General features: G+C 47.1%; 2 protein-coding genes across 3 annotated transcripts; one reads left to right on the top strand and one right to left on the bottom strand.

The window, feature by feature from the left end:
- Window positions 1-39,854: 39,854 nt before the first annotated feature.
- On the bottom strand, window positions 39,855-56,550 carry QDPR (quinoid dihydropteridine reductase). 2 transcript variants are annotated; one of them, XM_054729961.1, is made up of 7 exons: window positions 56,397-56,549; window positions 53,331-53,423; window positions 49,646-49,742; window positions 47,000-47,140; window positions 42,816-42,924; window positions 41,711-41,794; window positions 39,855-40,416 (listed from the first exon to the last, which is right to left on the bottom strand). In XM_054729961.1, the coding sequence occupies exons 1-7, from the start codon at window positions 56,493-56,495 to the stop codon at window positions 40,311-40,313; spliced, it is 729 nt and encodes a 242-aa protein (XP_054585936.1). In that variant the 5' UTR covers window positions 56,496-56,549; the 3' UTR covers window positions 39,855-40,310. The 2 variants fall into 2 exon arrangements, with proteins under 2 accessions (XP_054585936.1, XP_054563969.1); XM_054707994.1 differs by lacking the exon at window positions 47,000-47,140 and having other exon boundaries at window positions 56,397-56,550.
- A 4,250-nt stretch (window positions 56,551-60,800) lies between these two features.
- On the top strand, window positions 60,801-69,147 carry CLRN2 (clarin 2). Its single transcript, XM_008150861.3, has 3 exons — window positions 60,801-61,256; window positions 66,254-66,433; window positions 67,420-69,147. Exons 1-3 carry the CDS (start codon window positions 61,004-61,006, stop codon window positions 67,683-67,685), a joined length of 699 nt encoding a protein of 232 aa, XP_008149083.1. The 5' UTR covers window positions 60,801-61,003; the 3' UTR covers window positions 67,686-69,147.
- Window positions 69,148-71,586: the final 2,439 nt, after the last annotated feature.

The following is a 71,586-nucleotide window of genomic DNA, read 5'->3' as shown; positions in this document are numbered from 1 at the left end:
AAATGGTTCATTCAGTCCCCCAAACATTAACCACTAACATTGTGTCGGGCTAAGAAGGACATTATTATTCACACTGTTACTTTATTTGCCTTTTGGCTAAGAATAAACCCAATTGTACAATATTTATTGTAAAAATACATTCTGCATTTTCAAATTAAAATCAACACTGGTGTGCTGATAAAGGTTTACCAGCTGTCCCTGTAGGAGTGGGTGTTAGGAAGCCTGATTGTTAAGATTCGCCCATTCCCCTGGTGTAAATATTTCCACCAAGGCCAGTTTTAAGCTATCACTGGGAAACCACTGAAATGAGAAGTTGGAGAGAGATGCCAGAGCCAGTGTGAGCCAGTGCCAGCACACCAGGGGCTAAGAGACATTCAATAGAATGGGATTGAGGCAGCCAAACTCCCTTTACTAGTAGCAGCAAAGACACGCAGACAGTGAAATAGCTCCCAAGCCTCAGAAGGAAGTTGGTGAGATTATGTGGCTTCTGTGTTGCTTTTCTTTACCCCTGAGTTTGATGCCAGCCACCAGGAGTTCAGGAACCCAGTCTAAAGCCCAATCAGCAACCTTGTTTTAAAAATACTTTGGAAAAAAATGTAAATTAGAATTTATTCCCAAAGGAAAAGATTATCACTTTTAAAGCGACTGCATATTTAGCCAATTCTTTCTAAGGAAACTGCATCCTGACTCTTAGGAGTGAGATGTAGTCAGAGGACAAAGACACAGCTCGAATACTTTGTGCTAACTGTTGGCTCGGCCTCAGAGAAAGAGAAGCTTCCAGCAAAGTAAATGAAGGTGAAGACATGTGCGAAATAAAATTAGCAAGGGGAGATGAAAACAAATTAGGGAAGTGAGTTTAGAGTTTGTTTGTTTTATTTACATACCACACTTATGTTTAATCATTTTAATCATTAATTAATCATTACTAATGGTTTCCACCTCCCATGGTCCTAGACAAGATCCAGGTGCCTTCCCTTGTCTTGCCATAATATTTAGCGATAGGGAAAGGAAAGCCATTCCTCACAGAGGTAAAACTAGGAATTTACCTAGTTCTTTCTAATATTTATTCCCACTTAATAAGAATCGAGAGGTATTTGCATGAGTATCTCAGCTAACCTACAATAGGTTGGCATTCTTCCAAATGTATGCTTTCTTATAAAACATCTAAAAAAACAGCAATGAAGGAAAAAGAGTACTGACGGTCCCATCCCTCAGGAAAAAAAAAATAAAAGATTAAATAACACATCATGGAGAAACATGTCACCAAGGAAAACCATGTGCCTTTGTTTCTACATTAAGCACAAGATCCGTACGTGAGTCCATTTCCTGCTCGGACCTACTGAAGCACGCTGTCTTGGATGGAAGTTCTTTCTATTGAAATCAAGATCAAGAAACAAATGGCTCTGAGATATGTACAGTATAAAACTTACAGGTCCTTCCGCCACAAAGGCCAATGTTGGGGGCAGGTCCTGGGCTGGCGGTCCCTTCCTGTGGGGGTATCTCCACGTTGTTCTTGGACGAAGGCTGCTTTCTTTACTACTTCCATTTGAAGCAGCGTCCTATTAGCGTCCGCCATGGTCAGAAGAGAGCATTCTGGCCCTCCCATTCATCACACCGACAAGCCACAAGGGGCACAGATCATTAAAGGAATTACAGAGTGGTGCTAAGTGAGCTGATTATGGAGGCAAACTGTGTGGGTTTGAATCCTATTAGCAGCTGTGGGATTTCAGGAAACTAACTTAACCACTCTGGTCCTCAGTTTTCCTATGTAAAAGTTTGCAGGACAGTAATACTCATCTTAATATTCATCTTATGGTTATTAAGTGGCTCAGTTTATTCAAAACACTTGGACCAGTGTCGGCACTATGTAATCATTTCTGATCACAATTCTTTCTTTTTTTATTTTTTTTAAAGTTCTTTATTGATTAAGGTATCACATATTTGTCCTCATCCCCCCATTCCCATCTCACACCCCTCCCCATGCATGCCCCCACCCCCCTGTTGTCCTTAACCACTGGTTAGGCTCATATGCATGCACACAAGTCCTTTGGTTGATCTCTCCCCTATATCCCCACCCTCCCCTAAATTCTTCCTTTTTCTACTGCAGGAAAGAGACTAAATGCTTGTTGATCGGCCCATTGACACGATAGGGGACACAGTAAATTATTAAAGAACTAAGGTTCCCATGATCTTACGTACATGCCCAGTCTCACGTCTGTGCTCCACCCTAGCTGAGCCTCCTTCAGTTTCTTAAACTCTCCATGTTCTCCTTACATTTGACCTTGCACCTGATGTGCTTCTGCTTGGAAGGCTGACACCCACCTCCCCCAACATGGATCACCTCACTGCCTCCAAGAAGCCTGCCTGGACCCCTGCATTAGTTCCATTAAGGATGCCTCCTTATGAAATGGGAGTGTTCCTTAAAGTGACCTGGTTCCAGCTAGAATCACACTTTCTGTCTGACTGACACGGAGTTGAGGATTTGTAACACTCATCAGTATACTACAATGTCCCACTTGGCTACTATAATGTTCAATTTATTTGATTTCTTAACTGATTTCACACTTACTAGAAATTTCACATTATGGTCACACTGTTTCTATTAATAATCTCCCTATAATACCAGGATAGATAGGGGGAAATAGATTTTTGCCAGAGACTTTTTTTTTATTGCAAAATACAGATTTTTATGGTATCTTATCACATCTCTTTCTCTCTCTCTCTCTCTCTCTCTCTCTGTCTCTCTCTCTGTGTGTGTGTGTGTGTGTGTCTCTCTCACACACACACACATGCTCTCCTGTAAAACTAAAGCCATCTTATTTTGATATATAAATATATCACATAATTTGTATCTTTAATCAACACATTTAATTTGGCTAATGCACAGGGTGACTGGGTGTCTCTGTGCTAATACCAGTGTCTGAGTGCTAAAGGCTGGGAAAGGCTAAACCCCCTGAGAACAGACTTGGATTAACTATGAGCACTTGCCTCTTAGCTTTCCTAGAACTGTTAGGTTTCACCTCCATATAACCTTGACGTTTATAAACCAAACCTAAAGACTTGACAAATAGGGACCTGACTTAAACACAAAGCAGAATGCCAAAAATCCCACATATATTCCCCCAAGAGCATAAAAGGCAAACCTGAATGAAACCATCTTCATTTAATATCTTGTACTTTGTCCTCATCAAGTAAAGATGATTCAAGAATCAAATAGTTCACTATTAAAAGGAGTTCTTGGTGGGTAAAAAAATTAGGAGTACTTGATTACCCATAAAACTATTCAAGGACTTCTGTCCTTGAAGAAATGATAAACGTCACATTTACCAAGTATTCTAAGGAACATCATCCAGCACAATTCTGGATGAATGTAGAATTCTATTTTCTAATAAGTTGAGAATAAATAAATTATTGAATATAATATAGCCCCACCCACCTCTGAGTTTCATATTATGGATCTCTATCTTAAAGGCTCAAAAAACTCGCACAGCAGAGAAACCTAGTGATATTTGGTTCATCTATTGTTGTCTACATTGATTTGATCACAGTATCATTTTTTTAGCAACAAAATTTTGGGGTGTTAGTTAAATGAAAAATAACGGGTTGGGGGGCGGGGTTGAGGGGATCAGGACACTTAAAAGCTAGGGGTAGCTCTCCTTTAGTTAACTATACAACCTGGAACAAGTCATTTCCGTTTAGTTCATGCTTTGAGAAAATGTAAGGGTTGGGCTGGGTGAGCTCTGAGGTCTCCTCCAGCTCATAAATTAAATGATCCAGAGACAGTCTAATGAAAATGAAGTTCAGAGGCTGAAAAAATATTAGACATCACTTCAAGGACTGGGAAAAAGGAGGTGAGAAGAATGACCAGGTGGGTCAAAAGTATGAACTTGGGCAAAGTCATTCCCAAAGACTTCAGCAAGCAACTTGGGGGAAGGTCCAGATCCTCGTCAAAACACATCCAAGTCAGACACAGGAAGATAAGACCTTGCAACAGCCAGTAAGTGAGAAAAAGATAGAAGGCAAAACTCAGCCAGAAGCATGGATGGGGTGTCCATTGTATATGGGATGAAAGGAGGTTCATGGACTAGTTCAAGGTGAGGGGTTCAAAAGTGAGACCAAGAGCAGAGACTTGGCAAGATGCCACCTTTTTTATAGATGCACAATATTCTGGGACTAACCTGGACAAAAGCAGCCACAATAGACTGGACAAAAATTCAAATATAGGTCACCTTTTCTGCAACAGTAAGTTGGTTCTTTAGAGCTTTTGATCCATTTTGAATGAAACTTACAATTTAGTAAACAAACAAACAAAAATACTGTGGTTAAATAAGACCAAAGTTTTCCAACCTGGAGTCCCTCGGTTGTTACAGTTTGCAAGGGTCATAAAGGGGGTCCAAGTCACCCCTTTGTAAAGAGAAGTGGGATGAACCCTAGCCGGTTTGGCTTAGTGGATAGAGCATTGACCTACAGACGGAAGGGCCCCGGGTTTGATTCCCTGTCAGGACACATGCCCAGTTGCAGGCTGGATCCCCAGTAAGGGGTGTGCAGGCGGCAGCTGGTCAATGATTCTCTCTCATCAGTGATGTTTCTCTCTCTCACACCCTCACCATTCCTCTCTGAAGTCAATAAAAACATATTTTTAAAGCTGCTTTCTCAGGATGCTGGTCCAGAGGCCATTGCCTGGGGTTAGAGTCCAAGGGGATGCAGGTAAGGCAAGAGGTTAACACTGGTTAGGGAAACGCAAAAATACAAATGCTAAGACCAGAAGAACAAGGCAGAACAGAAGCTCGGATTGCATGGCCAAGACAAAGCAACAAGCAGCATGCCTCTACTTCACATTCCATAATTTTTTAAAATTGAATATAACAGATTTGTTTGCAAATTTTATATGTATAAAGCTGTACTGTCATATGCATTACAAAGTTTAACCAATGAGAGAACAATAAAGCTCTAACACTACATAATTCCTGGAGTGAAAGCCGCCACTTTGGAGAGTCTGATAGGCAGATGAGAACAAGAGGAGAGAGATGCAGTGAGAAGGGGACCTGCCAAGGTGATGGCTGCAGACAACAGTGGGGGGCTCACTCTGGGGGAGTCTTCAGGCTGGTTTAAAGAACTAGAAGAAGGAATGGCAATCGGACCTGAAAGTCCTGCTCAGAAATTGAAGACTTAGAATGTAAAATATACCCTTACCTGTGATAAGGTTACCAAAACTAAAAATAAATCATAATAATTTTTTTCTTTTAATCAGCTTTATCAAGCTAAATTACATTTTAAAAATTAGCAATTTTATGGTATACATTTCCCTGAGTTTGACAAATGTATATGCTACAGCACATTTCCACTGCCCCTAAAAGCGTCCTTGTTCCCTGGGTGGTCATTGCAGACCCCAGACCCTGGCCCCCCGCGACCACTGAACTTTCTATGGCTACACATTTGCCTTTTCTAGCTTTCATATAAAAATTAAGAATAATTTTTTAAATTTTGTCTAGGATTGTATCAACTCAATGCAGTCCTATTTTACCTCCTAACAGGTGGCATCCCATTTGTTTATGCCTTAAATTAGCAAGTGAGGGGAGATAGTGTCTATTATTTAATAAAAACCCTGTAAAACAGAACTTTTTCAAATCAGAAAATATACATAGGTTCTTAGAAGTAAAATTGTTGGGATTACTGGGCTAGAGTGTCTCTGATTCTATGAGTTGAGGTCACCAATGTGGCCACTTTCCTTTACCAAAACTACGCTTCAAACTGGAGAACCATCTAGATCAGCGCTGTCCCGCAGAACTGCCTACAGTGATGGGAATGCGGCAGCCCCTAGCCACCTGTGACCACTGAGCACTTGAGGTGTGGCTAGTGGGACAGACAAACCGAATTTTTCATTTTATTTCATCTTAATTTAATTTAAATAGTTACATGTGGCTAGTAGCTACTGTATCCGATGGTACAGTTCCAAAATAAAGTACCAAACAAATACATAACAATCAGTTACCAATCGCAACCAACATCGTTCATGAAGATTTGGGCAGACTTGCTAAAAGTCCACTATATAGCCCTAGCTGGTTTGGCTCAGTGGCTAGAGCATTGGCCTGCGGACTGAAGGGTCCTAGGATAGATTCTGGATCAAGGGCACATAGCAGGTTGCAGGCCCGATGCCTAGTAGGGGGCATGCAGGAGGCAGCAGATCAGTGATTCTCTCTCGTCATTGGTGTTTCTATCTCTCCCTCTCCCTTCCTCTCTGAAAGCAATAAAAATATTTTTTTAAAAAGATCAAAAAGAAAAGGGGAAGTTCAATAACTCTAAATCCATTTTTTAAATCCACTATATAATTTGTCAAGTTGACTCAAACCACAAAATCAAGGATGCATGTGTAATAGGAATTAAATATAAGATATTAGACTGTAAACCAAAACAAAGAAAACCTACAGGTACAAGAAGGTCGAGGACCTACATAGACACAGAAAGAGAATAAAGCCCACAGAACCACAATGGACACAAATGGAATGAGTCAGAAGTGTGTCTGTGCAGATCAGAGGGGCCGAGCTGAGCGATAGGGCTATGACAGGGCCGGTGAGGAGTCCTTCCTTGGAACCTGGCTCACAGTTTTTGGCCTCCTGCAGGTATAGAAGGATGAGGGGGGGAAAGTGGAAAAGATCCAAGGAAGAACAAAATGATTCAATTGTTGGATCACAGAAGCACAATGGGGCAATATTGGATGTACTGTGGCTTTTTAATCCAGAGAAATCGAATTTCAGGGTAACGATATCTGCCTTCAGGTACCAGAAGAGACACAATAAGTGGCATTTGCCAGATGGTCCCACGCACACGGAGAGGAAAATGACACTTAATACACATCAGGAAGATATTTCATTTAGCCAGAAGTGGGACGTCTATTGAGAGGTAATGGTTTAACAAGAAAGCAGTTTCACTTGATCAGGGATATGGAGCAGTGGGGTCTGCTGGCACAGAGCCTACAATAGAAACAAGACATGCGCCCAGAGCGCCAGGAGCTCCATCTGGGAAGGTGGGGAAAGGATCCGCTGCCTTACGCAACCACCAAACACTGGGATGTGCTCCTTAGGAAGTGGGCTGTTGAATCTACACTCGTGCCTCCCTCCCCTCTCCACAGAGGGAGCTGTACACTCAAGCCACCAGGAGAAAACAAAGCACGCCATTGTTAATAGAAGGGAAAGCAGCTGGAATCACCTAACACCTCACGCTCAGGTAAATGCTGCACTGGAAAAGTTGATTCCTTGCCCTGAATCTTGGATGGCAGGGTCTGTGGGACAGAGCATCCCCAGCTCATCCTCTCAGGTGCCGGGGCCCAGGCAGGACCAAAAGATGTGGCAAGCCCCGTGCAGGTAAGTTTGCCACCTAGAAAAGAATGCACAAAGAGTGTGGTACCCTCAAGGGGTCTTGCTGCTAGTGAGTCCTGATGGGGGTGACCACCTGGTGGCTAAGGGGGTGGCCATGTGGTAATTAATCAGGGCTGTCCCGGGAAAACTGGACATAGGGTCACCCTCCCCTTAAGGCACTGTACTCTCACTTTGCCCAGTCAAGGCTGAAACTCGACCCAATCAGAACAGCATCTCTCTTGGGGAGAATGAGTGAAGGCTTCTGCTAACCTATTGCAATTATATCACAGATACAATCAAGCACTAATAAGAAATCAGAAAAGGGAATAACATAAAAAGCAATTGCATATTATGCAACATTAAATTAATTTGGAAGTCTGTGATATTAATAAAGTCCCAACTTATACACAAAATTTGAAATTATGCAATTTTCAAACTGTTGTTTAATTCATCAAGAATTGTTTATTTTCAATGCTATTATGCCAATGAATTGTAGGCAGTGTTTACACCATTACTACCTGAGCTGGTAAACAGAAATACCTGCCATCAGAAATAGTTTTGTCAGATTTGTGAGAAAATGAATCTTTAATTATGTTTGTTTTGAATTATGTAAATTCTCTTTAAAAAATCTATCCCTCATAAAAAATGTCACCTCTGTGTATGAGAGCAGCGGGAAGACAATTCAGGAAGAGATAAAAATGATTTGCAAATACACAGAGGCAAGAAAGAATTAAAGGAAGGGAGGGAGAAAGGGAAAGAAAGCAGCAAGCAAGGAAGAGGGCTTGGAATATTCCAGAAACAAAACCGTAAGAAGTGGGGGTGGGAAAAATGACCCTAGAAAAGATTAGTTGTGAGCCTATGATTCCCAAAAGCCAGTCTTCATTCCAGTATCAGTCCATGATGGAGTTTTCATAGACCCACAGTGAAATGAAGAAAACATGGACTTTTCTATAAAGCTAAATACATAAAGTATTTATCCAACTTTTCAAATTATACTTTATTATGTCCTCTTAATTTGTTGGCATTAAAGTACCCTATCTGTTATGAATGATGGCAATGGAAAGTAACAGATAACAAGTAGGGTTGTTGTTTTTTAATGTCCTTATTTAAAAAATAAAATTTGACAAGCCTGTATAGACCCACAGTTTATTTTTCAGAAATATTACTGTTTCATAAAATGCAAGAGACCAGGAACCACAGCCCCATGGTAACAAGTTTAGGTAATTTAACACAGTAGCAGATTAAGCACATTGAAAATAATTCTAGATGTTGATTTTTATATATTTTAAATGTACTAGTATATCAATAATTTTTAAAACCTACTAGAAGAATAAAAATTGTATGCTTGTATTCCAAGGAACTAGAGAAAAAAAAGTGTAACAAAAACATTATAAATTCAACAAAGGGAAGAAAGAAAAAATAAACTAAGAGAGTATAAAATAAGATAGCAAGAATAAGCCCAAATATATCATAAATCACAACAAATAAACTTGGGTTATAGTCATCACACAGAAACTCCCAGATTGGTCATGAAAACAAAATCAAACTGAACAATGAAACCTATCTGTATGCTTTTTATAAGAATCACATTAAAATAAGACCTTGGAAGTTTAAGAATAAGGTGTTGGAAAAAGATAAATCAGGCAAATGCTTGGTACTATTCCCCAATCTGTCCTCCTCAAAAGAAAACAGCATCACAATGTTAATTTCAGGTATAATAAAATTCAATGGGGTGGAACATTAAGGGAGACACAAAATGTTTTATGTTGATAAAAATTAAAATCCACCAAATATCTAACAACATAATTATGTACTTAACAACATAATTTCAAAATATATAAAGTAAAGTTGTTAGAAAAACAAGCAGAAAAACTGACTAATCCATAGAAGCACTAGGATGGATTAATAGATAATCTCTTTAAAATTATTGTATTTCTATATGGAAGTGGAGAACTGAATTTCACAATTGATGGGTTTAATCAAATCACAACAGATAATATACATTTTTAAACACTTATGAAACATTTAAATATAAAAGTGACACTCAAAATCTCAGTAAGTTTTAAAACAATTCAATGGCAATATATATATTTACATCAAAAGATAACCAGCAGCATCCAACCGCAAAATAACTATTTGGAAATTTTAAAGAGCTCTTTTCAATAACTTCTGAGTAAAGGTAGATATCAATATCAAAATTATAGATAATTTCAAAATTAACACCAATGACAACACTATACAAGTGTCCCAGTTTCCTTGTCTGTAAAATAGAGAAACCAAAACCTACTCTCAAGTGACATAATCAACAGGAAAAGATGTGGTTGGCTCTTACACACACACACACACACACACACACACACACCAGGGTTGAAGAAGCCCTCAATGCTTTCGTAAGAGAATTCAGCCTCATGTTGAGAAAGTCTTTCAATATCCTTTCTGTCCTTTGTTAGCATTTGGTCTTCTTGGAGGAAAGACAGCAGTTCGAGCACAATCATGAGAAATCCAGATGATTCAAGCTTTTAATAAAAGCGATATTTTCATAGCTTTTTTAAAAATTGGCCTAGATTGTCTTTCTGAAATCAATATGCTGCATTCACAGAGACACTTTAGGAAAAGAGAAGTGGCTTTTCTAGGATCGATAGTAAGTGACTTGATTCTTACCCAGGCAATGAGCTCACCAGGTGATCTCCTGGGAGCTGGGAGAAGTCATCCTAAAACCCACGCTTGCCCGGTCTTGCTCATCCCTGGAGGCCCAGCTTCTTTGCCACTTTTAATGGCATCAGGTGGAAACGTTTCCAGCACTTTTTAACTCTGTGCTCTGGAGCAAGTTGCTCAACCTCTTTAAGCCTACACTTCCTAATTTGTAAAATGGATATAGTAAAATATCAGAAAACACAGGTTGTGGTTTGGATTTATTTTCATGTGTCTTAGGTGAGGTTTCCCATCTGAGTCTCTTAAGACAAAGACTGTGGGCAGGAAGTTTTTAGAGAGTGCTACCCAAAGCAATCCCTGTGGAGTAGTGAGGGATGCAGGATTGATTGACAGGGGGGAAGAATGAAGTCACAACAGAGCCCTCAGCTGATCCCTCAGGGAGCTCTGGAGCTGGGGTAGCCCCTCCCAGTTGTCTGGAATTGAGACAAAGGATTGGTCCTTTGTACCCTTCATCTACTAATCACTGGAAGCAGGCTGCCCCCAGGAGGGAGAATAACACTACATAAAGTGGGTTCTTTAGCCAAGGACCATTCCTGTGGGCCAGCAGCTGTCAACCCCTGAATGCCCATTCTCGCAGGGATTCTGAGTGGCACAAGGCAACACCCACTACCACATATGAAAGAAGTTAGCCCACCAGATTGCAAACACCACAAAAGTAACCACCTTCTCTGCAATTTGCTGCCTCTTCCTAATGTCTAGAATAGTTCCCATCATATAGTTTGTGCTCAATAAATGTTGGTTGAGTGCAGAGGATGATGAGTGTTAGCTAAATTATGATAAATAAGCCTTCCCTGATTCTTCTTAATAGAAGGTCTCCTGTACCCTCATCACCTTAGTCCTGTTGTGCCCATTCCCTTGTTTTATCCTACCTTGCTACCCCACCTAATTTTTTTTATTTAATCATTAGTATCCCACACCATTCTGCAAAAGATCAGCCCTTAATTTTATCATCTCAGGTATTATCTGTCACTCTTCAGCTGAAAGAGAGAAGGCGTAAGACTCTTAAGTGAACTATGGGTGGGAAGAAACCAGATTTCTAACCCATCTCTTCAGGGAGCGGGGGAGATAACACCTGTGTCTGTGTAAGAGGCCTTGGGGATGAAAACTTTGGCCAAGAGAGGAAACATTTTTCGGGGAATGGATCCCTTCCTTTGCCCCTCACGAACTCCTAAGAGGTGAAGTCCCCGTTGTACCTCCACGGCACCTGAAACAATCCTCCCAACACTCAGCACTCTTGGAGGTGCCCCTCTGTTGTGAGGTCTCCCACTAGACTACAAGTGAGTGGGACCTGGGACCATCCGATGCCGCATCTGGGGCCCAGACCAAGCCAATGCGCACACATATGTGCACACGAACTACATACAACAGGCATCCTTTCTGCTTGGCCTGGTCAGTTCTGAATGCTCAGTATCCATTCCATAGCAGTTGTCAAGAATTTGAAAATCGCCCTTTCTTTTACTTGCAGGACTTAGCACGAATCCTGACACACAGTGGGTGCTTGTTATACACTGAATTGTGTGTCCCCCCTAAAATCCGTATGTGGAAGTCCTAACTCGCAGGACCTCAGAATGTGACTGTGTTTTGAGATAGGGCCTTTACAGAGTTGATTAAGTTAAAACTAGGTCGCTGGGACTCAGAGCGAGAGGGAGATGCCAGGCAAGGGCAGGATGGTCATGTAAAGAATCCCATGTTTCGGGGCTGCCCCACTGGGTGTAATGCTTGATACAGATGGCCCATTATCCCTAAGGCCAGGTGCATGGGCCCCAGACCATAAGGGACAAATAGAACTTGGCCTTGCCCAGATCTGTCTTTTCCGACCCCTCTGTCCCTAGGCTCCCATTATCTGGGGACAATGAGAAGATTTGTAGTGCTCTTGGTCATTTAAAGCTTTAAAAAGGTCATGCAGCACAGGAACAGCGCTCCGCAAATGATCAAGCAAATTGAACAGAGCGTCCAGTTGACACTGAAAAAGCACAGGCAACAAATCCGGTTGCCTTGGTAACAAGGCCAATGAAGGAAACGGGACATAAAGGCAGCATTTGGCAATTAGCTTAGGAAAGGGGCTTGGAAGAAGTCTGGGAGTGGGTGTGCAGGGGCAAAGCATGGGGTGAGGAGCAAACACACTTGCTTGTCAGTATCAGCACTGTATCTAGGTCCATGAGTTTGAGAACTTCTTAGGTTCCACAATGCCTCTTCCCGTTGACAAGGTTGCAGTGAGTGTAAGTAACTTAAATACCTGTGAGCCCAGAGCTCCTCAGGGCTTTCCCACCACCACCACAGCAAGCAAGAAAACTCTGCAGCCTGAGCCAGAGAATCCCTGCCCCCAGGGCGTGTTTGCAGATAGGCTTGAGTTACTCGCTTGCTGCATTGATTAAACTCCCATCCCTGCACCCATTCCAGAATGCTGAACCCACCGAAGGAATTTAGGGTGCATATAAGGAGAACCTAAAAGTTCTCTCAGCTTAGAAAACACATTCCCCAGGTTCCCCTAAAACCAAGAGACCCTCGCCAGCTAATGTTTCCGTTTCAATTTTAAATAATTCTCTCTTTTCTTATAAAATGATTCTTATATTTAAGACTCAACCCCTGAAATCTTTTAAAGATAAAAGCTAAAGCTAGAGCAAATGACAGTTTATACGCTTCACCTAAACATTTTTCTGATCCAAGCTTCCCTTCTCTTTCTGGCCTATCCCCAGAATGACTTTTCCTTATACCTTAATTCAATGCTTCTGTTATAAAGTAAATAAGTGGACACAGGCCAAGCTCCTGAGCATGTCAAGAACCAATGATAGAGTTCAGCAGAAAATAGCTCATAGGTAAAATATATGAGCCACACATGTTAGGAAGGACTTTGAGCTAAAAATCTGCCCAACCCCTTCCTTCCCTGAAGTCAAGAAAATTAATAAAACAGCCATGCATGAGAATGCTCCATTAGGAAGAAGGGAAACTTAGTGCAAACATATAATCTGAAGGTTTGCAAAGAGTCAAAGCAACACAAAACCAAACAGTAATGTCAAGTTCTAAGACATTTGTATTCCACTGGCTGCAGTGAAGCGAGTGCACCCCAGTTAATTAAGTCACTAAAGTGCATGGTTCCCTCTCAGCATGCAACCTTAAGAAAGTTTTCTGTTTAATCTGGCTTTCCCAATCTCACTGATTGGGGTCATGACAAAACCAATAGAGGTTGAGGAAACTGGTTAGCTAGATCTCTAATAGAGGCAACGTGGTATGATTTTGAGGATGTATGCTTTGAAGTCAAACAGATCAATGTTCAAGTCTCCTGGCATGTCACTCACTTTGTGACTTAGTATAAGATGCTTAACCACTCTGAGATGCAGGTGCCTCGCTGCTGAGTGGAAATAAGAATGTCTTGGTTTGCAGTGTTGTTGTAAGAGTTAAATAAGATTATACTTCTAAAGTAACTGACATAGCATTGGACAGAGATGACTCCTGGAGAGTGTTAGGAAGGATGATCCTAACAATGGCAATAACGACCACCGTGATGGTGATGGTGATGGTGAGGATGAGGATGGTGATGCTGAGAGAAGTTCATCTGCACACTCCCACTGATGAACTGGCTCCTCAACTCATAGAGTTAAAAAAAAAAAAAAAAGAGTAAGCATGTGCCAAACAGTCACCGATTCCGAGCCAGAGTCAGGACAGGAGGGAGATCAGAGAGGGACACATCATGCACATACATGGCAATGAGAACTTCACCTCCAGTAAGTCCATCTTCTCGGGCAATGCCCCCAGCACGATGCATTCATGGGTCAGAGCTTCTAACCATGGGCTCACTCCATGGACCTGTCCACACCACAAGGCAGGCATCATGTGCCTGGACTCCCATCTCGTTTCAGCCCAGATTGGAAACTGTCGGTGATTTCCCAGCCGCCTGAGCCATGGAAATCTACCTCAATAATTGTAAAAATGAATCTTTGTCACCTGATGCTTACTTTTTAGTGTTAACAAATGAAAACAGGACTGGGGCTCTTATTAAATACAAGACTCCATGGAGGATGAGGGGTGGAAGATGAAGGGTGAGCTTCGCTATGAGGGGGTGGGGGTAAGTAAACATCACCAAGTGGGAAATATTCTAGCTCTATTCCCAGAAACAGGAGGCAGTAACTCAAGGCAGAAAAAATGACAGTAACGCCTTCACTCAGAACTGTCAGCATGCATACATTGGAGCATTGAGCCCTGCCTGTAGACCCGCTTTCAGATCTCATTTCAGCAGCCTCCTTCTGGGAGCTGGGATCCCCTCCTTATGCCCAGAGGCTAGAGGTAAATTCTGCCTCTGCAAAAGGTAATTCTTTTCAGACTTTCCCTCGAGTTGCCTGTTTTTTGTTTGGGCAACAAATTCCCACAAGCTTTTCAAGTCGACCTGGTGAGTTACCAGCCACAGGGAGGACTGAAGGGCAGACAGTGTCTGGCTCAGGGCCTCTCTGCTTCCAGTGGTTATTGTGTGTGTGATGTCTCCCCACTCCCCACCCCCAGACCCGGCACATGCCAACCTGGGCTTAAATCATAAACCTGTGCAAACCACTGCTCAAGCTATTCCAAGTCACTAAGCTGGCCTCCTCCGTCACGCTGGCTTTAGGACTTCATTGGCAGAGCGTGCTGGTGTATGTGCGTATCTAGGAAAATGCATTCCAACTTTGTCGTACTGAAGGAGGGGACTGGGCTGTGTCCAGGAAAGCTCAGTCTCATAGTGCAAATGCTAAAGAGACAGAAAGGCATTTTAAAAAGTGTCATACTTTTGAAAGACAAACTATAAACAGTCTTTTACACTGTGGAGTGAATTTAAAACTTTTGGATTTGGTAACAATCAAAACATTAGAAGGATCTAATGTTTGAAGGATCTTAGTATTCCCAAGTTTTAAGTCATAGCAATAGAAGAAAAAAACTATTCAGGGAGACCTTCGCTGCTCAGAGGACACTCTGAACATTGTCATCCTCTGAACTTGCATGTGGAGACTCAGTGACCAGGCAGTGGCTGGTGATGGGGAAGGCTGGGGGAGAGGGGGTGCAACAGAGAAGAAGCATGAGCAACAGGCCCATCCCTCCCTTATGATGGCCCCTCTCAAAGTCCCAGCACAACTCCCAACATCCTGCAAGAGTATGACAACACTCAGAAACTTGGATGAAGATGAAATAGAGTAAAGGAATCAAGAAGAGTAAGTTAGCCCTGACTGGTTTGGCTCAGTGGCTAGAGCGTCGGCCTGTGGACTGAAAGGTCCCAGGTTCGATTCCGGTTAAGGGCATGTACCTTGGTTGCGGGCACATCCCCAGTAAGGGGGTGTGCAGGAGGCAGCTGATAGATGTTTCTCTCTCATTGATGTTTCTAACTCTATCCCTCTCCCTTCCTCTCTGTAAAAAAATCAATAAAATATATTTTTTTTAAAAAGAAGAGTAAGTTGTGGAATATGTCACAATTCCATTCATCCCGACATAGTGTCAATATCATGATTTGTTCAAGATTAAGACCAAAAATAAACATAAACCAAGTGCACCATCTCATAGAGAGATAGGCCTTCATCAGACTGGCTCCTAACCCAGCTGTCAAGAGGCCATTTTCTCAAGGACACCTTTGCCCAGCGCGATCTCACAGCTTAAGGGACATGTGAGGAACACACATTCATTCTCCACTCCTTAAGCCCCCACACAGGGGAGAGATGCCCAACGTCCCCTCAGGGTTCTCCGGAGAAATAGAACCAATGGCATAAACATAGACATGCAGGAAGAGGTTCATCTCAAACCTGCCTTCTGCAAGGTGGAGACCCAGGAAGGCCAGGGGGCAGTTCAAAGGCCTGAAACCCAAAGAACCAATGGTGTAAATCCCATTCTGAGTCTGAAGGCCAAGGACCAGGAGTGCCAAGGACAAGAGATCAGTCTTGTAGAACGGTGCCCTTAACCCTTGGGTTCTGGCACTATCACCAGGTAGGCAGTTGAGTTGTAAGACACCCAGTCAGAGAATTGATTGCTGGCATGGGAAGGACAGGGCGGGAATCCCCACACTGGAATTGCTATCTGAATCCTATTCCCAAAGGTACCCTGGCTGCCTCTCTGCCGGAAGGACTCATGTCCTTCCATGTTTCCAATGCACATCTGAATTCTGGCCCTGTCTGCTCCCAAAGGCCCTTGTCCTTGCTCCAGGGTCTCTTTGATGAAGGGTGAGCTTCACTAGGAGGGGGTGGGGGTAAATAACCATCACCAAGTGGGAAATAGGAAGACTTTGGGAGACTTCCTGCCTCTTTCAGTCCCAGTTCCTTCCAAGGGTCTTCGTGGTCATTTATGCAGAGACCAAGGAAACCACACCTTCGCACACAAGGTCTTTCCCTCCTGGCTGAAACTGTGCAGCCAGCCAGACAATCTGTCTTTGAGAAAAAAATGCTGAACTCCTCCAAACCACATGAAATCTAGGGCTAAAATCCCAACAGTAGGGAACACAACATTCCACAGTAATTATTATCACTCAGTGCTTTTTTGAACATCGAAAGTGCCATAAGTGCCGTTCTCTGGTGAAGCTGGAAGTCCTTTACTGACGCCACCACACATGCCTGACATCAAAGGCCGCAAACATTCTTCCTGATCAACATTTTCCAGCAGGGACGCCAGGAGCTTCTGCGGCTGTTTGGTGAGTGACTTTGCCAGGATTGGGAAACACCTCAAAAGAATTACACACAAAACATGAAGATTAAGAGCAGGCAAAATAGTTTTATCCTGCAGGGACAGTGTACCACACATTTAATGGCTTAAACAACACAATGTATTATCTTACTGTTCTGGAGGTCATAAGTCCAACACAGCCTCCCTGGGCTGAGGTCAAGGTGTTGGCAGAGCTGTGTCCCCCTCCAGAAGGTCCAGGGGAGGATATGTTTCCTTGCCTTTTCCAGCTTCTAGAGGCTGCCTGCATGACTTGGCTCATGGCCCCCTCCTCCATCTCTGAAACCAGCAATGTTGCGTTTCTCCAACCGTTCTTCCATGACCACGCTGCCCTCTCTCTTTTCTCTCCCACTTATAGGACCCTTGTGCTGACATTGGCCCACCCAGACCATCAAGGATGGCCTCCCCATTTTAAGGTCAGATACATAGTAACCTTTTCCCTTTGCCAGGTAATCTAACGTATACGCAGATTCCAAGAGTTAGCACATGGACATGATTCTGCCTTCCACAGGAAGATAACATATAGGAGTAAAACAGGCCAGACATGAGCTGAAAAGGGGATGCTAATTTTTATGTGAAATATTTTGCTTCTTGAGCTTTAGCTGCGAAGTCAAGCTTAACCCCAAACAAACTCTGTCCACATCAAAGTCGTCTATAGGCCACGTTCGCCTGTGGTCTGTAGTATACAACTTCTGCCTTATATTATGGAGCAGTGACCACTTACCTCTTTTTTTTTTTACCACCAAAAGCCCCATTTTGATTTCTCCTACTTAGATCCCAGGTTTTGATAGATTCAAACTAGTAAATGAATTCTGTTTGTGAAGTAATGGCTCATTTTCCAAAGTTTTAGACAAAGACAGAGATAACTATTGATCCTCTGTAAGAAGAGCATAAGGTAAGGCTGATAAATAATGAGACCAGTGTGAAATGAGCACCCATTAACCGCCTTGTGCTATGCTAAGTGACTTCTATGCATTGATTCCCTGAGTCCTCACAACAATTCTATAAGATCAGGACTATTATTTCTCCCATTTTATCAATGAGAAAAATCAAAGCTCAAAAAGCTATGCCCCCAAAGTCACACAGACAATGAGTGGCCAAGTCATTCAAACCTAAATCTGATTTCAGGAGCCATATTTTTTTAAACATGTTTTTATTTATTTCAGAGAGAAGAAGGGAGAGGGAGAGATAGAAACATCAATGATGAGAGAGGATCATTGATCAGGTGCCTCCTGCCCGCCCCCTACTGGGGATCAAGCCTGCAGCTCAGTCATGTGCCCTGACTGGGAATCAAGCCGTGACCTCCTGATTCATGGATCAATGCTCAAACACTGAGCCACACCGGCCAGGGCAGGAGCCATATTTTTTATCATTATGTTATTCTGCTGATACATTTCTAACAAGAGAAAGTAAATTTTATGGTCTTGTGTGTCTGCACCACCTAAGGGTAGACTATGGACATGAGTTTCTTTGAGGTGTTGAGAATAATATGGTTTTGTGCCTCTATTGCTTCCTTTGGTGACTCCTGAGGACCACCCAGCAGTGGGGTTTGAAATAATTCAAGCAATAGAGTGGTGACACACAGATCCCCTTCTATCAGATGAAGCAGTCACCAAGATAATCTGAAAATTATCACTTCAAAGCAACAAGAATGCATAATAGATTGGGCATCACACACAGGAGACTCCAGCCATGCAAACAAAAAATCTTGAAAAGAAATCTGATTTCCTGAGAGACTTTCCACACAGTTTGAATTTCCTTTTGAACAACTGACTTCCTGGCAGCTCAGCTGCCCCTCCCCAGCCTGGAGCAGTCCTGGAGACCACTGCACCTGGAGCAGGTGCACCTCATCAATCTTAGAGTTACACGATGCACAGCATGATTGAAAATGTGGTACAACACTGTATGGTCAAGCACAAGCACAGTCATTAATCACCCTCAGCCTCCCTGGACAAATGCAGCCCGGTCCAGATGTTACACTTTCTGAATTTAGAGTGTGGAACCAAAACAAAGTCCAGTTCCCCAGTTGTCTCTGGGACTCTTGGTCAAGGCTTAGACCTACTCTGGCCTCTAACACCAATCCTGAAGACAAATGGGAGGGAGGGAGGGAGAGAAAGAAAGGAAGGAGGGTGAGAAGAAAGGAAGGAAGGAAGGAAGGAAGGAAGGAAGGAAGGAAGGAAGGAAGGAAGGGAAAGGGAGAGAGAGAGGAGGGGAAGGGAGGGGAGGGGAGGAAAGGGGTAAGGAGGGGAGGGGGAGGGAGGGGAGGAGAGGAGAGGAAGAGAGTGAGAAAGGATCTTACTCCAGAAATACAATGTGTGTCTCATATCCAGGGTTCTTCTAATTATAGAAGGATCACATTTTCTTACTGTCTTTGTAGGTAGGTGGGATCATGTGACAAGTCTGCTTTGAAGCATAAGTGTTTGATGGCTGGTGCATTTCCTCTTTGTTCTCTTCCCCTCCTGGGGTGATCATACGGAAATCGAAGGTCATGTGATGCGATAGAAGTGACACAACACTGACAACTTTGTCTTGGAGAATTGTCCACATGCTCAGTGGACTTGAGTGAACAAGAAATAAACTTTGGCTTCTTAAGCCAGAGAGGTTGGGGTATTTTAGTTACACACTGGCTAGGACTTAATCGGGGCTCAATAAATACTTGTTGATATTATATGAAGGGTTTCCTCAACCACTAATTAGTGATGCCTTATCTCGTATGCATAATATTCTTCCTGCTACTCTCCACCCCTCACCTTCCATCTTCCTGTGCTTTAATGACTGTCTCAGAGGGTTGTGAAGATTCTGTGAGATGATCCATCTAAAGAGCTTTCAACAGTATTAGCACATAGTGAGTACTTAACCAATGTTAGCTACTGGTGTTGTTAGTGTCTTGTGACTCCTCCCAAACTTCATCCTCACTTACACTTTTCATTTGATCCTTTTCTCTTCCCTCCCCCAAATCCCTGTGCTCATGGACAGTTGGCCACCTAAGCAAAGCTGTCCACCCTGTGCACTGGGCCCCAGGACCTTCATCTCTTCCTCTTGGCCCCAATGCACATGAAGACTTGGTGTTATAGGCCCAGGCTAAGCATGTTATCTATTTTAGCCAGTTTTCGCAGTTCTAGGAAGTAGATGTTGTTACGCCCATTTTATAGAAAAGGAAACTAAGACCCAGAGATGTGAAGTCACTCAGAGAAGTCACATAGCCCCAGAGTGTCAAAGTCAGGACTCCACTCCAGGCCAATGCCGCTGAGTCCACCGTTCTCTTCGTGCACATGGTTTTCCTTTGGAACACGAGCCAGGCACATCTCCCCCTCTAGAAATCAGGGAATGCGTCTCTAGCTCTCTTTTAAGATGCTCTGCTGAACCCTTCAGGAATTAACATCTCAAGTGTCTGAGTAACCGCCACTGGGGATATGCAATCTTTATTAAATTAGCAAAGGGCCAACCCAATAAAAGCTCGATCAAAGTGGTTCATAATGGGCCTTCTGTTTTCCATAATGACATTTCATGTGTCCCTTCCTGGAGAAAGCTTGTGTCCGGGTAAGAGGTGGCCAGACTCACTCGCGTTTTTCCCCCAGGAAGACCCACTTAATACAATAAAATCTCAGACCTGTCAGAGTCTGAGTCCTGCTTCCTGGAAGGATTTTTTTTTTAAGTTCTATTTACATTAAAATAACCTCCACCCCAACTCTCAAGGTTACTTCTTACTGCAGTTGATCAGGGGGCTGGAGATACACCCCAACAAAAAGAAATCAGAATGCATCTGGCTGATGTTAATCTCCCACCTGTATACTTTCCCTCAGGGGAGAAAAAGATAAAGCTGCTTTTTATATTCCACTATTGTCAAGTTTGAATACGTGCACAGTCGTCTTGGCTTCATACATATTAACAAAACATCCTGGAAGGAACATTTCAGACACTCTATCCCCCTCACTTTCCTGGAATTCAGCTAAACCCCTTATATTGAGTATTCATGATTGGAGGCTAGAACCATCTCACACATTAAGTAAATGAAATCCCCATAATCATAAACACTTTTCACTCCTCCTCATTCATTTCCCTAATTTCACTGCATTTCTTACTCCTTAGGCTTGAATAAAAGCAAATATTATTTTTTCAACTCTATCTCCATTTTTGGTCCCTTAATAACTTCTGGGCTCGACCCTGTGTGATCAGAAGTCAAACATCGATGGTCCTGCTCACTGGGGCCGGGCTGACTTACCTACAGGTCCTCTACAGGTGCTGGGCTCACTCTTGCCTTCAGTCCTTAACCACTGCTCCTCCTTCCGCCTAAAACAGGACTTTCCACCTCCCTCCTCCCAATGTGACTTCGCTAATGCCTGCTCACCTGGCAATTTCTATTCAAGGCGCCTTCCGGAGCCTCCCTCCTGCTCTCAGGGAATGGTGTCCCCACAGCACCCGCGCTTCCCTCCCTGGTGGCACCATGAGAACAGTAGGCACACGGTGTCTAGGATGGCTGCTGCGGATTAAACAAAGACAAATTCCCTTCTGTCATGTTCTCTGGTTATAAAGTTGCCTTGGGTACCTGCTACCATGGCTCCTTGGGAGAGTCATAGTGGAGTTAACAAGGCAGAGGAAGGAGGTGAATCCTTCATCCGGGTCTAAAACTACTATTTATGGAGCATTTGCTACATGGTAGGGCTTGTGCTACTGCTTAATACAGCATTTTATCAGATCTTCAAACCACACCAGGAGGGAGGCGTGGCTGTGCCCTTTTCACATGGGGAAACCTCGTTCGTGAGGTGAGGCATCTGCCCTCAGCCAGCAGAGATGGAGCTGGCTTCAAGCTGGGGTTCAACTCCAAAGCTCGCACACACCTTCCATATGACTGCCTGCAGATTCATTAGTCGCAAGAACCCCCCTACGCATTTGGAATTGGTTTGTTATATTATTTAAGACATTCAATTCTGCTAGAGAAAATCAGAAGCACAACGAGAAAAATAAGTATAGAAGCAAATAGCTTGGGAAACACAAGCAGAATTCATTAGATGTTATAAACTAGTGACCTGTGCATGAAATTCATGCACTGGGGGGAGGAGGGGTCCCCTCAGACCAACCTGCACCCTCTCCAATCTGGACCCCTCGGGGGATTGGGCCTAAACCGGCAGTTGGACATCCCTCTCGCAATCCAGGACCGCTGGCTCCTAACTGCTCACCTGCCTGCCTGCCTGATTGTCCCTAACCACTCTGCCTGCCGGCCTGATCGCCCCCAACTGTCCCCCCTACCAGCCTGCTTGCCCCCAACTGCCCTTCCCTGCCCGCCTGATCGCCCCTAACCACCTCTGCCTTGGCCCCGCCACCATGGCTTTGTCTGGAAGGATGTCCGGAAGGTCTCCCGGAAAGTCTCCCAATCTAATTAGCATATTACCCTTTTATTAATATAGATAAGTTGGTTACATATGGAGACATGTTAGCATGGACAAAGGAAGTAGAGCATGTGTGTGCTGAACATAGAAAGGAATGAAAGACGAAGAGGCAACAAATATTCATGACTCACTAAATATACATGAGGCACCTGAGGTTCCAAATCATCATAAAACATGTAATATACATGAGGCACTCGACATGTATGAGTTCTTAAATCAGCCACCCAGTGGTGACTCCCAGTCCAGCCCCACAAGCCCTCTGCCAAGTGAAACCCCAGCTGCTCCTCGGGGTAACTGCTGAGTTACAATTAGGGGCCAGACCTAACGGCCCCTGCATCTCTCCCCTAGAGCCAGTACACCGTGTTGACCCCAGGACCTTTCAGCTGCCAAGACCCTTCTTCCACCTCAACTCTGCCCCTTGTCCTCTCTCCATCGTCAGGGAGGACGGATGTAGCAGACAGGGGGCACACAGGAGCTTTGCATAAGCCAGGGTCCAGGCGGTGCGGTCCTTGTCCCCTGCTTGTGCCTGATCCTCAGTGCACCAGCTACCCCAGCCCCCATTCCTCCGGCTTTGCACTGTGTGTTGTCCATCTCTACACTAAACCATGCGATTCGAGCATCTTAACTTGTTCCTTGAGCTTTTCTGTTACAAGAGCTTTGCAGTAGCCTTCCTTCCAGTTAGCATTGTATCAAGATAATTTCCCATGGGGCTCCCTTGGGCAATTCTTTTCTCCTCCAAGGATGCCCTTGACGTGGTGGTATAAGGAAGCAAGCGGTGGATTTGGAGTCAGGCTCCTGGATTTAATTTAACATTGCCTCAGCCACGCTCCAGCTCTTTATGCTTTCATCCTCTCCAGATCTGTCAAGTGAGAATGGTAATCCTTCTCTCACAGGGCTGTTCTTAAGATTGAATGATGGTATTTGTAAAAATATTTTGCAAAACCGTGAAACCTGGATGACTTTTTCTTTGACACTCTGATCGAATGTGTCTTACTTGGTATCTCAGCATCGATGCGAATCTTAATCCCAGTCTTTGGGTGGGCAGGCTTATCCTCACATGGATGTGTGAGGGTCCCAGGGCCTTAGCAGGAAACTAACAGGCCCCCGAGATGCTCACTGTTAGAGCCAGCATGGTGTGACGGGAGGTGGACATCTCTACTGCCCACAGGACTCACACCCTTGGCACCAGACTCAGTTCTCGGACCTTTGCTGAGGCTGGCTCAAGGCTGCATGCTGGGTGTCCAGTACCTAGACGGTCTGTGTGCTGTTTGGGGGAAGGGCCACGGAGTCCCCACCTCTTTATTGCCCAGATCCAACTCTCCCTGCGGTGGAGTTCTCTCCCCTTCATCACCCTGAACATCGCCTTCCCCGCAACCAGCCCCGGCTCCACCATCTGGTGCAATGCACACAGACGGGGGTGAAGGGTCACAGGACAGCGTCAGGGTCCAGAGCAGAAGGACAGTGCCGGTCCTGGCCTTGTCACTGCATGGCCTTAGGCAAGTTATGATTTAACCTCTCTGTGCATTGATATCAGTAAAATGGGTTTAATGATAGAACTCAGCTCATTGAATTGCCATGAGGATGAAACAAATTTAAAAATGCTTAGAATTGGGGAAGGGAAATGACTAGGAAGAGAACAGAGGATTTTTAGAGTAGTAAAAAAAAACAAAAAAAAAAATAAAAATAAAACAAATACCATAATGATTGATAGATGCCATTACACATTTACCCAAACCCATGGAGTGTACACTAAGCATGACTCCCACTATAAACTATGGAGATGTATGATGTATCAATGTAGGTTCATCAGTTGTAACAAAAGTACCATCCTGGTGGGGGATGTGGATAATGGGGGAGACGTTGTGTGGGAGGGGCAGGGAATACATGGGAATTCTCTGCATCTTCACCTCAAGTTTTTAAAATATATTTTTATTGATTTCAGAGAAAGGAAGGGAGAGGAGGAGAGAGACAGAAACATCAATGATGAGAGCGAATCTTCTATCGGCTGCCTCCTGCACGACCCCTACTGGGGATGGAGCCCATAACCCAGGCATGTGCCTGGTGGGAATCGAATTCCTGGCTCATGGGTCAATGCTCAACCCCTGAGCCACACCAGCTGGGCTTCACCTCAATTTTGCTGCGAACCTAAAACTGTTCTTATAAAAAAAAAAAAATTTAACTAAAAAATCCTTGGAACAATGCCCAGCATAAGGTATGCATTCAGAGCTAGCCATTACTTATTATTATTATTAACTTTTCTATACTCAAAGAAAATAAAACACAATTCACTTCTTTCCCTTTTAAAGTATAATTTACATACAATAAAGTGTGCAAACCTTAACTGTACCAGGAGACCATCAGGCTCAGGGCAGACATTTCCACGTCCCCAGAGAATCCCCCACCTTTTCCCACCCACCCAGATAACACTGTTCTGACTTTATCAGCGTAAATTAGTGTTGCCACTTCTTGGATTTAATGCTTCATTTCTAAACCAGGTTATCCTGTCGGGCAATAACAGGCTTCTCAGAGGCTAGATTTCCTGCGATCACGTGTTTCCACGGGATGTACTCAGAGAAGCATCGTGAGAGAATGGGGAGGGTTGTCAGCGTGACTTGACGTGCCCGCAGCCCCGCTCTCCAGACCCCCTGCTCCTGGCTCAGCCCAGCAGGGCACGAACAGGGGCAGAAGCCACAGCAGAGCTGAGCTGAGATAGCTAAGAAAGATGACCGCCCCAACCAGGGTGTGATCAATAATTGATTCCCAAAAATAAAAAAATAAAAAATAATTGATTCCCAGACTATGATTTTAAGGGGGATGGAGCTGTGGTGTGCGGACCTGAATCCCGGCGTCCTGCACCAGGCCGTGCAGCCTCAGGCGATAGCCCAACGCAGGCCTGTCGATAATTTTAACTCATGTCACGTGCACAGCTTGTTTCACCCCCAAATAAATTAATTATGGAGACTTTAAAGGATTTTCAGAGGGAATCTCATTACTCTCTGCACATTCGGCCCTACCAATCAATAGTCCTTTCATTTTTACATAGCAAGTGGGAGAGAAAAAAGGGTTTAGAAAAGGAAAACTTCTTCCAATTTCTCATCTCATCATCTCCAGCCTTGGTGCTTAGTGAGTGCTCTGCAACATGCTCAAACTCTCAGTCTCCGCTGTGGCACCTGGAGCAACTTAATTAACCTCTCTGAGCCTCACCTTTAAAACACCTTTGCTTTTTTCCCTCCACCTTGAATGCTCGTCATGCTTGTTGGCCACATGAGAAACTCCTATTCATTCTACAAAACCCTATTGCATTCATCATGGGCAGGATTCGGCGTGGTGATAAGAAGACCAAAGGTTAGAGTGAGACAGTCCTGGATTCCAATGCCACTCCAGCACTTACTAGCTAGGGTGACTGTGGGCAAGGGACTGGAGCCCCACTCTCCTGATCTGTAAAATGGTGCCAGTACACAGGCCTCACCGGTGGTTAGGTGGAATAAGTGATAGAATGCACAGGGCTGACCACAAAATAGGTACTAAGTACCCATTGGCTCTCATCATTATGCAGATGTTTACTCCACAACTATCTGTGGGAAGTCTACTATGTGACGTCCCTGTGTTGGGACAGAAGCCTTCCATGAGCCACTGGCCCATCTAAACAACCTCTGTGGACGCTGCATGGCTCCCCTGCTTTGTGCTCCCCCGTTACCCTGTGGGTCACATTCCATATGAGATTTGTGGGTCAGCGGGTCAGCTCTTAGAGGGCAGGGACCAGTCTCACTTGGCTGTGCACCCTCGGCGTTTAGCATCGTGTGTGGGGCACGCAGGAGGTGCTCAATACTAGATGAACTGTTGGCATTTAAAGCCCCGTATACAGGCGGGTCCACGGTGCTACAGGAGCACCAGGGAGAAAGGGCATGACATGTCTTGAGAGTCGGGAAAATGCGCTAGGGATGGTGCCATCTGAGGCCAAGTCTTGGAAGATGAGCTGGGGTCAGGCAAGATAAAGGAGAGGAACTGCTTGGCCACCGAGGTCCCGGAGATGCTGCCATGAGCCCTGCCTGTGGGTCAGCTCTCAGCTCCGGCTCTCGGTGTCCAGGAGAGAAGAGCTGCAGAACGGGCCACTGGAACCCCGGTGCCAGCCCACAGCACCCCGCAGGGCCCCTGGCGGCAGACACTGCCTGACTCTGGCCTGGAGACGGCCCAGGGCTGGAGGAACCCGAACTTGCAGGACTCGGTGCCTGCTAGGGAGCAATGCAGTTTGGGGAGGAGGGGTGCTCCTAGAGGGTTCCAAGGAGAAACATGTGCTCACACTGACTTTCCGAAACAGATGCACTGGGGAGCCGGGAGGACCGGCCTGCGGGAGAGTCGCTGAGGCTGGAGGAGCCGTGCAAGAGGCCCACGTCTGATTCCGCTCGTTGCCATACCCCCAAGGTCTGGCACCTGGGAGATGCTGGGTAAATAGGCTCTGAAGGAACAAGGAAGCGTAGCTCCGAACCTGGAGGTCACTCCGGAGATGGCAGTGGGTGGAGAAGGAGAACCTGCGCCCTCGCCGGTTTGGCTCAGTGGATAGAGTGCCGGGCCTGCAGACTGAAGGGTCCCGGGTTCGATTCCCGTCAAGGGCACATGCCTCGGTTGCAGGCTCCTGGCCCTGGTTGTGGGCATGCAAGAGGCAACCAATCGATGTGTCTCTCTCACATCAATGTTTCTCTCTCTGTGTGTCTCTCCCCCTCCCCTCTTCTCTCTTTAAAAATCAATGGGGAAATATCCTCAGGTGAGGATTATAGAGGAGGAGGAGGAGGAGGAGGAGAAGCTGGACCAGTGCTGTCCAGGAGCACTTTCAGTGATGATGGAAATGTCCTGTCACCTGGTGGCCCAGCCATGGGGCTCCTCACATGCAACCGGTGCCATTGAGGAACTAAATTTCATTTTAATTAATTTAGATTTAAATAGACACCTATGTCTATCACCGTGCAGCCCCATAGTAAGAAAAGGACGGCATGAATGGTGAGGAGTATCCCCTGTGGTTCCCCTGCTTTGAAATGTCTACACTCCCAAGCTGTGTGTAAGCAACATTTCTTTTTACACATGTTTGTTACTCACAATGCCAATTAGGGCTTCTGATTGGTAACAGTGTAATTCCCAATGAAGCTGGGCCCTGCAGGCGGGGAGGGGTAACGGTACATTTCTGAGGAACCGCCGCAGGCCCAGGCGCAGGAGCGGCTGGGGCCCGCGACCTCAGGATGGAGCCAGGCGGCCTGGGCTTGAGAGCCGGCCCTGACAAGACAAATTCCGTTTCCTTCTCTGTGAAATGAGAGCTCCTATTTCAGGAGATTGTTACAAGGATTCAGTTGGTTCGTACCCATTTTTAAAAGCCTGGCACATACGTGCTTAATGACACAGGTGAGCTATGTTCATGCGTTTTACACACGTTGCCTCAATAACCCTCTCAATGACCCTGCGAGGCGGCTGTCATCATGCCCATTCTGCAGGTGGAGCAACGCGCCCAGTGAGGAGAAGCAATGGGCAGGTTTCCAGTGTCGCCCTGATGGCAGCACCGGGGCCAGGAATCAAACCCAGGTTTATTGCCTCCGAAGCCCTGAGCTAAAGCAGCCGGACACCCCTGGGAAATGACAGTTTTCCTGGCCATCAGGTGCCTCAGAAAGGGGAAACCAGCAGGGGGAGCCCTGTAGCTGCCCCAGCTTACCCCTGGGGGAGACTTTCCAGGCTGCCTGCAGGAAGGGAGAGAGAGGAGAAGGCCAGCAGTGTCTGAGTTGACTGGATAAAGCTGGGAGTCAGAGGGCGGGGGATGGGCAAGGGAGCCTGAGTTGGCAGGTCAGAAAGGAGAGGGCTTCACACACAGAGACAGAGACAGAGACAGAGACAGAGACAGACAGACAGAGACACAGACACAGAGACAGACACAGACACAGACACAGACACAGACACAGACACAGACACAGACACAGACACAGACACAGAGAGAGGAGAAAGAGAGGGAGAGAGAGTTCCAAAGACCTGCAGGCACTTCTTGTTCACAGAAGCTCACTTCCCCTCGAAGGGATATTTTAACCATTCTTTTCTCTAGGGCCTCGGGAGATCTCTTTGAAGTGGTATCAGAGGAATAACTTGCAATTAATACTGAACAAGTAGAATGGAACTGCTGGAGATCGATCCCCTTTTCCTCCCTTACCTTATAATTAATGGAGTGACTACTTCGCTTTGGCAACCACAGCTTACTACCGGGGTGGGGGGACCCCCAGGGTTGGAGTGAAATATACCAGTTATAGATGAAGCATTTTGGAGTCTCTTCTCGTTTTTCCGGAGGCTTTGTTTGGACTCCGTTTTTACTCCCGTTGCTGAGAACCATGCTTTAAGCATAGGAATCTGCTTTGCAGTGAATTGAGACATGTGCTTGTTGTAGCTTTTAGAAATGTTTAAAGAAGAAACACACCTCTCCGCTGCTGGCTGGCACGAAAGGGAGCCGTGCTCTTTGGAGCTGCCCTGAGGGCCTGGCAAAGAGGGCCATGGGGAGGAGATGTCCTACCCTAAAAGAGTGGGGGGGTAAGGAAAGTGAAATTCGGTCCCAGAACATCACAGTCAGAAACAGGAGTCCCGCCCAGCCACCATGGCTCAGTGGCTAAGCATTGACCTGTGAACCAGGAGGTCACGGTTAGATTCCCGGTCGGTCAGGGTACATTTCTGGGTTGTGGGCTCAATCCCCAGTGGAAGCGAGGGGGCTGCGGGGGGAGGGGAGCATGCAGGAGGCAGCCAATAAAATGATTCTCTCTCATCGCTGATGTTTCTCTCTCTCTCTCTCTCTTTCTCTCTCTCTCTCTCTCTCTCCCCCTTCCTCTCTGAAATCAATAAAAATTTTAAAAAATAAAGAAAGAAAAGAAAACAGGAGTCCTGACCTAGGACTTAAGGACATGTCGCTGGTTTTGCCTACATAGCATCCATTCTTACTAGTATTTCCCTGTGGGAGACCCTCATCGCTCATTCTCCTAGAATGGCCTTATGATTTACCCTTCAAACTATGGAATCCTTTGAGAGTATGATACTTTTTAAATTAAAATTGTACAATTTTTAAAATATATCTTTACTAACCAACAAATTGGTTTCATTAAATTGGTTGACCTATAAAAGAGTTCTATTCAGAAACAGCTTTCAAAAGTAAGTCTTTTCACCCTAGCTGGTTTGGCTCAGTGGATAGAGCATCGGCCTGCGGACTGAAGGGTCCTGTGTTCAATTCCGGGCAAGGGCACATACCGGGGCTGTGGGTTTGGTCCCCAGTAGGGGGCGTGTAGGAGGCAGCCAATCAGTGATTCTCTCTCATGATTGATGTTTCTCTCTTCCTCTCTGAAATCAATAAAAATATATTTTGAAAATAATTTTAAAAATTTTAAGTCTTTTCTTTTAAAAAAATATCGATGACCATTAGAACAAAATGGGAGGGAATTTTCTTTATATTGATCTTCTGAACATTAAAATAACACACAGAATAATTATTCCTATACATCAAATACTTCAATTTCTCTGTCTCTAGTACAATTTCAAACGTATTTTCTAAATAATTAACGGTTTTATCATTTTTAATGTTTTCATAAAATTGCCTACACTGTTCTTTCAAATTGCATTTGATGTTGAATAAATTTGAAATTGTTGAGAACTTCGACGGACTCTATAAACTCCAACATTTTTAATACCTGATTATTAGTAGATAGCCTAAGACAAAAAGCCATGATGGAGGGGTTGTGTTTTTTGGTGGTTGTTTTTTAATCCTCACCTGATGATGTGTTTTTATTGATTTTTAGCGAGAGAGAAAAGAAAAGAGAGAGAGAAACATCTATCAGTTGCCTCCCATACGTGCCCCCACTGGGGATCGGACTGCAGCCTTTTGGTGTGTGGGATGAAGCTCCAACCAACTGAGTCACCTGGCCAGAGCTAGAGGATTTTTTTTTAACCCAACATTAGCTTAACCACAAACATTTTGTAGTTCAGTTACTCAAACTACATATGTATAAAAAATTGTATACAATTTGACAGGGAAAGCTCTATGTTAATTAAAGTATCACAACTTGCAAATTATATGTACAATACAGCCAATTCCAAGTTCAACTTTACTCCATGGGTTTCATAATTTAGTAAAAATACTGTTTTACCTTGATACTGTGTGGCACCCAAAGTTATATTTGTATTCTTCTGTTAAGACTAATTTTATCTTCAGTGTTGAACTTTTTAACTTCATTGACAACATTCACCATAGTGTCAGATGTTTTCCCTTCAACCGAATGAATTTCCAAATTTCTTTTGTTTCCAATAGTTGGGTGAAAAACTCGAATCATTATAGAAATTAAATAATTTTTCATCTGCAGCATCTCAGGACATGGCTATAAACCCAGCCCCATTTAACTGTTTGCAAAGTTCTTCTTCATGGAGAACTCTAAACAATGCCCCAGGGCCAAGACGGAGGACCCAAGTAAGGACCAAATCAAAGGGCCCCTCCCCAAGGCAGGATTCAGCGAAAAAAAGTGAGTCTGTAACTTAGTAAATAGCTAAGAAGATCGGAGGGTTGCTAAGGCTGGTCCATGGTCTCTGGATGAGCAGGAAGTACCGAGGGGTGGGCGATGGGGTTGTCTAGGCAGCGCACAGCCCCGGTGCCCGCGTCCACATTAGGGGGACTGGGGTGGGGGGGGGGGGGAAGAGGCTGGGCCAGGACTGTGAGCTCCCTAAAGAAATGCCTGCGCTGAGCTTACAACTGGGGCTGAGTGTTGACAAAGGTGCAGCCGAAGCAAAAAGGAACCAACACGCCCTAACCAGTTTGGCTCAGTGGATAGAGCACCAGCCTGCCTACTGAGGGGTCCCAGGTCCGATTCCCGTCAAGAGCATGTACCTTGGTTGCGGGCACATCCCCAGTAGGAGGCGTGCAGGACGATGTTTCTAACTCTCTATCCCTCTCCCTTCTTCTCTGTAAAAAAATCAATAAAATATATTTTTTTATAAAAAAAAGAAGGAACCAACACAGCAATCTGGACCCAGGAAGAGCATCCTGTCCTCCTGCAATGTCCCTCTAGCGCCCCCTCCTGACAAAGCTTAATATGTTCGCTGTGAAAGCTTAACAGCTCCGTGATGGAGCCAGTACTGTCCTCAGGAGCGAATTTGGGACTCGGAGGTAATAAATTGATAGCTGGCATGCTGATTGAAAACACAGCACATAAAGATTTTTTAAAAATATTACATCTATTTATATTTCAAATAATGTTCTGGGGCCCACAGTTTAAGAGACGCTGGTCTTTGTGTAGCAGAGAGGATTCGCTCAGGGGCTTTTATCCCCCTTAGATGCATTCGTTGTTGTTGAATTCCAAAATGTGTTATGTCAACAACCACATCTGCGAAACACACTCCGCTTAGGAAGGCTGCCAAGGGCCAGGCTGGGTGCGTATGTGTGTGGGTTAAATTCTGCAGCGAGGATTTTTTAATGCAGGAAGCAAAAAGATTCAATGAATCATTAATCAGAGCAATTTAGCAAAATACATCAACAAGTTCTTGCATTCAGTGACAATGTTATGACTACCTTCCCATTAGCCCAGATCTCTGGTTACATGGGCTTTGAAAATGCCCAAATAACACATCTCCTGAGCTAGCACGGAAATAAAAATCCGGAAGGCTAGAGATACGACACTGGCTGCTTTTCACATCCCACAGAAAATCCTCCAGGTCTTTCTTGTCTTTCAAGTACCAGCTCAAGCGTAGACTCTCCCCAGCAACCCCCAAATCAGAATGAGTCTCTCCCTCCTGCGTGGCCTGGTTTTTTGTTTGTGCCTCTGTAGAAGCGCTTCCCCGGGCTAACTTGTGGAGCTAGTTATGCCTGCATCTTTCTTTCTCTCGAGGGGAGGGCGCATGCCTCATTCATCTTTGTATCCCAGAGCCAAGCACACGACTTGAGGTGGGAAGCCCCCATCCGTACATGTTGACCCAAATGTGTTCACTTGGAGTGAAGGAAGAACATAGCTTGAAGTCTCGTGATTTTCCGTCCCAGCTTGCAGAGGAGCTCGGCCACGGGCAGGCACCTACTAATTAGCTGCTTTCTGCTGTGAGCTGTCTTCAAAGCATCTGGCAAACACTGGTCTTGAGGGGGGCTCTTTTGAGATCGAGTGGAAAATTTATTTGAGAAGTCTGGAATCCAGAAAGTTTATAAGCTAATTCAAATCCCAGAAAAAGTCATCAGACATTATTTTCTACTAGAGGCCCAGTGCACAAAATTATCCCTCAGCCCAGCCTGCACCCTCTCCAATCCAGGATTTCTGGCTCCCAACTGCTCCTCTGCTAGCCTGTTTGCCCCTAACTGCCCTCCTCTGCAGGCCTGGTCACCCCTAACTGCTCTCCCCTGAAGGCCTGGGTCCCTCCCAACTGCCCTTCCCTGCAAGCCCAGTCGCCCCCAACTTCCCTCGTCTGCCGGCCTGGTCACCCCTAACTGCCCTCCCTTGCAGGATTGATCACCCCCAACTTCCCTCCCTTGCAGGCCTGGTCCCTCCCAACTGCCCTCCACTGCTGGCCTGATCGCCCACAACTGCCCTCCCTTGCAGGCCTGGTCTCTCCCAACTGCCCTCCCCTGCTGGCCATCTGGTGGTGGCCATCTTGTGTCCACATGGGGGCAGCCATCTTTGACCACATGAGGGCAGCCATCTTGTGTGTTGGAATGACAGTCAATTTGCATATTACTCTTTTATTGGATAGGATGACAATTCTGTTGCAGCTCACCTCGATTCGTTGCTTGCCTTCTCCTCACCTCTCACTTCAAGTCTTGCTCCTGCACAATGTAAGACAGGACCACTTGTCTGGCACAGTCTGAAGATATTTAGTGGGTGGCACGGAATACTCTACCCCATTCCAACCCTCCCTGAAGAGGTCAGATCCACTAGATTAGAGGCAGTAACCAACAGCCCTATGTTCCAGTGCCTTCATGCTATAATAGTTTGTTTCTTACTTTTGCAAAGTCCACTGTGGGTCTAAGCAACCCTTCAGGGCCACTGTGCCCAGGGCAGTAGCTCAGTGTTTCAGGTGACTCTCACCTGGTGCCTCTGACATCTCAAGACGAGGTGATGAAGAAGAGAGAGCCGAGGATCTCAACTCTGTGTGGCAAGTGCTATGGCTCAGAAGTGACATGTACTGCATGAGCCACAGCAACTCTGGCCAAAACCAGACGGGATCCCCACTCGTGGGTAAGGAGATGAATATGCATGCATCCAAAGTAACAAATCTTAGGCTTCAAACAGGTACTCATGGGACTGAACGTGATCAATTGTGTGTTCAGTTATGGGAGAGCAAAGACAAATTGAGCAGAAACATCCTGAACTGGCAATGTATTGGCAAAACTACAACTAAAAGGCAAGATGTAAATAGAAGTTTTATAGTATTTTTAGCTCTTTGAGAACAGGCCTTCTCTTATATAAATAAGCCTAATGTTTAGACTCTTACATTTGATTTTCTCCACATTTTCAGGACATATTAACACACAACATCAGAATAATGCCAGTGTGGGTTGGTTTTTTTTTTTTACAATAGGTCTAATTTGTTCACTGTATCTCCAGCATCCAAATCAGTGTCTGGCATACAGTAGGCTCTCAGGAGGTATTTGCTGAACAAAAAATGCCCGTGTTTACATCACTAATATACATGGCAATGAGCGGAAGAAACGTTCCAAAAGCTAGATCTGAAGACATGAACTCTTTGTCGGGAGAGAACTGCTTTTTTGGGGGGGTAGTAATTGATGGGACTTTTATGTCTGGAAGGATGACAGACCAGGTACTCTGAACCACCTTTTCGTTGAAGAGTCACTAAAATACTAAAAGAAATTTTTTAAGTATCTTCAAAATGCATCACTAAATAAGCTGGTACAAGTTTAAGGAGCGTTCAGAGGCAAAAACAAACAAGTAAAATTGTCTCCATACAGAAAAGCTCATGAACAAATAGCTCAATTAATTCGCACAAGGTGAACACATCTAAATCACCGCTACCCAGATCAAGAAATAGGCTGTTACTGGAAGTCCTTGCTGCTTTGGCTGTTTTCTGATGCCTCCAAGCAGCTGTTTTGTCATTTTTCCAACTTGTATATTGTTGTCATTGGACAGGGTTGGTCTATTCCCAGCCATCCCCTTCCTCCTCCTTAAACAGAAGTGTATTATATTCTACTGAATTCTCACAAATGCTGTGAGGAGACATTATTATTCTAATTTTCCAGTTGAGGATGTTGAGTCTCAGAAGTACATACTCTGCAGAAGAATACCAGCTCGTAAGTAGCAGAGATAAGTGCCGGAAGCCAATTCCAGCATGTCAGCAAGGGCTGAATCATCTGGGATGGCTAAAGGCATTTCCCCAAACCTGAAAAGGATGATTGCTTGCTGCCAGACAGCTCAGGGCATCTCAGTCTACATGTTATTGCCTCCTGTTGGCCAAACACCTGAACAGCCAAAGGCAATTCCCCATTCTGTCCATGGATTCCATACCTAACCCTACCCTTTGATGTGTATATCTCCACCTTGCCTTAGAACAAATTGTGTTAATAAAAAGCAAGGGGTCCTGAGACAAGGAGACCTTGGTTTCTTTAGCCAGGCTCCTCTGTCCACCCCCGCCCCAAATGCCTTTCAAAATTATGTTTTATCTCTGGACTCTTATTTAATTTATGCACAGCCCCTTCTCCAGATTTCAGAACCCTTCTAGATGCCAGATCAAGACCACCGGCGTTAGATAAGGTTTAAACTCCCAGGTTGACACCAAGCTCACCCACTTCACCAGGATGCTACATCCCTTGTCTACTAGACATGGCCCTGTGCATATATATTATCCCTTGTCTACTAGACATGGCCCTATGCATAAACTCATTATATATATATATATATATATATATATATATATATATATATATATATATAAAGAGTTTACCATCTGTAATATATATGATAATATTATATGTAAATCTGGGTACCAACCCTTTTTTATATTATTTATACATGTGTATTATATATATACAATATACAGATGAGGAACCTGAGAATCCCATTTTACAGATGAGGAACCTGAGAATTACAGGGTGAAGTAATGTCTCCCAGGTCACATAGATAGAAACTAAAAGACCTGTGATGTGGGGTCTCTATCCACTTCTCAGTCACCCTCAATTGTAGACCTTCCCCAGTCTTCTGGAACCTCAGAGCCTCGAGGCTATAACTGTCTTGCACGACCAGGGTACTCCTTGGTGCCGGCACACAGGACTCCATCGGAACCAGGGACTAGATCCCTGATGTTCAAGGCTAGCATCATGCCACCTCCCTAGCAGCTCACTTCCCATCCTGAGATGACTCTTGATTTGTGTGTCCTCTTGATAAGTACTCGCTGCTTCGAACTCAAAGTTCGCCCATTTTTTATCCTTCTGCCCATTGGGAAAGGCCACTCATTTCCTGGCTCAGACAGCCGGTTTAGGGAATCCGTACAGAGGAAACAGGAACAACTTGTCCACGGAACTGCCAACGGGGAACACACGTTCTATTGGAATTCTCCGCACAGGCAAATGCCCAGCCTGCTTACAAAGCAAGGGAGAGGCCCGGGAAAAACCATATCCAACGTAGTCCTTTTCTTGTGCTGACTCCCTCATTTACATTCTCACCATCTTAATTCTCTTCGTTTCATCCTTCACTGAAGCAGGAAAGGCTCTCGGGCAGTGCAATTCACCTGGATTAGACAGCCCCAACATGGCTCAATGCTCCTAATTCCATCTGCTGATAAAAGGCAATTTGACACCAACCCTAAGCTGTTATTTTTCAAATAGCAATGGTGGCATTTCATTAGAACTTAACCTGGTGCTTGTTTCCACATAACAACGTACAGCACACTAACACTAATAATTTCCTGACTAAAGGAAGGACCGACATCCAGCGCAGTTGCCACATTTTAAACGAGCTGCACGCGAGTGGTGTCTAATTATGCATAACACTTTGTCGTTAATTGTTTGTATTTCAAGCGGCTGGGAGGGTCAGCTGGTCTTTAGTCCTTCCGAGTAGGACAGCAGGTTAGGTTAAGTCTCTGTCGGGCTATCACAATTGGTTTGTAAAGATGACGTGTATAGCCCGGCCGGTGTGGCTCAGTAGTTGAGTGTCCACCTATGAACCAGGAGGTCATGGTTCAATTCCCATTCAGGGCACATGCCCACGTTGTAGGCTCGATCCCCTGTGGGGGTTGTGCAGGAGGCAGCTGATCAATGATTCTCTCTCATCATTGATGTTTCTATTTCTCTCTCCCTCTCCCTTCCTCTCTGAAATCAATAAAATATACTTTTGAAAAGAGAGGAAAAAAATATTTTCTTATTTCATTAAATAGTTCAAAATACTGTTTGTTTAAAACAATTAGAATATCTGATTCCAAAGTAAATTTTTTTAAGTTGTGGCATTTAAATCACTTGAATTTTACACATTATTTTGATAGTAATTAATTTTTCCTTATTGTTCAAAATGTTATTGACAAGTATCTAATGTCGTATGTTGTGGAAATGTTACCTATATTAAAAGTTAAATACTTGTAAAAATAAATAAATAAAGTGAAAAATAATAAAAAGAGAGAGAGAAAAGCTGCTTCACATTTCCCCTCCTCCACATTGGTGACCCTCCATCATCCTCACACGGAAATGGCAGGAAAGCTAGCAATCCAGTGTGGTTTAAGGCAGGAATGCTGGAGTTCAAGTCCAAGCTCTGGCTTAAATGATGGCTCTGTGACCCAACAATATCGTGACCTTCGCCTCTGTGAGGCTCAAGTGCCTTATTGTAACCTAGTAGCCCTGCACATGAATCCGTGTACCAGTAGCTTGCCAGTAGCTCACTGCCGCCCTCCAGTAGCTCTCCGCCCGCTGCCCTGCCCTCCTGTAGCTCCCTCCACCCCCCCCCCAACTCCCCTCATGTCCGACTGCCCCCTCCTGTAGCTCTCCGCTGCCCGCTTGTAGCTCGCTGCCCCACACTCCTGCTGATCTGTGACCCAGTCGTTATGCTTCACAGAGTACCAATCATTTGCATATTACCTCTTTATTATATAGGATAGGGAAGCACTTTCCTACCTCTCAGTAGTAGTGTGAAGATTCAGGGAAATAACTATGCTCAACTTCCCAGCACCATGCCCGACACAGCAGGAATCCAGTAAAGGCTAGTGAGGCCTCCATTGCCGTCAACAACCATCTCCTGGTGTGCAGTGCGCTGGCACCTTTGCAGGGACTCCTGGCATAGGGACAGGGATAGACCTTTCCCAGTGGCTGGTGTACATCCTAGTGGTCTACACTGCGATGGTGGTGGCAGTGGTTGTGTGTGTGTGGGTGTGTGTGTGTGTGTGTAGTCATCTGTTTGCATGTGGATTGGGCTTTAACAATGTTGCAAGCTTGATAATGTTTGGGAAGCATCTACCACTTTTCTGAACCGACTTTCCATTTCAGTGAAGAAAGGAAACAAGAGGAATGCGAGGGAGTAAGGGTGAGAGGAAAGGAGGGAGAGAGAAAAAAATGAGAATGAACAGCGGCAAGTCTCCAATGCTTGAGGTTACTGATCGATCCTAGTTCTACTCAGAGAGCTGAGCAGAGGCCCCAGGAGGCGAAGAAAATTGAACCAAGTTTCCGCACACTAGCTGGTTTTCAACACCGCGTTTTCTCATCCATTGCCAACGCCTGCCCCCTTGTGGACAGTCCTCAAATGCTTGTATTTTCTAAAATACCGGGAAACGGAAAGGCTCACAAGGAGAAAATGTGTTAGGCTTTCAGAGGTTCCCCGTTGCCTGCAGGGTAAAAATTCCTAGACACAGATCCTTCGTGACCCGTCCCCTGCAAACCAAGACAACTCCTCACCGTGCCAGCACTTTATGCTCCAATAACAAGCTTCTCTAGGCCCCCAACAATAGCGTTGATAAGAGGCCAACCAGGTGATGGGGCCAGAGTTCAAAACCCGACTTCTTTTCTCCCTCGCTGTGTGACTCTGGGTAAGTTACCTAACCTCTCTCAGCTTGTACCTCATTTGCAAAGTGAGGATAACAGCCCCTCTCCTGGAGTTGTAGAGGTGATTGAGATAAAACATGAGAAACATCTTACAAATGCAACACCCTTCACCTGCTACTTGTGAGCTCATCGTGTTCTTTCCATTTAACGAGCATTTATTATGAACTATGTGGATGACAAGGCACGGCTTTTAAAGACCTTATAGTCAGCTGGAAGAGAAATAACTATAGATGCATAATTATTCTTTATTTTTTTTTATTTTGGTAAAGGCAGTAGTAAAGTTAAAGATAGTTGGAGATTCCCCCCAAAAGCAAATCTAAGAGAAGGGATCATAGGCTTTATTTTGGGAAGTAGTCCTTGAATGCCACCTCCAGCCTGTGACAGAGAGACAAGATCCGGGAGAGAGTACGGGAGAGCTGGACTCTTCCCCTCTCCCTTCCCTCTCAGAGAAGGGGCGGGAGGGGAGGCAGAGGCGTGTGCTTTCCTACAGGGCAGATGGGGCCCGGGTGGGAAGGAGCCAACCTCTAGCGGGACACTGGCCAGCAGAGTGACCTAGGACCAGTGACCCCGCACAGGTTTACAGCTGCCGGAGGAGAAAACTGATGTTCAGGGTTGTGGGCAGACCCCAGGTGATGAATTCTTTGGAACTAGACAGGGCTGGTGGTGACGGATCACAAACATACCAAATGCCACTGACTTTTTCACTTTAAAATGATTAATTTTATGTGATGTGATTTCATCTCAATAATTTTTTTTTATTTTTTTTTTTAAGAATCAAAAAAGAGCCTGGCCAGAGTGACTCAGTGGTTGAGTGTCGACCTATGAACCAGGTCATGGTTCACATCCCGGTCAGGGCACATGTCCAGGTTGCGGGCTCAATCCCCAGTGTGGGCGTGGAGGAGACAGCCAACCAGTGATTCTCTCTCATCATGGATGTTTCTCCCTCTCCCCCTCCCTTTCTGAAATCAGTAAAAACGTATTTTAAAAAAAGAAAATCCGTGGTACAGGTCTTTATGGACAGCAGTCTGGTGCCCAGGGTTCTGGGCTCAGTTCTGCCACCTACTGGCAATGAAGATGCTACGTCAACTCGGTTTCCTCCTGTGTAAAATGAAGGGTAGGGCCCATCACTGGTTCTCAGTGAGGAACAGCCTGTATCGTCACGTGGAGTGCCGCTTCCAAAGGTAAGGGCCACCCGGCCGGCCACCCTCAGATTCTGACGCGCCCAAGGGAGGATCACGCCTGTCGGTGTTGAAAAACGTACTTCAGGCCGTGCCCGGGCAGCTCAGTTGGTTACAGCAGTGGTCACCAACTGGTGGTCCGTAAGGTCTGTAAGGTTGGCGACCACTTGGGTAGAGCACTATCCCGATATTCCAATGTTGTGGGTTCGATCCTCAGTCAGGGCACATATAAGAAGCAACCAATGAATGCATAAGTGGAACAACCGATCGATGTTTCTCTCTCTCTCCCCCCACCTGTCTTTCTCTCTAATATAAAAAAACAAAACAAAATGCATTTCAGGGTTTGAGTCTACCCCCTTGCGAATACAGCAGACTAAAGCCGCTAGCAGCCCATGAATCTAGTACATAACTGTGTATAAGACGTGCTTTGATTAGAGAAGATAACACAATCAACGAAGTGCATTTATTAAGAAGATAACTCCAAGTAATCACGAGTGGTTCTCTCCCCACACTTGGCGACCGCACAGGGAAAAGATGCCGGACAGAGTCCGTGGATTTTGCTTACACCACAAAAGGAGTTTTAAGGCAGTTTAATTCAACGCTGCAAAAACTACATCTGTGACAGAAACGTAACACTCAAAAATAACTCGGGGCCCCAAATGTCCCCAATGCCAACAAATCTCTGAACCAGTCAAGCCGACGGCCACTGGTAGGGGCAGATAAACAGTTCCAAAAGCAACTTCAACATGACGCCAACTCAGAGGGGCCGTGCAGAGACCCCCAAAACCTAGGTGGTTAACACAGATGGCCCACACACAGTTTTATTTCACATGAACATTTTACATTTACATTTTTGTCTTAGGAAAGCAAATGCACATTAAGGTGAGAGAAAGACAGGTGTCGCTATCTCGAACCACAAACAGGATTACAGAAAACACGGGGCCAGACGCGGCTACACTGAGACACGCTGACTTTTCTGGCAGGCCCCTCGCAGGCACTGAGACGAAGCTTAAAAATACGCAGGGGTAAGTTCCGTCTTTCCCTCCGTCGTCACCACCTGGATTAGGCTCCCTGAGCTTGGCCGGTTTTTCTCTGTGATCCAGTCATGGAAGGTTCTAGAACAAACAAGAAAAGTGTTACATTTTAAAAGCAAAAATCTGACACGTGCTTATATTCCCATCGATGGCTCGGGAGCCGCCGTGAAAAGCCACTAAGGCATCACGGACACATAACCAGGTCCCCATGATTTCAGCACTTCACTCCTTCCACTTTCCGGGTGGCAGGAGCTGGTGAGATGTGAACGTTCATTTTGTATTTTCCTACATTGTTGGGATATGTTATAACACAGTGGTATGATTTCACATAATTTAAAAAAAGCAGTTTAGTTCATTCTAAAAGATAGGCACGTGTGTAACAATACTTCATACGCTGCTATATTACCTTCCCAGAAATCTGAAATAGAGAAAGAAGAAACTCATTCTTTTTTTTTTTTTTTATAGCCAACATGTATGGAACACCTACAGCTGTATCAGGCAATGGAAAAAAAAGTACAAAAAATAGACTTTTACAATAAAATACATTAAATGCTAGAACAGGGGCATTTACTAACTCTGTGTGGGGAGGGGCAACCAACCCTCCTTGAGGGCGGCAGGGAGAAAAGGCATAAGAAACCCAGGAGGGCCCTAACCGGTTTGGCTCAGTGGCTAGAGCGTCGGCCTGCAGACTCAAGGGTCCCAGGTTTGATTCCAGTCAAGGGCATGTACCTTGGTTGCAGGCACATCCCCAGTAGGGAGGTGTGCAGGAGGCAGCTGATCAATGATTCTCTCTCATCATTGATGTTTCTAACTCTCTATCCCTCCCCCTTCCTCTCTGTAAAAAATCAATAAAATATATTTTTAAAAAAAGAAACCCAGGAGGTTGAACACATAGCTGATGCTTTTTGAAACCTCTCCTTTGGCTGTTGAGTACACCACCCCTCTAACCATCCCCCAGCCGGGACTCTGCACCCCCTTTAACCGGACGGCACTCAGAGTTCCGGGGACATTCCTGAGTGCCAGGCTGTGCCTTCGGGACCAGAACTGAAGTTCAAATGCCACATCTCCGGAGTCCGCCCGAGTGTCCAACGAGCCCGGGGGGGACAGGCTCCAAAAGCCCAGCGCCGCTGAAACTCCCTAACGTGCTGCCATAGGTCATGACCCCGTCTCCAGGGGCAGGGCTGGGGACACTCTCCCGGCCCATGCCCGCCCCCCCCCCCCCCACACCATATGAGATTCACACTGACGTACCACGTACACTCAGAGGCCAGTGAGCTCCCAGGCCCCCTGTGTGGCTGTGTGCGCGTCCTCCAGCCCGGGGCACCGCGAGGGGCTGGAGCCGCCGGGCTCTGGCATTGGTATCTGTGATACTCACTGCACGAGGAACTCCAAGGGCGTCCAGGAGCTGAAGTCGGCCTCGGGCATGGACTTCCTGTTCATCGGGGTGTCGAGGGTAATCCTGCGGTGCAGAGGTAAGCCTGTCATGTGCGTCTCCCCTCGGCAGCCCGGCCTCCTCGGCCAGGAAAACACACCGAGGGCCTCCGGCACCACGGGTGGCAGCATCGCACGTGGAGAGATCACGTGGACAATCGGAACAAGGCCGGGAAGCCGCTGCACACACAGAGGTCAAGTCCGAGTGTAATTCAGGGAGGCGCTTTGTGATCCCCCCGTTACGCAGACAGGAACCAAATGAAAGAGCCACATTTTGCTTCTTTTTTTTTTTTTTAAATACAGTCTTGCCCGACTGGCATGGCTCAGTGGTTGAGCACTGAGTATTGACCTATGAACCAGGAGGTCACAGTTAGGTCAATTCCTGGTCAGGGCACGTGCCCAGGTTGCAGCTCAATCCCCCGTGGGGGGTGTGCAGGAGGCAGCCAATCAATGATTCTCTTTCTTTCTTTTTTTAAATACATTTTTATTTATTTCAGAGAGGAAGGGAGAGGGAGAGAGAAACATCAATGATGAGTAAGAATCATTGATCTGCTGCCTCCTGCACACCCCCTACTGGGGATGGAACCCACAACCTGGGCATGTGCCCTTGACTGGAATCGAACCTGGGACCTTTCAGTCCGCAGACCAACACTCTATCCACTGAGCCAAACCAGCTAGGGCCGATGATTCTCTTTCATCACTGATGTTTCTCTCTCTCCCTCTTCCTTCCTCTCTGAAATCAATAAAAATGTTTTGTTTTTTTAAAAAAAGACAAAACTACAAGTATTCAAATGAAATGTGTGGACTAAGCTTAATCGGGTCGAAGGGGGAAACAAATGGGAGGAAGGGAAAAAAAAACAAGGAAGAGACAAGACAGACAGACCCGCCCATCAGCCAGTCCACCACTCTGGCCGCCAGGCTCACCCAGCACCGGAAGAAGGCTCTTCAGGGCTGGGGTGAATTGTGGAGCCACGGTGGCGGCACACACGCGTCCCGGGGAAACAGCTCTAGGCCACGGGGACTCGAGGCAGAGGGGGCAGAGCACTTACGGCAGCACCGCGATGGCCGCAGCCCCGGGCGGCATGCCGCTGTTCTTCCCCGCGAGGCTCTGGCAGAGCTGATGGACGGCGCCCTTGGCCATGCCGTAGCCGATCATCCCTGGGAAATGGAGAGGAAACAGTTCAGTGAGCACTGGCCACTGCTGGCGTGTCCGAAGACCACCACCCGGGGTCCAGAGGAGGCCGGGAAGAAGGGCAGGATGGGCATCTATGAGAGAGCGTGGAAGGCATATAACATTGCAAGCGCACCTACTGTCACCTGACAGTTAACGTTTATCACAAAAGCTGTAAGTTGAGCCTATTTTTATTTTTATCATTGAGAACATCAACAGGCTCAGACAGGGTAAGTGCCACGCCCAAGCTCACACACACACACAAACACACACACACACACACATTGCACTGAGGCCCCCCCCCCCCCCCCAGAGGTGAAGGGCCAGGCAAGAGCTGGGTTCTGAACCCCCGGATTATTAATTGCTTGTGAGCAAAATGGAGCTGTCATTTGGAGTCAGGCTGCACAGGTTCAAATCCGAGCTCTTCCACTTACCACTAAAGAAATCCTGAGCTAGTTCTCACTGCCCTGCTAACCTGTTACCCCATCGGTAAAATGGGAATGAAGTACTTACTTCTGGGCTCAGCACTCAGTAGGTGCTCAATAAATGTTTCCCATCAAATTCAAAGAAGTAACACGCCCAGGAGTCCAACTCCCTGGGTAAAGTGTGAGCAATGCTGACATATGTACACAACGCTGCCCACTAGTCTTCCTTTGCCCCCACTGATCAGTGAATGCTTGCTGACTGAGCAAGGCGTGCCTTTTCTCAGGACAGGTGTCTGCCTGCTCTGCAGACAGGTGGCAGGATCAGGGTCTCTCCCCTCCAGTCCCCCACACACCTAGCTGTGGATGCTCACTAAGTGCTGTAAACACCTCTCCTCCTCCACACAACTTCTTCAGGAGTCAGCAGCCTCTTTAAAAGCTCCCGGCAAGCATGTTTTTTAAAGCAAAACAGCTGAGGAGGCAGCAAAGGTCCAGAGGGAGGTGGGGATCACAGCCCAGCCGAGGGACCAATCACTGAACCGCTTCCACAGCAACCTCGGATTGCAAAAGCAGGTCAAGGTCTCAAATGGTCATTTAGAAGCATAAGCAGAGTATTTCACCATCCCCGGCGTCTCTGTTTAATCAGGGGCCGGGGGCCACCAGAGGCAGAAAGATCAGACAAACTCTGCAGGGGTTCAAAGAAACCAGCTTATGAATCTCATCCATCCAGCCCCGACCCCAGCACACTCCAGGGCTCACTCTTCATTCCAATCAAACAACATGAGACAGGATCTGATGAAGAAAGAAACACGCACCCAGCTGGTGTGGCTCAGTGGTTGAGTGTCGACCTATGAACCAGGAGGTCATGGTTCGATTCCCAGTCAAGGGCACATGCCCGGGTTGTGGGCTCGATCCCCAGTAGTGGGCATGCAGAAGGCAGCCTATCGATGATTCTCTCTCATCACTGTTTTTCTCTCCCTCTCCCTTCCTCTCTGAAATCAATAAAAATATTATTTTTTGAAACAAGCAACCCACAACCCTAATGGTTTAATTCTTTTTTTTTTAATATATTTTATTGATTTTTTTACAGAGAGGAAGGGAGAGGGATCGAGAGTTAGAAACATCAATGAGAGAGAAACATCGATCCGCTGCCTCCTGCACACCCGCCACTGGGGATGTGCCTGCAACCAATTACATCCCCTTGACCGGAATTGAACCTGGGACCCTTCAGTCCGCAGGCCGATGCTCTATCCACTGAGCCAAACCGGTTTCGGCCCTAATGGTTTAATTCTATAAAATTCTACACAATGCAAGTAAGGAGATCATTTGCAAGAAACATGGGGGGGGGGAGGGGAGTGTTTTATAAGAAGCTAAGTACTTTCTTCCCAATTATAAAATGATCAAGGTAGTCCCTCAAGACTGCTTTCCAAACACAGCAAACCAAAGTGATCACCAGCATTTAATACAGTTTATCCTCCAGAAGGTCAGTGACCTACAAATACAACCTTGGAAATAAGAGGGTGGGGTTTTCTCGGTATGTTCTCCTTTTTGAACAACTTTTCTCGGGTTTGAAGGACTACTAAGCCTCCTCGTCGTTTACTTTCAAATTATACATAGAATCCCCCAGGTTTTTCCAGGGTCTGAACCAAAGCTGAAAGATTTCATGACTCAAACAAATTTAACAACACCTAACTAAGACCTTAAAGATGAGCTCAGCTATGAGCATCTGCAGCAAAAGTAGCTGAGCAAGAGTAAGTCTGAAATAATCACGCCAGCTCACATTTACTACTGACGCTGTCATTCCTTTCTAAGCCACTTGCATCCATTGAGATGTTTGCAAGTCCTAACTGCCATACGGAATATTTTATTATTTATCCCATTTTACAGATGACACTACTGAGCCTTGGAGAGGTTAAGTAACTTGCTAAATATCACACTCTAGGTGGCAAAACCACCACAGACACCCAACCGGTGTAGTCCCAGAGCCTGCGCTCTTAACCAGTATCCAAAACTATGAACAAAGAGATAGTTACAAACCAAAGGAAAGTAGGAGAGCGTTTTGTCCTTCAGAAAAATTACTCTTTCAGGTCCTGGGGTTTTCTTTTTTAAATGCCAAGCTGTTACTCATTTCTCTACTTACTTCTGCTCTCCGTCACCTTTAATAAAAATCAGAACTCAACCAAGCTAGCATCTGACATTTACACAGCTTTAATGATTGCAATAGACACGGACGGGTAAGATCATAGGCTCTGAGGTGCGTAGTAAAAAAATAAGAGGCAAGAAACTGTTGATTCGCAAGAGCCTCGCAGTTCAGCGAGTTGCATTCAAAAGGAAAAAGGTGCGCAAGCTCTCCAGCTCAACCAAGAGGCCGAAAAGCAGCCCCCCTTTTATTCAAGAGTTCCACTTAGGTAATAGAGGTGGACACTTCCTGCCTCTGTGCTGTACCCCCCAAACCGCCACTTACATTCCTTTAACCCTACCTGAAAGGGAGTATTATGGGTTGAATTGTGCACCCAAATTCATATGTTAACGTCCTAAACTCCCGTACCTCAGAATGTGACTGTACTTGGAGATGGGGTCTTTAAAGGGGCGATCACGTTAAAATGAGGTCATTACGGTGGGTGCTACCATAATGTAACTGGTGTCCTTATAAGAAGAGGAGACTGGGACCCAGACCGGCACAGAGGGCCGACCGTGCGCGGACACAGGAGAAGACAGCCATTGACAAGCCAAGGAAAGAGGCACCAGGAAGAAATCAAGACACCGACCCTGCTGACGCCCGGATCTTGAACTTCCGGCCTCTAGAATCATGAGACGAATGTCTGTTGTCTAAGCCGCAGGGGTACTTGGGTACGGCAGCCCTAGCACACTAACACCAGGAGCAAAAAACGCCAAGGGAACTCGGATCCGCCCGAGATCCTGGGAAAAGCGCACAGTTTAGAAGTGATGGGGGCTCTGGTTCAAAGTAAGGCTACAACTTACTTGCTGCAGAAACCCGGGCAAGCGAGGTAACCGCGCTACGTCCTAGCTCCCTGACCTATAGACTGAGAAAGATCACGAATGCCCTCGGCCCCAGGTGCCCTGAGAACACACAGAGGTGCAGTGGCCCATGAGGAACTGGCCCTGAGCTGGGCGCCTCGCACGTGGTAAGGCCTCCAGCGCTTACAGCTGCTCCTCAAGGCAGACGCTCCTGTCACTAGTTACGGTGACTCCGGCAGAAGTGTGGTCGGGTACGTGATCTGTTCAAGGCCACCCGTCTAGGACGAAGAATGCACCCCAGCCTCTCTCAGTCTATCACCCACACTATTCTCGGCGGCCGAGCTGCTTCCCCAGGACACATGAGCACAACGGGATGGTGACCATACACGTTTATTATCTAATTTGTACCTATTCCAGCACCCTTCATGCCCGGAGTGGATCGTGGGTAAATAAACCAGATTGGAGGGGGGTCAAGGGGCAGATGGCAGCATTCCTTAGCCACCAGGAAGATGAGGAATTCAGGCCTAAAGGAAGCAAAACCCACCCACACAAAGCACCCCAGAAGGGAAAAGGCTTCAACATTCCCCGTCTCATCGAAGTGCCCCGCAGCCCCAGCAAGCAGGCATTAGCCCATTTCACAGACGGGGAAGTGGAGGCTTACCAGGAGTCCCGTCCAGGGCGGCCTTGGCCCCCGCCAAGGTCAGGAGGCCTCCTTCCTTGAGGTGCTTGGTGGCCAGGTGGCTGGAGATGGTGGACGTCCACATGCTCTGCTTCCACATGAGGTCGCAGTTTTTGAAGAGAGCTGCGGGCGGAACACAGGTGGGCTCAGCCTCCGCGGGAGGAGCCCACAGCTGGGTCCCTCGGGGTGCGGACACCGGGGAGGCACCAGCCTCTCTGTCATTCCTTTCTAAGCCACTTGCATCCATTAAGGTGTTTGCAAGTCCTAACTGCCATATAGAATTTTGTATTATTTATCCCCATTTTACAGATGACACTATTGAGCCTTAGAGAGGTTAAATAACTTGCCAAATATCACACACTAGGTGACAGGGTCTGGTACGAGCAGCGAGGGCTCTGAGGTCAGAGACGCGGGTTCGAATCCAGGCCACCAGTCCCAGCCTGCTCACCTGCAAACCGGCCACAGTTCAGCCAGGACGTGCGGACTGTGACCAGTCCGCGGGCCGGGCCGTCAGAGAGGGGCCTGCTTTGTGAGGGCGTTAGATTTGTAAGGGAACCTGCCTGTCTAAGTCAGGTTTGACTGATGATAACAAGCCGAGGGACCGTTACCACAAGGACACAGAGGGCTTTTACAAAGCTGCATTTTCAAGGCCAAAAGTTTAATGCTGGCTTTACAGACCCTTTAAAAGAAAGCTGAGCCCTGGCTGGTGTGGGGCCATAGTTAGAGCATCGGCCCACACACCGAAGGGTTGTGGGTTCGATTCCGGTCAAGGGTACGTACTTGGGTTGCAGGTGCGCTCCCCCCCCCTTTCCCGCCCCGTGTCCCTTCCCCCCACCCCCCCCCCCACCCCCGCGTTGGGAGGCAACCAGTCGATGTGTCTCTCACATAGATGTTTCTTTCTCTCTCTCCATCCCTCCCTCCATTCCACGCTCTCTGAAAAGCAATAGAAAAAATATCCTCGGGTGAGGATTCACAAAAACAAAAAAAGCTGAAATGACAACATTTCACACTTATTTTAACTCTCTGGCCTCGCTAAAAACGCAAGAAGACACGAGTGGTGACTTTGCGGCTGGGCAGCCGTCCCCTCCCCCCTCACAAGGCACCAAGACCCCAGTGAGGCTGCGCCCATGACCAGGAAGAAAGCCCCCATCCAGCAGGGGGTCACCCCCCAGGGACAACCAGGGATCGCGTTTCCCTGCAGGAAAGGACTGGAAAAACACTGACGGACCCACGCTGACCACTCCTTATTCCCAAAATACACAAAAGGCCATCAGGGTGTTCTGCCAAAACCCCACAAAGTATCAGTTTCACATTCGAGTGTGGTTCACAGAAAATCGATTCCTTTTTACAAGGCTTTGGCTAATCCGTGTGGAAGGAACGACAGAATTAGGAAACTCCATTCTCCAGCCCCCACGGCGATCACGGACTCAGGCAGGGATAATCCATGGATGCTTGACACCCTTAGGTTACAGAAACCTGGGGTTCTCAAGGTGTTTGGGAAGAGGATATGCACGCACAATGCAAAGCACCTTCCCAACGGGTCGCTTACTAATTGCAAACAGAAAACAGACCTTTACAATGGAAGCCTATCGGCTACCCCCTTAACCCATCGGCAAACGGGGCATTACGGGAGAGGGGGGGGGGGGGGGGGCATCTGACCCGGCGACAGTCCCACTGGGATTAGTAAGAAGTACACACGACTCAGGAAGAATTCTCGCCTCCAAGATACTTAACCTGATCCTAAGCAAGTCCCAGACCTAAATTCCAGTGCACCGGAAACACTCGGGCTAGATGAACCCGGTGAAGACAGAACAGTGAAATACATTCATATGAAAACTGCCCGGCCTCACCAAGTCTATCACGGGGGGGCGGGGGGGCACGGATTCTGCATTAAGAGACTAAAAACAATAAAATGAGGCATAAACTCTGATGCTTAGGGGGAAAAAAACTCTAAAAGCTCTGGAATAAATTAGGGAATTTGAACGTGGGTTGGATCTTATTCATCTTACAGAATGACTATTACTTTCCTTAGCTATGGTAACAGTATGATGATGATGTAGGGAAATGAGCGTATTCTTTGGGGATGCATGCTGAAATCAGCAAAGGGTTAAGTGGTTAACGGAAAAATGCCCACACAGAGCACCCCCGCAGAGAGCAAGGACAGCAAAGTCAGCAGTTGCCGAATCCAGAAGGAGGGGGCGGGTGCTCCCTGAACTCTCCTTCCAGCTTTTCCATGTGTTTGCAAATGTTCCTAATAAAAAGTTGGAAAATGTAGTCGGCATTGCTAAAAGCTCAATGTTGAGTCCTTTTGACCCGCGGAACGACCTCTCCATGTCATACACATCCCCCGATCCCCAGGAACGAGCCCTGTGAGATTAGGGCGGGAGCAATGCTGATTCCATCCTGCCTTGACACCTCAAGCTCAACATCCCCTCCTCTAACCCCGTGGATGGGAAGCTGTTTCCTCAGCTGTGAAATGGGGTGGCCGTCCCCACCTCACAGAGCTCCTGTACAGAGTCTGGGACACACGCAGGAAAACATCTGGCCTGGCACACAGAACCGGCCCGGCCCCTGCCCCCCGGGCAAAGAGCAGAGCGGGGTGAATGATCAACTCAGAAAAGGACTCACACTTGGACTTGGCATTGCCCCCGGCCCAGCCTCCAGCCACACAAAGGATAGCGTCCACCTTCTCTTCACCCAGGAGCTTCCCGACCTCAGCCGTCACCTGAACCGAAAAGGACGAAAAGAGGCATAAATCGTCGGGGAAACCTAAACAGGCCGACGCCTTCAGACACTTCAGTTTAGTTTTCACGTTCCTGGAAGACGGGTAACAGCTCCTGGCAAGGAACACTCTGACAACTAAATGTAGGACGAACCTACGATGACCATTTGGGTTAGTAATGCCCACCTACATTCCAATGTGATTTTTTTTTTAAATATATTTTATTGATGTTTTTACAGAGAGGAAGAGAGAGGGATAGAGAGTTAGAAACATCGATCAGCTGTCTCTTGCACACCCCCTACTGGGGATGTGCCCGCAACCAAGGTACATGCCCTTGACCGGAATCGAACCTGGGACCCTTGAGTCCGCAGGCCGACGCTCTATCCACTGAGCCAAACCGGTTTTGGCTCAATGTGATTTTTATAAAGTAATCTAGAATCTTCTTTTTAATTTTTATTTTTATTGATTTCAGAAAGGAAGGGAGAGGGAGAGAGAGAGATAGAAACATCAATGATGAGAGAGAATCATTGATCAGCTGCCTCCTGCACGCCCCCTACTGGTGATCGAGCCGAAACCCCAGCATGTGCCCTGACCAGGAATCAAACCGTGACCTCCTGGTTCATTGGTCAATGCTCAACCACTGAGCCACACCGGCTGGGCCCTCCCTTCATTCTTCAGCCACGTCCTGTTGCCAAGAGCCCAGAGCCCAGCTGCCGGAAGTTGGATCACCTGCCCTGACATCTGTTCTACTTTTTAGGAAAGCAGGGAGCCCACAGCAACAATGAAACTGTTTGACTTTTTTTTTTTTTTTAGCTCTACGCATTTTTTAATTCCTCCCCCTTAAATGTTGCTTTCTGCCCAATAGTTTTCTATAAATGTCATGCCTTCCTGGCTGGCTTCTGCATCTCTTCACTGTCACTAGTGAACTGCCGCCCAGGGGGCCCATTTCATATGTATTAGGGTTGAATTTCCTCTTCTAGAGCTTCACAAACAAAAACTGGATGTTGTGCTATTGTCCAGAAAATTCCTAATTGGGTGTGGGGGGCGGAGGGGGAGGGAGGAGAAGTTAAAGAGATTAAAAGTTCTGTATAGTCAAGTCTCAGATACAAGCAACTTCACATTCAAAAAGCACATAGACATCAGCACCGGCAACCAACAAGAGCACTCGGCCCGCGGCTCTCAGAGCCCGGGGCTCCCCTGCACGTAATTCCAGCTTCGGTTACTTTATTCGCACGGAGCTGCTTTGCTGCAAGGCAGCTTAGCATGCAGTAAGGAGAGCAGGCATCCAACCCCCACCGCCCAGTTCAAACCCTGGCTGTGCCACCTCCCACCTGTTTGATCTTGAGCAAATACCAGGGCCTCTCTGTGCCTCAGACTCCCCATTTCTAAAAGGAAGATAAATTAGAAACTTTGTTCTGGGGTGTTACAGACATTCAGCAAATTAATGTGAATAAAGCACTTAGAATGATGCCTGATACATAACAATGCCGTGTCCGCTAAAGCCAATAATGCAGGAAACTTCGGGACCATATCATGACAAGGTAAGAACAGAGGCCTTGGCCGGTGTGGCTCAGTCGGCTGAGTGTTGTCCCAGGCACCGAACGGTCACTGGTTAAATTCCCAGTCAGGGCACATACCCAGGTTGTGTGTTCAATCCCTGCATACAGGAGGCAGCCCATCAATGCTCCTCTCTCACATCAATGTTTCTCCTTCCCCCTCCTCTCTGTCCAAATTCAATCAAATCAAATAAAGACGTATTTAAAAAAGAGAAAAGTAAGAGCAACAAAAATCTACCTTCTGGAATAAGGCAGCTGGCTTTTTATATTCTAGCCTATGTCAAACTGATGCTTTAGAAATGAGCAGGACAGTATGCTCATAGGTGTTTTTTGTTTTTTTTAAATTTATACATGTGCATGTCTGGAGGAATGGACTGAAAGGAAATCTCACAACATATTAACTGCATAATGGGACTGGACACCATTGCCCCCTTCTTTTTATTTTACTCTATTTCCTACATCATACATGCATCACTTATAACAGTGGTCGGCAAACTCATTAGTCAACAGAGCCAAATATCAACAGTACGATGGAAATTTCTTTTGAGAGCCACATTTTTTAAACTTAAACTATATAGGTAGGTACACTGTTATTAACTTAATTAGGGTACTCCTAAGCTGGCCTTTGCTAAAAACTCAAGGGACCAAAGAGCCGCCTGTGGCTCACGAGCCGCAGTTTGCCGACCACTGACTTATAACATTTTTAAATGTGGTATGAAAAATCGCTAAGGACCACAAAACCTTGGGCCCCCAACCGTGTTCAGATGACCAGGGAGAGGGCAACTAAACAAAAAAACGGGGCCTGCACTTATTCAAGTTGTTCATGAGGCGTTAGCAAGTCTCTTTTTTTTTTTTTAATATATTTTATTGATTTTTTACAGAGAGGAAGAGAGAGGGATAGAGAGTTAGAAACATCGATGAGAGAGAAACATCCATCAGCTGCCTCTTGCACACTCCCTACTGGGGATGTGCCTGCAACCAAGGTACATGCCCTTGACCGGAATCGAACCTGGGACCCTTGAGTCCGAAGGCCGACGCTCTATCCACTGAGCCAAACCGGTTTCGGCAAGTGTCTTGTTAGGCGATTCATGCCCCCCCCCCCCCCCAAACAGCTTCTTAGTGTCTGAAACTCAGTCCCCTGGCTGTAAATGGGGCTGCCATGCAGGGTGCCTGTGTAAACACAGCCCCTCACACAAAGAAGGAGGTCACTTCCTGGGGGATGTGGGCTGGAGCGCTGGCGCCAGGACCCCAGGAAGCACGTCGCTCAGGCAGCCTGTGGGAGCCACTTAGGAGCATCTCAGCTACTGACACCTACACACCCACCGAGCTGTTAAGAGAGCTTCCTGCTGGGGAGGGACACTGTCTTGGGGTCACAGGGGAGATTGCACCACTGACTGAAATATTTACAGAGTTTTTGTTTGATTTCTTGTATTACAATAAGGACGTCATTTTATAATTCAAAATAACCTGTTTCACTGGTATTCCTGCTTTGAGCTAGGGATCGCCACTCGTTTAGAAGGCACCCTAAATAAATATTCAGGGATGGGGACAACGACGATCGCCACTTGTTAATGGTAAAAGTAAAAAACTGCAAAAAAGTTAAATGTACACGTGGAAACTAAGAAAACTGTGGCCAATCCACAGTATTAAAAATTACATGTTGACACAGAGGGTTTTTATTTTTAAGAGACTTGAAGAAGTACTGAAATCAAACAAAATTTTATTTAAAATTTTTAAAAGCTGATCATAAAATATAAAACACAGGATTATTTCAACCTGTAACGCTAATAGTATCCACAGGAAAGACAAGAAAATCGGCCAAAATGTGAATGCTCAGCTAGCTAGAACAGATTATGGGTGATATATCTTCATTATATTTTTTTCCACTTTTCCCAAATTTCCCTCAATGGGCACACATGGCTTTCCTAATTAGAGAAATAATACTCGAAAAGGGGAAGAACACATGGCCAGTGGAGACCTCTCCCTAGGGCTCTCCCCCACAGGCTTGGGGGTGGGGGGCCTTTTCTGGAATTACCTGGTCAGCCTGCTCGGTAAACGAGTCTGTCATTCTAACGACGACACTCGCGCTGGCCTCTTCATTCTCCACCACGTCGATGCTGGCCACCCACTGGAGTGAAGAAGGAAACAGCTTTGGTCAAGAGACAATAGTTGTGATTCCCTTAAAGATCTATGCCCAGAAATGGGGGCGGGTGAGGGGCGGGGGGGGGGAGGGGCACGCAGGTGACAGGCTCGGAGGAAAACCCACTAGAGAAAGGATCTAGCTACTGACCTTTCGCACATACAGGGACATTTGACCTGAGCCAGTCTACCCCAGCCCAGCCCAGCCCAGCCCATTCCACCTCCAAACTCATCTTCCTCTTCTTCCACTCTCACCTCTGAAAGCCAAACCCTGAACTTCCAGAGGACCCCTGCCCCAACCAGGGTCCACAAACTTTTTTTGCAAAGGGCCAGAGAGGAAATATTTCAGGCTGCGCTGGCCCTATGGTCTCCATTGCAACTGCTCAACTCCGCTGTTATAACGGGAGAACAGCCACAGGCCACAGGCGAACGCATGAGCGTGCCTGTATTCCAATAAAACTTCAAGTGCCAAAGGATGAATTTCATACGATTTTCACACGTCACGTGATATTCCTCTCTTCACCTCTTTTCAACCATTTAACAATGTGAAACCAGTCGTAGCTCTTGGGCTGTGCAAAAACAGACGGCAGGCTGGATTAGGCCCGTGCAGGGCGAGGGTGTTGGACCCCTGCCCCCAGCACAGAGGGTTTGAATCCTGCCTCTGCCATGCAGTGGCTTTCTCGAGCTCATGCTCTGCAGAGGGTCCTCGCCTGCCCAGTGGGGTTAGCAATAAACACGGTTGGCGTGAGAATTAAATGAAACAGAGGAGACCCTAACCGGTTTGGCTCAGTGGATAGAACGTCGGCCTGCGGAATGAAAGGTCCCAGGTTCGATTCCAGTCAAGGGCATGTACCTTGGTTGTGGGCACATCCCCAGTAGGAGGTGTGCAGGAGGCAGCTGATCGATGTTTCTAGCTCTCTATTCCTCTCCCTTCCTCTCTAAAATCAATAAAAAATATTTTTTAAAAAAAGAAAGAAAGAAAGAAAGAGAGGAGGCTGCAGCTGCCAGCCCAGGTGACATATGGATCTTACTCGGAAAGGGCCAGGGCCCTGAGCTCTGAAGGCCCAGAGATAAAGATCTCTGCCAAGCTCTGAAGAACACAGCCTCCATTCAGGGACGCTCCCTACTTCTGTCACCAGCCATGGAAGAGACTGAGACAAAGAAAAGGTTCCATCCCAGAGCTCCCAGGAATGAAGGGGGTGGGGACAGTCAAAGGTAAAGCAAATGCCCCCATCAGGGGGAAGTCCCCTCCCAACCCCCAGGGGAAACCACAGTCCTCGCATCTGTAACATGTGGACACCAACAGGACTCTGTAGTAAAACGATCCCGCAGAGTAAAAGAAACGAAGAGTACGTAAGAGATCTGGTATGTAGGAACACGGTGCCTGGCCCGGCTGGAATCCTTAAACTTGACAATGGTCACCACCTCCCGTCGATGCAGACTTCCTAGCTTCCAGAGCAGGTGTGCGGCAGGGAGGGGTGGCGTGTTTAGAATTCCTTAGAAGCATACTGCTATGCCAGAGTCTGAGCCAGAAGAAAACCCTGGGACCCTCTCTCTCTCTGGGCCCAGGGCACCCTCACGCAGCAGCTGCTGCTGCTGTGCTAACCGATCCCTCAGGAAAACTCCCCAGAGCTCCAGCGTGGACTTTGAGCAAGTGACAGCTGCAGCAGGAAGACACAGGGCAGAGTCTCCTCCGGGAACGCACTGATCCCCGCTGGGAGGCTGGGGTCAGGGTTCCTGGCCTGCGCCCAGCTCAGTTCAGTTCCTACATGGCCACCTTCAGGAGTGACCCTGATTATGCAAAGTAGCTGAAATCGTCTTCTAATCAAAGAAGCCTCCAGTATTACACTGGAGTATCAGGTCCAATGGAGGCTAAAGGGACAGGAGTCTAGATCCGTATCTCAATAACAGGGGAGAGAGAAACTGCTCTACCCTTCTAGATTCTTCCAGCTGGCCTGATAATGACATCAACATGAGAGATTAACAAGGGAAAACAACTAAATTGAATTGCATAGGTACATGTGGGAGCCCCACACAGATAAGGTCAGAGACAGAACGTTAAAATGAAGCATAAGTTACATTCTGAGCTAAGGATGAGGTAAGGCACCTTGGGGCCTCAAAGGGGAGAAAGGTCATTCAAAGGACATAAAGAAAGCAGATGTTCAGTAATTAGTTTGCACTGCCCTACAGATAGGTCCTAAAAATATTTTTCTGGTGGTGACTCTTATTGCGGGCAAAACCCCTAATGTAAAATTTTTAAGAGAGAGGTAAAAGTGTCTCTTGAACCCACAGGGTCTCTAGCCTTTGGTTCAACATAATTCACGTGCCAAAGTGACATATCTTGGGGAAGCCTCTTGCGAACCCCTTCCATATACAAAATAAACATATCAATAATAGCTAACATTGAGACATCTTTTACCTGGAGTCAGGTCATTTACACGCGAGGACACCAATGACCTCATTTCATCCTCACAACTCCCCTCAGGGGCAGAGACTAGCGTTATCCCCATTTTACAGACGTGGAAACGGGTTCGTGGAAGTGAAGCAATCAGTTCACGGTGGCAGGACTAGTAACCAGAGTCAGGCGGTGTATTTCCCAATCCTTCCTCCTCCTCTCTCCCTGGCCCCTCACCTGCGCTCCTCTTCCTCCTGCTCGGCTATTCTCCCCTGAGTCATGCCGGGCTTCCCGGCCCGGCGGCGGCGGAGACCCAGGGGCAGCCGCCCCCTCCCGCTTTAAGCAATGGCCGGGGTGGGCGCGCACGCGGAGGCAGGTGCAGACATGCAGACTTGCGTGTGCACTTTCAAGCACCCGTGTGTGGGGTGCACATGGATCCCCAGCTTCCTCCAGACCGGCCTCCCAGGATGCACCGGAAGGCCCCCTGCACCCCCATCACCATCGCCCCCGCCCTCCACCCAGGCCGCCCCTCCAGGCACAGCCCCGGCGCCCCGCCCGCGCACTCACCCAGTCGCGGGCCCGGAACGCCTGCACGCAGCGGGAGCCCAGCGCGCCCCGGCCGCCGTACACCAGCACCCGGCGCGCCTCGCCCGCCGCCGCCGCCATCCTGCGCCTCCCGCTGGTCCCGCTGCTCCGATCGCCCAGCCCGCACGCTGCGCCCCCGCGCGCCCCGCCCCGGCCCGGCCGGCCGGCCAACCAGCCGAGAGGAACCGCGCCCGCGCGCCCCGCCCCTGCCCGGCCGGCCAACCAGCCGAGAGGAACCGCCCCCGCGCGCCCCGCCCCGGCCCGGCCGGCCAACCAGCCGAGAGGAATTGCCCCCGCGCGCCCCGCCCCGGCCCGGCCGGCCAACCAGCCGAGAGGAACCGCCCCCGCGCGCCCCGCCCCGGCCCGGCCGGCCAACCAGCCGAGAGGAATTGCCCCAGCGCGCCCCGCCCCTGCCCGGCCGGCCAACCAGCTGAGAGGAACCGCGCCCGCGCGCCCCGCCCCTGCCCGACCGGCCAACCAGCCGAGAGGAACCGCGCCCGCGCGCCCCGCCCCTGCCCGGCCAGCCAACCAGCCGAAAGGAACCGCCGTGCGCCCCGCCCCGACCCGGCCCGGCCGGCCAACCAGCCGAGAGGAGTCGCGCGCGGCCGCGCCCCGCAATGCGCCCGCTGCTGCCGCCTAGCGCGCGGCCCGGCTCGGGGAGGAAGGAGACCCAGAGGGGCGGGCACGCTCGGCCGCGCCCCCAACCTGGCGGGCCCGCCCCGGGACGGGTGCGTCCGCTGAGCCCTGCAGCCTGCCCCTAGGTACGGGGTTCGGGCGTATAGGGCGCGGGGCTAAGGCAGGAGCGGTGGAGAAGAGCAGGAGTGCGGGAGTGGGGATGGCCCGGCCATCATCTCAGCATCAGAGAATGGGAGTCTTTTGGCGAGAAAAGACAAACCACGAGTGAGAACATATGTAATACTTTCATCAGTAAAGAAAGAAGAAGAAAAAAAGTACAAATTGACAGTTACAAAACAGTCATGAGGATGTAAATAAAGTACATCATAAGAAATATAGTCAATGATATTGTAACAGCTATGTTGTACACCTGAAACCAATAGAATATTGTATGTCAACTGTAATTAAAATTTTAAAAATTGAATTAAAAACTCAAAAAAAAAAAAGACAAACCACTAGTAATATAATTTTTCTCTAAATAGGAGTGAAGGCTACTGCCTGGCCACCCTGTTGAATAGCCTCAATCTCCTCGCCAGTGAAAGGGGAATACTAAGCTGCCTATGGTTTCGGAAAGGGTTTTTAAAGCTAATTCTAGAGCTGTGTGGCTCTAAATAGTAGTAGGAGTTCAATAAATGCCCATTGAGCATTATTAATATTGACATTTTTGCCACCACTTATGTTACAGTTCATTGGGCCTCTTAGAGATTGTGAATTCCAGGCTTCTTGCATTTTGGGAGTCGGGGGGGATATTTTAATACCATTTGAGGGGGCATATTTAAGCATTGACATTTACCAAACCAATGATACAAAAATTGTAGCATACTGTAGTTTAAGTGTTTGTATCTCCCAAATTAATGCTTTTAATAAAAATAAATACTGCTTGCTTAAAAATATGAGTACATAACAGGCCTCTGGTCTGGTAGGAACACAAGTTCAATGGTGTCAAGTCCTATAATACTGTCCTTGGACCTCTGTGACCGTGTGTAAGCCCCCACCAAACGGTACCACCTGCCTCACCAATAGAGCCTGGCACTTTCTCTCTTGCAAATAGTTCACTCTGCGCATGGCCTGTGCCCCTCATACAGACCCAGGGGCAGCCGCCCCCTCCCGCTTTCAGCAATGGCCGGGGTGGGCGCGCACGCGGAGGCAGGTGCAGACATGCAGACTTGCGTGTGCACTTTCAAGCACCCATGTGTGGGGTGCACATGGATCCCCAGCTTCCTCCAGACCGGCCTCCCAGGATGCACCGGAAGGCCCCCTGCACCCCCATCACCATCGCCCCCGCCCTCCGCCCCTCCAGGCACAGCCCCGGCGCCCCGCCCGCGCACTCACCCAGTCGCGGGCCCGGAACGCCTGCACGCAGCGGGAGCCCAGCGCGCCCCGGCCGCCGTGGGGTGGGGGAGCGGGGGTCCTGTGCCTTCTAGGATGCTTACAGCATCTCTGGTCTCTACCTCCTAGATGCCAGGAGCAGCGCCCCACACATAGTCATCACAATCAAAAATATCACCAGATATTTCCAAATGTCCCCGGGAGGGGGAGGCAACATCACCCTTGGTCGAGAACCGCTGTCCTAACACTGTTGTAACCTTGCCAGCAGGATCCCATATCACACATCTTTGTGTCACCCTCCACCCAAACACAGGGCCTGGTACCCAGCACACCCACAAGCTTATGCAGATACTGCATGCAGGAATACGTCATGAGAGAACAGGCTGCATCCTGTAACTCATTTTATTATCAGACGCTTCATTACCAGAAATAGAATTACTAGGAGACTAGGTGGGGAGAACACCGGTTATTTAGGGCCCTCTATATGCCACGCACGTGCTAAGGGATCTGCGTGGGCCATTTCATGTTACCTCGCACCGCAGTCCTACGACAGGTTAGGAAACGGAGTCATGAGAGTCCCAGGCACGCGCCCAGAAGAGTCGGAATTTGAACCCAGGTCTTTAATGGGTCTGCTCAAGCTCATCTCCAGTGTCATGCCAAGGGCTTGTGGGGGATCAGTTGTTTCCCAGAGAGTTTTTCCAAACGTAATTGCTTCACCTCTGAAACTTCAAAAGTTGACATAGGTACGTCATTTGGGGCCAAAATGTGATGCAAAAGTATTGCACATGCCCTGCCTCTCAAAGCATGCTTCATGTTAAAACAGAATGTCATCATTGGCAAAGTATTCATGTGCCAAGAACTCTTTTTTTTAATTTTATTTTCCAATTACAGTTCACTTTCACTATTATTTTGTATTAGTTTCAGGTGAACAGCATAGTTTACAAAGGGTTCCTCCCGATATTTCCAGTGCCCACCTGGCACCGTACATAGCTATTGCAATATTATCGACTGTGTTCCCTTTGCTGTACTTTGCATCCTCATCACAATTTTCTAACTACCAATTTGTGTTTTTTTAAATAAATCTTTATTGTTGTCCCCTTTTTCCCCCTTTTTATGTCCCCTTCTCCCCCCCATTGTATATATGTCCCCTTTTCCCCCCCCCCATTGACCCCCTCCAGTCTGCCCCTGCCCCCACCAGCACTCTTTTATATGTAATTTGTTATTTATTACCAGAAAAACACTATTTTAAGGTCATTGTGATGAAGATGAGCTATTGCAGGTCAAAGACCTGACCCCCAGTGTTCTCAGGAGAGAAATGGCTGGAATAGTCAGTACATCCCCCGCCCCGCCCCACCCCCACCCCCACCCCCACCTCCCACAGAGGGTTACGGAGCATCAGGGTGGGCAAGCCCTGGGAAACCCCTTTGCAGGTGGTAGAGCTCTGCAGAAGCTTTGGGGCGGGGGGGGGGGGCCTCTTCTTTGTGTTCATTGTGGAGACACCACAGACGTGAACCCCAGTTATAGGGAAGGAACCTGGCTTTCCATTCCCCTGTCTGCTTCCCCCTCGGCACTCTCCAGCTGAGGTCCCTGAACCTCCTGTTGGTTAGCAAGGAACCCTGGGAACCCCCCCCCCCCGCTCCAGACTTCTGTGACCCCAAAAGGAATTTTTCCGTGACCCTTCTGCCCAATCTTGCTCCCCAAAGCCATTGCCAGTCTCACAAGATATTAAGGTGGCATTTAAGCAATAGACCACAAGTCAGCATTTTTAAAGCCGCAGTATAAGATAGAAATAAGGGACTGTTTCATTTCTAGTGGCTGCAGATTAAAAGAAAAAGAGAGGAAGAGCCCGGGGCGGGGCGGGGGGCGGGGGGGGGGGGGGGGAGGCATTATTTGCTAACACGTTGGAAAATCACGTTCCTTTCCCATTTCAGTGATGCTACAGGCAGGGGGCAGCAGATTCACCCAGGGAGAAATCCGGGAGCCACCGTAAAGCCCAGTCCACACACTTCAGTTAAAAGCCTTCAGCACAGAAGTCATCTCCCGGTATTTCTGACGGCGGTGACAGCTCAGAGAAAGAAGCGCCCTGCCCGCATCAGAGTGATCGACATTCGACACCATGCATTGTTGGCGATATTCAAGTGCTAATCATTCCACTTTTTTCCTTCCACCGTACGCGTTTTGGGTGATTGTTGGTGTCTCTGTCAAGTCAGATCTGCCTGGTTTTGCCTGCCAATAACATCTTCGTCATGAGGTGGTCCACGCCAGGGTTATTTAAATACTTGAAACGGGGAACAATTAAACCCTGGGCTGAAACATTAGTCTAGTGGGAGGTGTAGGGTTACTTCCTTCAGTAACACACTCGTCTACCCTGTCAGGTGGAGACCTCTCTCCGAGGCTTAGGGACGTGGTTGTAAACACCGGCCCTGGACGCAGGCGCTGAGGGAGGACCGGGGGATGGACTTGGGAGCTTGAAATGGTGGGTTTCGAAGAGCCGACCTTGGGCCAGAGGGTCGCCCAGTGCCCGGAAGATGTCAACGGCCCCCCCTGCGGCTCAGACGCCTGGGGGATGACCCGCACCCACTAGGATGCCCGGATGGTTCAAGAAGGTGTGGTACGGGCTGGCATCTCTCCTCAGCTTCTCCTCCTTCATCCTCATCATCGTTGCTCTGGTGCTGCCCCACTGGCTGAGCGGGAAGATCCTTTGTCAGACGGGAGTGGACCTGGTCAACGCCACCGACCCAGAGCTGGTCAAGTTCATCGGGGACATTTACTACGGGCTCTTCCGAGGGTGCAAGGTGCGGCAGTGCGGGCTCGGGGGCCGCGAGTCCCAGTTCACGAGTGAGTATGTTTGGGGCAGGAAAGATGCTTTAGATCCTAACACTTATTTTTCCAAATCTGGAAGGGTGCTTATGTCTACATGTGGAGTTTGACTTCTGCCTCGCCCTGAGGCACAATGACCAAGTCCACACTCACCCAGGGATCCTTGTTCAGCACTAAGAAGAGACCTTTTCCCCCTGTGAAGGCTCGTAGAGACATCAGAAATAGGGATTTGTATTCCTTTTCGTTTACCACTATTAATAATAGCCACTAAAATATTGAGTGGCTTACATGTGCCAGACATTCTGCTTGTGCTTCACACGGCTGGTCTCTTAAGCCTTACAACAAATTTATAAAGCAGGAATTATTAACGATCCCATTTTGCAGAGGACTACACTGAGGCTCAGAGAGGTTGCATAACTTGCCTGAGGTTGCCCAGCCAGGAAACAGCAGAGCAGAGAGGGACTTCATGGCCACGCCCCCCGCCTCGGGCACTCTCAGCCAGTCCCACAGCAGGTGCAGGAGGCTGCAAGCAGAAACCAGCCATCAGGGAGCATGGCAACTGCTTCCACTGCTGTTTATATAAAAGCTTGGTGTCTGCCCGGCTGGTGTGGCTCAGTGGTTGAGTGTTGACCCGTGAACCGGGAGGTCCTGGTTCAGTTCCTGGGCAGGGCATGTGCCCAGGTTACAGGCTTGATTCCCAGTGGGGGGCATGCAGGAGGCAGCCGATCAATGATTCTCTCATCATTGATGTTTCTATCCCTCTCTCCTTCTCTTCCTCTCTGAAATCAGTTTTTAAAAAATTTAAACTTCGTAGTCTGAAAAAAGCAAATGGGTTCTGTGCTGGGCTCTGGAATCAGACTAGCCCGGTTCAAAGCCCAGCTTGCATGTTTGCTGGCGGGAGACCTCGGGCAAGGCTGCTGGCCATGAACGTGGGCGGGCACGAGCATTGGCTGACAGGCACAAGTGTCGGCTGGCATCCAGTGTCACATCAGAGTTGCTCTGGATGTAAGGAGAGCAGGACTCCGGGACTGGTCTTCTGGAAAGAAAAAACAAAAACAAAAAAGACAATATCCTGCAAGCCTTTGTAGTCAGATCGCCGGTGAGAACAGCATTCTACAAAATCAAAATTACTCAACATATTGCTGAGAATAAGGAATTTTGTTCATCATTTGATTTTATAGTTCAGAATTGTAGTTCTTAAGAACTTGACCAGGGTTAGTATCTTACTAAATGTAGAAAGACAGAAGCTGGGCCGTTGACAAATACTCTAATACAAATTGACATCATTTAAATACATGAAGGAAATACATATTTTGTTATGTGTATTCAAGAAAATAGGAATAGTTGCATTTACCCGGCAATTAAATTAGAATGGGATATTGAGGATATTGGAATATATAGCTCTATTAAAAACATAACAGCCCTGGCCAGGTGGCTCAATTGGTTGGCGTGTCATTATGTACAACAAAAGATCAGGGGTTCGATTCTAGGTCAGGGCACATACCTAGGTTTCGAGTTCGATCCTCAGTCTGAGCACGTATGGGAGGCAACTGATTGATGTTTCTCTCTCTCAAAATCAATTTTAAAAAAACATATCCTCAGGTGAGGATTTAAAAAAAAACCACATAACATAAAAGGCTGAACACACACACACACATATGAACAATGAAATCAAAATAAAGGACAAGTTAAAAGGAAACACCCCAGAGAATCAATTTCCAAACCAATCATAGAGAAAACCAAAGAACTATACGGTTAATCCTGGAACAACATGGGGGTTAGAGGGGCCAGCACCCCACAACTGAAAGTTTATGCCATCTGTTTACAAGATGAAAATGATCAGCATGCAAGTGCACCTGTGAAGTTCAAATCCATGTTGTTCAAGAATTAACTGTAGCCCTGACTGGGTGGCTCAGTTGGTTAGAGCCACGTCCTGATACGCCGAGGTTGTGGGTTCCAATCCCAGTAGGGGGCACATACAATAATCAACCAATGAATGCATAAATGAGAAGAACAACAAATTGATTTTTCTGTCTATCTCTCTCTCTCTAAAATCAATCAATCAATAAAAATTTAGGGGAGAAAAGTCAACTGTACATAACAACCAGTTAAGATCCTTTTTCATACCTGAGGACACATGACTAACAATTTCATCTTTTGGTTTTGGAATGAATATCCAATATATACAGTTTTGAACATATGTGGGTGTGCTCTCATGAAATCGCTTTGATAGAGTTACCAAATTGCCCTCTCAGGAGAGTATATGAATTAATATTCTACACAGTTTGACACCTTTATCAACACAGTGTATTAGCAAACTTTTTTGTCTTTGCCAATCACATAGTGATTCTTTTCTGTTTTAAGTGTTTGGTGAGGATTTCGATGCTAGTCGTGTTCTCAGGAGTGCATTTCAAGAAAAGGGATAATGAGCCCAGCCGGCGTGGCTCAGTGGTTGAATGTCAACCTATGAACCAGGAGGTCACAGTTCGATTCCCGGTTGGGGTATATGCCCAGGTTGTGGGCTCGATCCCCAGTGTGGGGTGTGCAGGCAGCAGCTGATCAATGATTCTCTCTCATCATTGATATTTTTATCTCTCTCTCCTTCTCCCTTTCTCTCTGTAATCAGTAAAAATATATTTTAAAAAGGAAGAAAGGGATAATGAAACAAGTAGGTAACCAGGCAAAGCTACTATGTTTGGAATAAAAAGGGGCTGAAAGTGTGAAAAGAAAAACAAATGTATATTAGGGCACTGAGATGGGAGGGAAGAAAAGGAAGCGAGAAGCCTTACGCAGGAAAATCCCTTGGAAAGGAGTTTATTTTCCAGGGTCAAGTTTCCAGTGCTGATGTGATAACCTGGTGGAGATAACTATGAATGGAAACACTTCCAGACAGGAAGTTAGATCAAAACTAAGGACGTAGACACGGAGTGTCTGGAAACTTCTGAGTGGAAAGGACACTTTAAAGGAAGAAGGACCAAAAACGCTCGCCCTCAAGCTTGGGAGACACCCACCTTCCATGAATAAAGGGAGGCAGTGAGCCAGCAAAGGCCCAGAGGGGAAAGGATTGGGGGTCATGGGGTGAGTGGACCCAGGAAAGCTTTGAGTCCTGCATCCTGAGGGGGACAAAGAGGTGCTGGTCAGTGGTATCAAATGATGAAGGAGGGACTTTGGAGTTCAAAGACAGACCCCAATTTGACCAGGAGGTGTTCAGTAGAAACCCTGGAATAGTTGCAGAAGAGTGAGTATGCCCATTTCTTTAGTTTTCCATCATTTTAAAGTCTTCATTTATAACTACTGAACATAGTGATCTAAACTCTGTAGGCTATACAAGACTATAATCCTATTGTAGAGTTCAGGGTCACCTTACCCAAAGATAAGGGAGGTAATGTCCCCAAACCTGTGGGGAAAAGGGGTTCATAAAATCAACCTCCTATCCCTGTCACAATGGTTAAAGGAGAGAACAAATGTAAAATGCTCGGCCACTGACTATCTCAGTAAATGCTGATTACCCCCAATTCACACACTATGCAGGTATCATTATCCCCATTACACTGATGAGGAGACTGAGGGTCTGCGAAGTCAGAGAGTAAAAATAGTAACAGCAACAACCACAGCCATCCTTTTGGGGAACTGACTTTTTCCCAGGCAATATTTAAAATACTCTATTATGATATATCATTTAATCTTCACAACTAGAACATGGTGGCAAATATAGAGAAAACAAATACCAATGAATATTTCACTCAATTATCCTGCCACATGCATATGGATATTTTCAGAGTATTGTGCAATAATGTCTACCTTGCTGAGTCATTATGAGGGATGCACAATGATGCTCCCTGCTTCCCGTAGTGCCCAGTAGTGGGCGCTATTATCATCCCTACACACTTCACTTGATCCACTGGACAACCTTGTAAGATGGGTATGAAGGGCAGGGTTTAGAGGATCCTATTTGACAGTTGTGGCAAATGAGCAAAGCTGGGATTTGAACCCAGATCTTTGGGTGCCAGATCTAGGCTTCACTCGGCTACATCCTGCTACCCTCTTCACAGATATGCCTGAGACCAATCCTGATTTAATGAAGGCAACTCTCTTAACACATATTCAAGCTTTGTAACCGTCCCTCTTTCACGGACTCTCTTGCCAGCCTCTTTTGCCAAAAGAGACGCCATCTGCCCGGCCAGGAGATCACGGTTCGATTCCCAGTCGGAACACATGCCCAGGTTGCAGGCTTAATTCTCTCTCATCATTGATGTTTCTATCTCTCTCCCTCTCCCTTCCTCTCTGAAATCAATAATACATACATATATACATATAAATAAATATATATGATCTCTGAACGCATAATAATCTGGCCACTCTGTGTGTGTGTGTGTGTGTGTGTGTGTGTGTGTGTGTGTGTATTAGAGGCCCGGTGCATGAATTCGCACATGGGTGGGGTCTGGCCAGCCTGGCCATGGGGAGGGGACATGAGTGGTTGGCCAGCCTGCCTGCTGGTCGAACTCCTGGTCAAGGGAACAATTTGCATATTAGCCTTTTATTATATAGGATATACATATATACACTGAGTGGCCAGATTATTATGATCTCTGAACGAATAATAATCTGGCCACTCAGTGTATATACAGTATATATATATATATATATATATATATATATATACACACACACATACACATACACATACATACTGTATATATATAAATGCTGTCCGGGTTTATATGCACCAGCTCACACCAGACCCCAGAGCTGTGCAGTCAATGCACTTTCAATTGACAACAGGACACATTTACATGTTGCATTCTCCCCGAGGAAAAGAGGATGGTTGGGCAACTAACAAGTGGCAGACGCGGGGGCCATGACTTCATCTCGGGAAGGCTCCAGCTCTTTGAAAGCCCAGCACTTGCTGCCCGGCCCTCACACCCTCTAGTAAAGCCTCCGTGGTGAGCAAGCGTGGGCCCTAGGAACTTGAGCCAAGCTCTGCCGTTGAAGTAACGGCCGTGTCCCCTCCGCAGTCTTCCCACAGCTGGTGAAGGAGCTCAACGCGGGCCTGCACGTGATGATCCTGCTGCTCCTCTTCCTGGCCTTGGCCCTGGCCCTGGTCAGCATGGGCTTTGCCATCCTCAACATGATCCAGGTTCCCTACAAGGCGGTCAATGGCCCCGGGGGCATCTGCCTCTGGAACGTGCTGGCAGGTAAGGAGGGCCCCTTGGGGAGAAACGCGTGTCCTCGCCATCACTAGGCTGAGTTCCGAGAAACTGGGGGGAGGGGGGGAGGGAATTAACGTGCCGCCTCCGCCTTCACTTCCCTGGGTCTATAGCCTTCCCGACGGGCCCGGATGTCCTCCTTACTAAACGAGGCAGAGTCTCTGTCACAATAAAGGGCCAAATGGTTAGTGCGCATGAGTAGGGGCTGCTGCTGGGAGGAGCCCTCACGGATGACAGAAGAGAAGAAACCTGGGGATTTCACCTGCCTGTTTTGTTTAAACCTCACAGCCGCCATATAAGGGATATGAAGTGTTATTAGCCCCCTATTTACAGATGAGGAGCCCGAAGTTCACACAAGGCCACACAGCAGCGAGTAGCAGAGGTGGGATTCGGACCCGGGTAAAGCTGAGTCCAAGCCCTTTGCCTTTTCATTAATCCTTGGTCTCATTGATGACCATGGCGCCCTATTTTCCAAGCCAAACCAGGGCCAGGGCCAGGGAGGAGCCTACAATGGAAGTGGATGCCCTTGACCGGAATCGAGCCCGGGACCCTTCGGTCTGCAGGCCAAGGCTCTATCCACTGAGCCAAACCAGCTAGGGCATGTAAGATGTTCTTATATCTCCCCACATCCCCCTCAGGGTCTACATCCTAATCCCAAACGATTTAGAAATTGGACTAATCCAGATGTGCACACCCTAGAAAGGACGGCACTGGGCAGGGGGAAAAATTAGAGGGGTCAAGGGTGAAAGCCCATCCGATCTGAAGCTTATCCTCTTTCTGCAACACCTCTCACCCCTCACACCGTGTGGGCTATCTGCCGCTTTAAGAAAGCAATTTAAAATTTGTGTCTCCCTAAAGGGCTTTTTTAAGCCCAAAGCGAGTGTGTTGCCTGTGCCACAGAAATGCCACCTCCCGTAAAGTCGTCACAGCTGACGGAAGGCGCTGTGAGTGAGGGCCGCCTTTCTGGGTTGCAGGTGGCGTCGTGGCCTTGGCCATCAGCAGCTTCATGGCCGCCGTGAGATTCCACGACCTGACGGAGCGCATCGCCAACTTCCAGGAGAGGCTCTTCCGCTTCGTGGTGGTGGAAGAACAGTACGAAGAGTCCTTCTGGATCTGCGTGGCCAGCGCCTCCGCCCACGCTGCCAACTTGGTGGTGGTGGCCATCAGTCAGATTCCCCTCCCAGAGATTAAGACCAAAATAGAAGAGGCCACGGTCACGGCCGAGGACATCTTGTATTAATAGCCTTCTCCCGGCCACACCCTCCCCTAAGTCAGCCTGGTGCGGGAATGGAGGCCTCGTCTTGGTTGCAGACTTCGCCATCCAGAATGGCCATGATTTTGGCAATGAGAAGAAGGCGATGGGAGGGGGGAGGCTGGTACCTGGGCCAGAAGGGAAAACCGTTCCCGGATTCCTGGCATCTCTGTCCTTCTCTCTCCATGGCCTTGGACTTAGAGTCGGAGACTTTGCACTTGCCAGCTGTGTGACATTGGACAATTCATTTCACGTCTACTTCTCAGTTCCCTCCTCTGTAAAATGGGGATAAGAATGACCTCACATGATGTAATGGGCTATCATGTTGCCAGGCTTTGGATATGGTAGAGCATTCCACGAATATAAGACACTGAACACTCCAATAGAAGCCTATAGACCCTGGTCTATTCCATGCATTAAGGCGGGGGGGAGGTTTGTTGATGTCCCTGCCCTCCAGAAACACTGAATCTTTCTACCTGACACAGGAACCAGAGAGCAACAGTAACATTAAGAATGAAAATAACTGCCTTTTTTTAGTGATTACTACATGTCAAAAGTTGTTCTTAGAGTGTTAGGTACATTAGGTTCTCACTGCAACCATAGATTGTCAGTACAACTTTCTATTTCCATTTTATAGGTGAAACTAAGGCACGGAGAGGTTGGGTAACTTGTGAGGTTGTTGGGGGACTTGAACCGTGGAAGCTGGAGCCAGGGTTTGCATTTGTAAGCACTTTGCTAGTCTGTTGTCTGATGCGCAAGCAGTTGCAGCGCAGTGTGTGTGATCAGTGCTGTGACAGCACAGACGTAGAGGGGCGAGGAAGGAATGAGTTCTTCGGGAAGGGAGGAAGGGACGTGGGATTAAAGAACGTGTCACACCGGTGACATTGGATCTGAACTCCGAAAGGTGAGCAGTTTTTCCAGTGGCGAAGGAAGCAGGGTTGGGCAAGGGCCTTCCAGGATGTGTCCGTGATGAGGGGAGGGAGGCACAAGGTATGAAATTACAAGGAGGGCTTGGAAGCCTGGGGATAACCCAGTGGGATTAGAACTAATCCACCCGGTTGGAGAAGCCCAGCTGTTCTGTGTTGGGCTTGGACTTTTCCTAAGTGGCATTGTGATGGTTAATTTTATGCGTTGGCTTGGCTAGGCCACGGGACCCAGATGTTTGCTCAAACACTATTGCAGATGTTTTTTGTGAAGGTATTTTTGGGATGGGATTTACATTTAAATTAGTAGACTCTGAATAAAGCAGATTGCTCTGCATATGTGGGTGGGCCTCATCCGATCAGTTGAAGGCCTTAAGGAAAAGACTTTCCAGTCCAAAAGGAGAGGGAATTCTGCCAACAATTGCCATTGAACTTAAAATGCACCTCTTTCCTGGAACCAGCTTACCCTGCAGATTTTGGTCTTGCCAGTCTCCACAATCATGTGAGCCAGTTTCTTAAAATAAAGCTGTCTCTCTCTCTCTCTCTCTCTCTCTCTCTCTCTCTCTCTCTCTCTCTCTCTCTCTCTCCATATTTATATAATGCACACACATTCTACTGGTTCTATTCCTCTAGAGAACCCTCTCTCACTCAATCATATTAATTTATTAATTCCTGGGGTGGATCTTCTCCCAGGTCTCCTGTCTTCATGCCAAGTAAACATTATCTAATCCCCCAAATTAGCTCCTTCTTAAATTACACCCGATTTGGACTCTCTCTGCCTTTGCTTAAGCGAAGTGTCCATGGCATTGTTCTGTCCTAATTGCTTATGACCCCCGTGGGGCCATCTGTCTCTTCCAGCCCTCTACCCCCATCCCAGACACAGCTGCAGTCCTAGTTAGTGGACTGATGTCACTCATCAAATATGCAGATGGCACATGGCTGGAGGGGAGAGTTAACTCGATAGGCGATGGATCCAAAAGATAGTGGCAGACTGTAGCGCTGTCTCAAACACATGGAAATGTCAGTGTCCCACTAAGTTTAACATGAAGTCCTGCTGACAGTTAAAAACAATCAATAACATAAATACGGGAGACTCAGGCAACAGGTTATATGAATAACATCTGAGGATCTGGGTACATTTATTCATTCAACAAGTATTGGAACTGATCGGGTGCTGGGAGTAGAGCAATGAGCAAACAGACAAAAATCCCTGCCCTCCAGAGATTCCGTTCTCCCAGCGGCTGGGGATGACGTGCTGAGAAAACGAGTGATGGAGCCACGAAACCCTTAGCCCAGCCAGACTCTCACCCTGATGCTGACCTCAGGTATGTGCAGACTGTCACGAAGGGACAGGGTGGATTTGCTTTTGCTCCCAACAGCAGAATTACCGTAACCTTGGTCAGATGGAGGTGTTCCAAGGAGCCGAAGGGCAGGCTTTCGTTCATGTGTGCGTATTTCTGGCGAGAGAGTTCACAGCTTTCGGAAGAGTTTCAGAAGTGTCTGTAGCACCTTAGGAGTTTTAAACCACGACCCACCAGGGCCCGATGCAAGGTCGCTGGAGCTAATCAGGTCAACGCAGTTCACTCGCATGGTCACCCAAGTGTGGAGAGAAAGTGTAGCTCCTTCAGTTTGACTATAGCTAATGACCTGGTCATTCATACGATCTCTCCAGGGAATGCTAAGCCTCCCTGGGATACAGCGGCTGTTCGTCACTCGCCTTCTCCTGAAGGTGGCTCTCAGGTGATGGAAAAGGAAGGCACCCACACACATACTCCTGGCCTCCTGCTGGCTCGGGGGGAGTGGGGGGAAGCTAGGTTCCTGGCCCCCTGACTGCCGCTTGCCCTGTCAGCCTCCCCAGCGCTGTCTGAGGCTGGAATAATTCGTGAAATGTTCTTTGAACTGGTCCGAGTCCAGTCACTGCTGGAAGGCTTGTCCTCATCTTGGATCCTGCAGGCCAGGAGACCCCTGAGTGGCCAGCAAGTCCTCGCTCGCTCCAGCTCACCTGTCTACTGGTCCACACCCAGGCTCTGCTGCAGTCACCCACCTGCCTCAGCAGCCCAGGAGCCCTGCCTGGTGTCAATTCAGCATCCTGCCCCCAGGCATGGGCGGGGGAGGGGGTCGTCCTGGGCTCTTCTCCATTTCCTTTTACAAAGTAATTAAGGTGATTCACAGACTATTAATCTCCCCTCAAATTGCACTTAAGAAGTTTTTTGCTGCTAATATGATATAGTCAAATATGAAATAAATTCCGTTTTAAAAATTAAGTCTCCAGACTTAATTAAAAATTTTGAAGTTAAATCACAGAATAGTCTGTAATTGGTATGAAATAGTATATAATTGGTATGAAAGTAAAATCTCACACTCAGAGCCCATTGAGATGGTTATATTCCCCCCACACCTGGAAAAAACATCACGGAACTCACTTCCTCCCTAGTGCTTCAAGCGGCCTTGACACTGGCCACAGGTTGATGGGGGAACATGACTCTGTGCCTTAGGTGCCGCCCAGCCCTTTCGAGGTCACCATTTCCTCATTCAGAGAATGAAAAAGTTGGACTGCGTGCTAACGACCACCTAGTGTACTTGACGTACTTCCTTCCTGTGTCTGACAACAATTACTCAAGATACATAATACTGTCTTTATTTTACAGACTCCAGAGAACTTAAGTAGCTTGTTCACGTCACACTACTACTAAAGAATGGGGGAAGGGTTCAACCCCCATCTGCATAGTGTCAAGACCACCATTCTCCCACTACCCCATGCTTACCTTTCCTTGTTACAGAAGATCGGAGAAAACCCAAGTAACGCTTAGAGAAATGGAGTTACACTGCTTTATTACACCGATGGTCTCAGTGGAGTCACCTCCAACAAATTCTGAGCAAAGCAATAAGCTTTCCTTTTTGTTCTATTGGTTTCTTTGTCCCCCAAATATGGGTTTTTCCAGACCTTTAGCAGGGTTTACAAAGAG

The sequence above is a fragment of the Eptesicus fuscus genome, chromosome 2, assembly GCF_027574615.1.
Source record: "Eptesicus fuscus isolate TK198812 chromosome 2, DD_ASM_mEF_20220401, whole genome shotgun sequence".
NCBI classification, from domain to species: domain Eukaryota; kingdom Metazoa; phylum Chordata; class Mammalia; order Chiroptera; family Vespertilionidae; genus Eptesicus; species Eptesicus fuscus.
The sequence above is the reverse complement of the archived record's forward strand: the minus strand, read 5'-3'. Positions and strand labels throughout refer to the sequence as shown.

Coding starts and splice junctions, on each gene's coding strand:
- QDPR (XM_054729961.1), bottom strand. CDS start 56,495: ATGGCGGCGGCGGCGGGCGAGGCGCGCCGGGTGCTGGTGTACGGCGGC. Junction 49,743..53,330: donor TTACCGAGCAGGCTGACCAG/GTAATTCCAGAA, acceptor TTTTCGGTTCAG/GTGACGGCTGAGGTCGGGAA. Junction 40,417..41,710: donor CCCTTGGAGTTCCTCGTGCA/GTGAGTATCACA, acceptor TGTTTGTTCTAG/AACCTTCCATGACTGGATCA.
- CLRN2 (XM_008150861.3), top strand. CDS start 61,004: ATGCCCGGATGGTTCAAGAAGGTGTGGTACGGGCTGGCATCTCTCCTC. Junction 61,257..66,253: donor CCGCGAGTCCCAGTTCACGA/GTGAGTATGTTT, acceptor TCCCCTCCGCAG/TCTTCCCACAGCTGGTGAAG. Junction 66,434..67,419: donor CCTCTGGAACGTGCTGGCAG/GTAAGGAGGGCC, acceptor TCTGGGTTGCAG/GTGGCGTCGTGGCCTTGGCC.